Source organism: Molossus molossus, unplaced genomic scaffold (assembly GCF_014108415.1).
Source record: "Molossus molossus isolate mMolMol1 unplaced genomic scaffold, mMolMol1.p scaffold_m16_p_1, whole genome shotgun sequence".
Lineage (NCBI taxonomy): Eukaryota > Metazoa > Chordata > Mammalia > Chiroptera > Molossidae > Molossus > Molossus molossus.
Genome location: NW_023425344.1, coordinates 209,722,995 through 209,794,855, shown reverse-complemented (window position 1 = coordinate 209,794,855; position 71,861 = coordinate 209,722,995). Strand labels below are relative to the sequence as shown.

Here is a 71,861-nt window from a genome sequence, read left to right as displayed (position 1 = left end):
GTCCTTCCTCTGGGAAAATACATTTATGTGTTTATAATTTTTTTTTTACAAAAATGTATATTACACATTCTATAATCTGACTTTCTGTCTTATCTATATAGCTTGCACATATTTCTGTGTCACTAAATACTTACAATATAATTTTAGTTTCTAGATAGAAGTTCATTCTATCTCTGTACCATAATTTATTTAATGATCTATTTTCAGACAACTTTCTGCAATTATTTTAAAAAAATACTTGACACAAGTACAATTACTTATCTAATATGTCTTTTCTGCTAGAATGTTGGCTTTTCAACCTTTCTGACTGAAGCTCATAGTAAGAATACATATTACTCTGTGACTCATGCTCATCTGCACCCACATATAAGTGGAAAATATCATGGAACAAAACTCATTTTCTGGTAACATCTGTTCTTTTCTATATTATCTTTAAAGAAATTCTGGTCACAATTCCCTAAATTTATTTCATGACTCACAGATGAGTTTTTCCCTCGGTTTGAAAAACACGAAGTCAGCAGTTCCGTGGGAGCAGGCTGTGCCTGGCACACAGTAGGTATCAACACGTCTGTGCTGCATGCACAGCCTCATGGCTGAATCTTGTGTAAATCCATGCTGACTGCTTGGGCGGGGTATTTGCCAGGGCTCTCTAGAGAAACAGAACTGATAGGAGATTACACCACAGTGCAGCACAGTATATTCTTTTATATATATATATATATATATATATATATATATATATATAATGCATATTGTATATATATTATGTAATATACATAATATAATCTCTTATTGGATATATATATCCATATATATCTCCACATATATACCCATATATATCCATATATATATATATATATATATAGAGAGAGAGAGAGAGAGAGAGAGAGAGAGAGAGAGATTGAGTTATTATGAGGAATTGGCTAACACAACTGTGGAGGCTGAGAAGTCCCACAATCTACCATCAGCAAGCTGGAGACACAGGAAAGCCAGTGGTCTCTGAAGACCTGAGAACCAACAGAGCTGATGGCATAAGTCTCAGTTCAAGGGCAAGAGGAGATGAGAAATGATGTTCCAGCTCAATCTGTGAGGCAGAAAAAAAAAACAGGATGTGAGGCGGGGTGGATTCCTGCTTCCTCTGCCTGTTGCTCCACTCAGGCCCTCAGCAGATTGGATGATGCTCGCCCACACTGGGGAGGTCTCTACATTATAGAGTCCGGAGTCCCCATTTCAAATGCTAATCTCATCAGAAATACTCATGGACACACTCAGAAACAGTGTTTAATCTGGGCACCGAGTGGCCAGTCACGTTGGCACATAAAATTAACCTTCACAGACGCTATAGTGTATAGTTAACTCCAAAGACTCTAGGGTCAGACAGCTTCATATTACGTGCTAGCTATGCTACAGGCAAGTTACTCAACCTCTCTGTGTCTCATTTTCTTTACCTGTAAAATAATAGTACCTACCTCATGAGATTGTTATAAAAATTAAAAATTTAAGCAGTTAAAACAGTGCCTGCCATAGAGTAAACAACATGTTTTGATTAAATAAAGAAATAGAAAATTCCTGGGAGTTGAATGGTTGGATCAAGGGGTATGTAAAAACATAAGACTTCTGAAATGAATCAGTGAATAACTACCCAACGTTGTATCCCTGACCCCTGCAAAGCCTGAACCAATTTTGATTCCCACCAGCCGCATCAGACTTGCAGGTTCCCACCAGCCGCATCAGTCTTGCAGGTTCCCACCAGCCGCATCAGTCTTGCAGGTTCCCACCAGCTGCATCAGACTTGCAGGTTCCCACCAGCCGCATCAGACTTGCAGGTTCCCACCAGCCGCATCAGTCTTGCAGGTTCCCACCAGCCGCATCAGACTTGCAGGTTCCCACCAGCCCCATCAGACTTTGCAGGTTCCCACCAGCCGCATCAGACTTGCAGGTTCCCACCAGCCCCATCAGACTTTGCAGGTTCCCACCAGCCGCATCAGACTTGCAGGTTCCCACCAGCCGCATCAGACTTGTAGAAGGTGGCGTTCACTGCCCTTCCCCTATCCGAGGGCTGGTTAAAAGGTAGAGGGGCGGTGTCTCTTTCAAGTCATAAGAGAAGGGAGGCAGCAGCCAGTTGCTCATGGCAAGAGGCACTCAATGGATGCCCACCTACCCTTGGCCGAACTCTAACAGAATCAGGGTAGGTAAAGCCCCAGGGATGCTTTACAGGGTTGGCAGGAGGGTCTAGAGGACGTCTGGGCAGTGAGAAGAAGGTAAGACTCCCCGGCAAACATCACTCCCTAGGGCACGTCACTGCCCTTGCCACTCTGCCACCTACTTCTAGCTCTAAAATCCTGTCTCAAATCTTCAAGGAAATCCTTAGATCCTACTGCGTCTGTCAGGTATGTTTTCCCAACAGATGAGTTGTTTTGTGAAAACTGGGTGTCCACCTGAAACCACTGCGCACGCGTGCGTGCGTGCACACACACACACACACACACACACACACACCCTGCAGCTTTCTGTTTTAGTATTTGGGAACTACATAGCCAACTCAGGCCCCAACTCGTCTATCAAGTCTTCCCTAACAGCTGCAGGCCAGGTAGATGGCTCTATTCTCGGAGCGCCCACAGCCATTCTAGGCAGCATCTCAGTATTTAGTACTTAATTATATGCTGTCTGGGTCTAGAACTGTCTCAAGGTGTCAGTTTCCCCCAACTGCATAGTGAATTTGAAATCAACCGTTTTGTATTATATTTCTTTTGGGTTCCACACTGGCTTGGCTTATAGTAGGTCATTAATAATAAATAGTCAATGAGTCATTGATCCAAGCGTGAACTGCATAGAACTTGTATTGCAACAAAATTATATTAAGAAAGATAAGTTTTCCAGCTTCACAAACTAAGTTTAAAAATGGATCAAATGTTTTAAAATGAAACAATAGAATCAAATACAGTTGAACTTATTTATAATCATGGAATAAATTAAATGATCCCAGTCTTTCTAAACAGGAGAAGCCCAGAAGCCACAAAAGGAAGAAAAGATGGATACATTTGACAACATTAAAAAAAAAAAATTAAACTTCTTTAAGACGAAGACTTCTTTAATTTATGGGGAACATGCACAAGTCAAGAACAAGATGATAGACAACCCTCCCTCCTCCCCCTTACAACCCCCTCTCCTGTATTGTAAGAAGGTGGAAATGGCCAAATTTCCCCTTCTGACCTTTGTTCTTCACTCATCTACAAAGGATACTTTCACCTTAACTGAGGATCTTAATCTTACTCATTCTTGGAATTCTCTTTAAGTATGTGTGTCTCCTTTCTTCCCCTCTCTCTATTTCCCTTTACACTGTGATTCTTGAATATGCACAAGGTGTGGGGCTTTGTGGTGGCGCTCTAGAAAAAGGCTAGCCTGCATTGAACTTGGCGCAGTTGGTTGAACCATTGGACACATGACTCTCCATGGGAACGCCAGCCACTCCACTAATGGCTTGGATATGTCAGAGTAGCAAATGTTGCATGGTTGTCTGTGGTTAATATCATCAGTTAAAACATGGGTAACTAACGTTTCCTGAGTGGCCTGCTTTACCCTAAAATCAGTGTATTAGGTGCCCCATTGAGAAAGATTCTTACTGTAACACTATAGCATGCAACCTTGGAAAATATGGAACATCAGAAATTTCATGCAACACCTTATTTTAGGATGAGAACTGAAGCATTATACAGGAAGGAGAAAATCATGCTTCAGTTTTTAAATGTCTGTTTGCTTTCAAGTTCTGATTTTATTCAGTTCAACAGAATCAAATCAGGGAATGTATTTTTTTTTTTTCTTATCCCTAAGAGAAAACTCAAGTCTTACTGATGTTGCCAAGTAATTGAAAAAGGGCTACTGTTTACAGAGAAGGTGTTCAAGACAGAAGAGGAGATGGAGGTGAACAGATGAGCTCTGTTGGATGGTATTTTTGAGGGTATCATTAATGAGGATGACATGTAAATAAGGAAGTCACTGAAATTGATCTAAGTTCATTTTAGCTTCTTTGGGAACACGTTAAAAAGTATCCTTGTTTATCAAGCGGAAAAAGAAACATTGATAGTGAAAGAGAAGCTTATCTTTTATAGAGTATAAACTATTACAAAGAATAAAGAGGAATTAAAACTATCTGGTTAGAGTACCTGAGAATGTTCCCTTAGAAATGCCAAAGTCCTGACAATCTGATTTTTTTCAAAGAGCACTAAAAAAAGACACAGACACACAAAAGGGAATGCCTTTTTATTCCTTTGGGGTTCCTTAACCTATTCTCACAACATTTTTATTTACAAAATTTGGAAAAGAGTTTTGTTTATTTCATCATAAATATCACTTGTTTTGTTTTCGTGCACCTGACTAAAGGTAATATTTATATGGTACATTTTGTGCAAGGATGTAGCAGCTTTAGAAATAACAGAATTCCAGTTTGCCGAAGGAAGAGACACGAGCATGAAAAGTCATATGACGAGTCTCAGGTAGAACATGGGCTCTGCTGAACCCTGGGCAGCTTCTCAGCCTCCAGGGTGAGCTCCCGGGCCACAGATCCACCAGCCCCTTCACGGATCGTGTCCACAGGATTCTACTCAATCTGGTTAATGTAAACACCCCATTATTTTTTCCTATTTGCAAAGTCAACATATTAATGACTATTTTAAAATATCATTTATCGTCTTTTATTTGAAAGCATTTAAAAATACTTTCTTATGGCATTATGTCAATTAGGAGGAAAGTGGGCTTCCTTTGCCGATGACATAAATATCTTGAAGATGTGGATTTTACTGAATTATTAAAAGAGACAAAATGTGACATAAAAAATAAAATACAAGACAATGGGAAGTGCATTCGTGAAGAAATGAGTCAAGTCAATGGTGTTGTTTGCTTATAGAAATGTTACTGAGCGGAATCAAATAAGTCTGTTTTGATTGACTCAGGAGGGTATCACAGTTGGAGAGAGATTTCAGAATCTGGCAAAAGAATACGGGAGGTGTAGTTGGCCACTCCTCTGGGATTTGTTGCCATTAAATGCTTTGTGACTGTCTGACTTTTTGAAGTATAAATGGGAGACTTTATTTTTTTAAATATAAACAAGTGTTTCTTGAAACTTAGCATGCGCTCTCTCTCTCTCTCTCTGAAGATAGTTTTGATATTAGTGTAAAAATTTGTTTATGGCCCTGGCTGGTTTGGTTCAGCGGTTGGAGCATTGGCCTGTGGACCAGAGAGTCCCGGGTTCGGTTCCCACTAGGGCCATATACCAAAAAAAAAAAAATTTGCTCATGAACAAAGTTGTCCTGGTGTTCATAGCCACAATGTAAGCATTTGTGCCTGGGAGAATTCTACCTTTTAGCATAAAAGGAAACAAACACATTCTAGGTATACCGGCCACGTTGAGTAGCCAGCGGATTCTCAACATCAGAGCTCCCTTTGCCACTGTGGAGGCTGCTTTGCTCTCACACTGAGGCACAGGACTGGGCAGATGACAGATCTCAGAGCTAGACCCAGTATGACCTGGACCTCGTGCTGTTTAAACAATAAGCAGAGGACAAGAGTTTCCATTGCCCTGCTCAAGAAGCTCATGTCAAACCTGATACTTCTGCTATTTGGCCTACATACCAAGATATATGGTTACATCAAAACACCTGTTGACAGCATCCACTACTTATTCTAGGGCAGGTGATCCTACAAAAGGATCCCAAGACTCTGAAGGAGTCCGTGACTTCCTGAAATGATATGCAAAATTTGGTGTGCAGATGAGCATGTGTGTTTTCCGAGGGTATGGTTCTTTGGATTCTCAAAGGGGTTGTTGTCCTAAAACAAAATTAAGAATTACTTCTCTAGAAAAACAGTTCTCTGGGATTTTCCCAATGAGCAAAATTCAGTAATTTCTGCCTATATTTATTTTTCAGAAGAATTAAGCCAAACAATCTAAAACTTCACTGCATTTTTCTTTTTGTACAATTTTTATTGCATAAAAATGCAAAACGGCATTTTTGTTCATCCAGATTTAAGTTTTTAAAAAAAGAATGTAGGTTCATTGGTTACAAATGAAATGTATATTTAAAATTTTATTCAAATGCAAATGCTATTCCATACTTCAACATCCTATTTATATTCTAGCTATTTTAATCAAAATATCTCAAAGTTTATCTCAGAAGAGAACAAAACTATAGTCCTTTCTCATCCCATCCTTGGGAAATACAAAATACAAACTTTTTATCACTGAAATGACTAGAGTTTATCATTAGAACTCTAGTCAGTCACTAAAACATCTTTTTAAAAGAGATGTAAATAATAAGTCAATATAAGAGATAAAATGGAATTGTACAAAATGCTCAATTAAACCCAGAGAAGGCAGAAAAGGCGAACATAGAGACTAATAACTAGTACACTGAAGAGAAAACCTTTAGTAAGATGTAGAATTCAATCCAATCATACCAACAAACACTTAAAATGTGAATGATTTAAACATACCAGTTAAAATACAGACTGTTAGATCAGATGCATGCTATCTATAACAAACCCACTTTAAATGGAAGATATAACATAAAAATGCTAAAGGAAACCTTGAGTAACTCTACTAATTCCAGACAAAGTCAACTTCAGATAACAAAGATTATCAAGGAGAAAGAAGGACATTACATGATGATAAAGGGGTCCATTTTCCAAAAAGTTCTAATAATGCATGTATATGTATACATCAAAATGCGCAAGGCAAAAACTCACAGAAGTAATAAATAGATTAGTATTCAATGATCATTTGAGACTTCAACACTCCTTCTTAGTAAATGACAAAACAAATAGGTAGAAAATAAATAAGAATTTCTATCACCTCAGTAGCACTGTCCAGCAACAGGACCCGGTTGGCTTCTGTAGACCACCGCATCCAACAGCAGTGGCATGAATACATATTCATGTCAACTGCACATGGAACATTCACCAACGTGGACCACATCCCAAGCCATAAAGCAAACCTTCACAAAGTTAAAAGAATAGAAATCACACAAAATATGTTTTCAGACCATAATGGACTTAAACTAGAAGTCCACAATAGAACGGTATCTGTTAAGCTCCCCGACGTTTGGAAATTGCACCACACAATTCTAAAGAACCCACGGGTCAGAGAGGAAGTCTCCGGGGAAACTGTGAGGCTGGTACTGGGTGTGGCGGAGGGAAGTCGGCAGGGCCCCCCAGTGCAGCCAGGCCCTCGGGCCCCTCAGAGAAGGACACGCCAGGAGATGTGGGGGTGAAGTTCAAGCAAGGGTTTTTGGAGGTGCAGGTTGGGCACAGGCATGGGAAAACAGTGCATGGAGAACATCCGGGCCCCCGTGGTATTGTTCCCAGCCCTAGTAAGTGTTTTGCTTTCATAAATGCGGTAATTTACCCGGGCCACATGTGGAAACGGAGTCAAGGATGTGTCGCCATTTGCAGTACAGCACTCAGTTCTGACCTCTTCCCTCCAACTCTCAAAATACCCCACACTGCGCTTTCCACAGTCTATCACATTGTCACAATCACAGCGAGGGTTTCCTTACTACATGGCGGGCACGACAGACTGAGCGTTTTCTGAACATTGCTTTATTCAGTCCTCACCAGAAAACCTCTGTCAGCAAGATGGTCTTCTCTCCATTGCACAGCGGTGTGCACTGGGGTGCAGAGAGAGCAGGCAGGCACGCCGCTGGCCGGTGGCAAAGCCAGGGTCCCACTCCTGTCTTGTCTGACTCCTAAGCCCCTCAACACCCATGCTACCCCTGAGCATCTGGAAACACAGAGGGCTGAGAGGATCTGACTGAGCAGCTTCTGCTTTCCTTGGGCAGAAATCTAGACCATTAAGAGTGCCCAAGGAGAGTTTGGGAGAAGTTGGGGCAGCAGTCATATTTAAACAGGACCACGTAGGCACACATTTATAATATTTTCACTAAGGCCGGTCTAGGCTTCAAAATGCATCGCCACGCTATCTTCATTGGGTCTTCTCATATGACTGTTCCAGGCGGTCCTGGGACAGTAAGCCACAGGCAGAGAGACAAGCTCACACAGGATGTGCAGCCTTCAAGTTGGGCCTTCTGTGGCCACCCCTATAATATTGTGTGTGTGGTTCCTCAAAAAATGTTTTTATTAATTTTTAATTTTTTTATTAATTGATTTTTGTTACAGATGTTTTTCCTTTTTCCCCCATTGACACCCTCCTCCTCATGTCCTCCCCCCCCCATTGTCTCCAGCATTGTTGATTGCTGTTTATGTCCATGGTTAGGCGTACATGCATATAAATTCTGTGGTTTATCTCTTCCCTCCACCCCCCTTCTGAGGTTTGTCAGTCTGTACCCTACTTCTATGTTTCTGGGTCTATTTTGTTCATCAGTTTGTTTAGTTCATTATATTCCACAAATAAGTGAGATCATGTGATATCTGTCTTTCTCTGACTGGCTTGTTTTGCTTAAGATAATACTCTCCAGGTCTCTCCATGTCGTCTCAAAGGATAAGAGATCTTTCTTTCTTTCTTTCTTTCTTTCTTTCTTTCTTTCTTTCTTTCTTTCTTTCTTTCTTTCTTTCTTTCTTTCTTTCCTCCCTCCCTCCCTCCCTCCCTCCCTCCCTCCCTCCCTCCCTCCCTCCCTCCCTCCCTCCCTTCCTTCCTTCCTTCCTTCCTTCCTTCCTTCCTTCCTTCCTTCGCGAGAGGGAGAGAAGGAGGAAGACAGAGAGAGAAACATTGAATGGCTGCCACCCACACGATCCCAACTGGGGCCAGGGACAAACTGCAGCCAAGGTACATGCCCTTACCGGGAACCAAACCTGGTTCTCTCTGGACCGCAGGCCAACGCTCTAACCACAGAACCAAACTGGCCAGGGCAAGATCTTTCTTTCTTACAGTTGCATAGTACTCCATTGTGTATATGTACCACAGCTATTTTTATCCACTCATCTATTGATGGACACTTGGGTTACCTATATAATATTGAGATTAAAAACAAAATGAAACATTTTAAAATCTTAGTTATTCTTCTCCCCAAGCAATGGAAATAGAAATATTGAAGGAAAATAAGAAGGATGCTAGGCTGGATAGAAAAACATGTAGGCAGGAAGTAAACAGACTTAAGGCAGTTGTTGGTGGCACAGAAGATAAAATGTGCGCATGCACAGCAGTGTTTAAACTCTCCAGCTCTGGAACTAGACTGCCTGGGTGTTGTGCTGCTTACTGGCCGTGTGACCTTGGGGGTCTGTTACTCGACCTCTCTTTGCCTCAACTTCCTCATCTCAGAAATGGGGATAACAACAGTGTTTGTTGTTACACAGGGCTATTGTGAGGTCTAAATGAATATATATGTAGTGATCAGGGTTCAATACATGTTATTGGAGGGTAAGTCCAGCACTATCACAGAATTAAAAACATGTAGGGCATAGTTCAAGACCCAAGGAAATGAGGCTCAAATGTTTACCCTCCTGACCAAGTGTACTTCTCTGATCTTCATAAGACAATAATCCTTTCCTCTTTCTAAACTTTGGGTGGACTGCTGGTTTGGCAATCATTACAACCGAGTCGAGTGCAGTTACTTGTACAGTTTCACACGGACTGCCCATGGCTGGAACTCTCGGAGGGCAGGCTCTGGTTTTTGCCCATGTCTCCCTGGCCCCTCCCCTGCCCCACAAACACAAATATCACCGAGGCTGGGGCCTGCAGCTTAGCTGGTACTGAATAAATGCTTGTTAAATTGAACTGAACTGAATTGAAATGTGAAGACTGCCCCCCCACCCCGCCCCAAGAGAAAAGAGATTGGGGTCTAGGAGAAAACAGTTTGCTACATTTGTCATGCAGAAACAGGACATTTTCTCTCACACTGTTTGAAGGAAAGGCCTTCAACACCACAAGCAAGCATGTTGCTGTGGTTGAAAGGAGCCTGTTGAAGCCAATGGGGGCAAATAATCCTATACAAAATATGGCCTGGACAGCCTGCTCCTTGGGGGAGTTCTGGCCCCCAGTTTTACTTGGCGTCAAGCTCGGAGATCCCCGAGAAGCCAGCGCAGCTTACGTGGGCTGACGAGTGTGAGCTAAAGGAGACTTTTCAATGGACTCTATGCGAGTCCCTGGCCAGGGTTCATTAAATTCATAGGGGCGAAGTGGACGAGGGTGTGTCCAGCTCTGTCTGTGGAAGCCTGAGCAAAGTCATGGAGACCACATGCAGTCGGTGGCATTGCCAGGAATCCAGAGGGACTGGCCGAGTCGTGCTTGTCCTGCCGTGAGAACCCGTGCGTGCTCGCACGTACACTCTCCCAAACACACACCACGCGCAGAGTTCTCTCGCTCACGTGTGCTCCTACACTCGCACATCGTCTCTCAAACACCGACACACACAACCCTCTCAAACACACACATGTGCACACACACACTTTTCCAGGAGTTATTTCAGAAACTGCATCGGTTGCTTCTATTTTATATATAACATCACCAGTGCTGAGTGGTCTTCAGAGTTTAGTCCCTAAACTGGTGGTTCTCACCTTTACATCGGTCTGTCGGGATCTCCTGTGGAGTGTTTAAAAAGAAATTCCTTTAGAAATTCTGACTCAGCAGGTCTGGGGCAGAGTCTGAGAATCTGCAGGTAGATGACAAACCAGTAAGAGGCCACCCAGAATGAATCACACATGGAGTGATGATTTTCTGCAGACGTATGAATACCTTTTAAGGCCTGGTTGGTCTACCGTATATTTTAGCATTGAATCCATGAGAGCAGTGAGACCAACGAGACCTCTGTGGTTTGGGGAACTCCAACCTGAACGTGTAGTCGCGGCCTGGCTGTCTTTCCTGGGTTGCTGCAGTGTGCTTCCCTTCCCACATGTACATCACCAGAAGGACTGTATTTGAGAAGGGGCCATCATACATGGTTACACCTGAAATGAGCACACAGCCCCTTCTCTTGCTCTTGGGTCTACACACCCAGTCTCATTTGATCTCAGCAGAGCTGGCATTTAAACCCAAATCTTTTGATGATGCCAAACCCAGTGTTTTTTCACGGAACCACAGCCGTCTTCACTGGGTGACCACGAATCTCAGAAGGAAGTCTTTGCAACCAGGAAAACGCATGCAGGCCTCCTCAGACTGATGCAGGCAAGTGCCTCCCCCCCCCCACTGGCCCCCCCCACTGATAATGGTGAAGCACCCTTCACGATGTTATCGCATGGGACTCAGGCCCCTAATTAGGAGTGGGAGAGAGAAGCAGGTAATCAACTGCTTTCATCCAACGTTCAGGAAAATGACAGTAAACAGAAAATGATGGCTAAAAATTCAAGTTCACTCTTTCCTTGAGATAGACAAGGGCCGAATCAGAAGGTTGGTTTCCATAGGAATGGTGACAGCTCTCCCACCCTCCCCCCACCAAACACCACCTCAGACCCAAGGTCTGACAAGTGTTCCTGTATTTAGGAAGATAAAGAGTCAGTATTTTAAATCATGACTGTCTTACACATTTGTGACAAATAGCAAATCTCAGGCATCGTTTGGTGGTCACTGTGATGCTTTACCCTCAAGTCTGTCTCATGGATAGTTAAAAAGTCACCCAAAGAGGTTTGTTTCCTTACCATAAAGAATTACCCTCTTTCTGGGCTCAGATGCAAACACCTGGAATGAAATTGCTAGGAGGTCTAACAAGGTGACTCATTAAGTCCCACTAACCTCACAGTTTTGCCTGGATCCAGGCCAGGTCAGCTGTCCCTGACCCTCTGTCAGGGCCTGTAAGGGTCCCCACGTGAGTAGAGGCTGATTTTCTTTGCAGATTGCAGTTCAGACAAAGCTCTGCTCAACCACAGGTTTCCTTCTCTTTCTTCCCTCCGATCTGTACATTTCCCAGCTGGAGGGAATCTTACCTGTTCGTACTGAGCTTCATACTCAATATTTATCCTTTCAAATTTCACAACTCATGATTTTCTATTTTCTATTAGGTTGAACTCTGACTTTTGACAGCAGTGTCTAGGCTTCCTCTGATTTCTCTCGTGCAGCCATTTCAATGCCGACGGCGCTCCGCTTGCGACTTAAAATGATTTCTCATGTAAAATGATGACATTCCGATCCAAAACCCCACACAACACAGCGGTGCCTAATAACCAGCCCACAAGGTATTTAATGTAATTGGAAAATATTTTATTCTGGCTTCATTTCCCTAAGAGCATTCCAACACCACCCATTCAAGGAGCTAAAATAGAAGCCTAAACTTGGAATTAATTGGAGATTAACACACGGAATCTTAATTTTAAAAGTATCAAAGGGAAGAAAAAAACACACAGTTTAGACCCCAATGTACATCAAAGGATAATTCCATCTGGCAAGGTACAATGGCTCTGCGGCGGCCTAAGCCCTCGCCACACCCTAACGCTTCCATAGCTACCGCACCACAGAAGCCACAACAACCTCTGCAGCGCTGGCCTCGCGCAAGGAACCCTCCCCAAGCACCGGGCTGGGATTTAATTAATTACGGCTATTTACAAACTCACAGAAGCTAGTTACACACCAACAGAAAACCTCCCCAACTCAGCAAGTGGCCTCTTTGCAAGTCCTTGATGAACTGCTTTCTGACGGCTGCGATTGAATAGGGATGGATCCCTGGCAAGGATGCCCACTCAGGCTCTGCCCTGCTCGCCTTCTCTGCCTTGGGAGAGGCCCTCAAGGCACTGAGGGATGAGTGAGAGGCCGAGAATGAAGTGGGCGAGAAGAGTCCAACACCAGCTGCAGGCAGGGCTCAACGTGGTGTTAAATGTCAGCACTTTGCAGCCAGGAGAGTCCTTTGCACGCACGTTCTATTAAGCAAGGTCTCCTGTGCATTTTTCTTTTTTTCGCCTATTAGAAAATCTTGCACTGCAGAGAAAGGGGATTATGCGTTGCGAGTGTTTCATTTTCAGATGTTTTTGCACAGAGCTTTTTTGCCTTCCACTAACATTTCAATAACCTATAGTGAGTTTCACCAGGAAAAAAAAAAAAAAGGGTTTTCATTTAAAATTTGAGTAAACAGCACAAAATCAAAAAGGATTCAGAATTCCTAACTCAGAAAGAAAAGGAATTCTGGGTAAAGTAATCATCTTTTATTTAGAGAACAAGTTCTACCAAAACTCCATCATTTTACCCTTGAGTCAGCCAGCTTATAATTTGAGACTTTGCTAAGGGCGTGGAATTTAGGACTTTTAAGAGCTAGACTTGATTTCACTGGGATGCAAGTATTTTAAGTGTATCTTACTCTCTGACCACAGTTGCTAAAAAGGGTATTTCTTCTTCTACCTCTCCTCCCCTGTCCCTTCTTTTTTATCTTTTTCTGGTAAGTGTAACTAGAACAATCATTTTGAATGATCATCAGTACAGCGCAACTGGATCACCTTTCTCCAGTGCTCGCTGAGTATGCACGTGCGCAGTCACAGTACAGACTGGTTCCTCTGGCAGCAGAGCGGACATTGTGGAGATCCTTTTTACTTTTCTTTTAAAACCCCAACCAGGAGCAACTTTCCCCTCGCAGGAGCAATGACCGGGACGCAAATGAGGCTAAACCTTCCACTCTGGGGACGGCCAGTTCAACGGGATTCCCTTCTCTCTGGAAATGGTTTTTAATCTCAAAGAGGAGTTTTTAGCTTGAACTGATAAAGAAAAATATGTTGTTAGTGAGTGTTTTCCTGGGTATAGTGTATCCCTCAAAGCATTTTTCCTAAGAGGGAAATGTTAAGCTCTTGATAAATGAAAAATAAACTCTTGTTCTGTAAGATAAATTATTACAATGAGAACTTTCTCCAGCCTTAAAAACCTAATACTGATCTTTGCTCTGCATGGTAGAGTTTCTCTAAACTGCTGAATGCATTCCATGTTCCTCAGCCCCAGTTCTGGTAAAGGACAAGGGGAGCATCTCCAATGGGTGAGTGAGTTCTTATCATCCTTTTACTGCAGCCACACAGATCTTTAACTCTTTAAGCAGTGGCATTTAAATCTTGAGAACACCCAGAAGCTTGCCCCAGGCTTAGGCATTCTCAGTTTAAGGGGGGGAAAAAAAAAGGGGAAGAAAAAAAAAAGGCCAGCTTGGGTATCAACAAAGGAGAAATAGAATAAGCCAGGTAGTTCAATTCTGATAAGATTGGAGATCTGCAAAGCAGGTAAGCTGACCTGCAACAAGCGCCCTGGCTTCTGCGCAGGCAGCCTCTCCTCTCCTGGGCTTTGTATCTGGGGCATTCTTTCTCGGAGTCTACTTAATGGCAAGAAAAGTGAGAGATAGGCTCTCTCCCAGCTTCTCGGAGCAATGAGGTTATTCTTTCAGTTTTACAAACATTTTTAATCGCATCTTCTTACCTTTCCTTTGTGCATCAAAAAGAGGTTATCTAAGAGTGAATTGTAACCGTCTCTAGACTATGTCGCAAAAACTGGTAGAATCATCAGTTTTAAGAGGATTTTATCACTAACAGTTTATAGCCCTTGATTGAAATGAAATAATAGACATAAGGAATGCTTGACCTCTGAAATGACACCCCAACCCCTGCCAAAGAAAAGCCCACTTAAAAAAAAAAAAAGGCACAAAGATCATAGGAACATAGTCTTAAGAACTAAAAGTCAGACTACAAGAAGTTATTCCTTTATTAAGACTCTGCAAATTAGTCTCATTTTAAACCCTTTTCTAATAAAGCCCATATGTCACAGTAATGATGTCAAAACCCTTCCATGACACTGGTAAATTGAAAAGGTAATGGAAAAATGAAAGGTTTTATTCATTTTTTAATTTTGTTTTGTTTTGCATTGTGCTGAAGTGCTGCCTATGGAAAAAATAATAAACAAACAAACAAACAAACAGAAGTTGCTGGTCTATCTAGTTCTAACCTTAATAAGACAATTCTGAATATTTTACAGTTTTGTTTTTTGTTTTCCAACTAAATGAGGTTTTAATGTAATATCAACTATAAAAAGAATACACAAAAAAAAAAAAACGTTAGGAAGACCATATACCTAGAGTTAAGCTATCCTGACCTGAAGTGGTACAATTATAGTTGATGTTTTTTTTACTTTTTTTTAGTTTTTAGAATTTTCCAATCATCTTCAATCAATACTTATGACTTGAATTTTAATAGTTTTGTTTAAAGGAGGAAAAGATTCTAATCATATGATTTCATTCTTGGGTATTAAATTTTAAATCAGAAATTTTGACCCTCTTTCTCCTTCCCATCTCTCTGCTCCTCTCCGGGCTGAGTTCCTCCATGGGTTGCTCTTTTTTTCCCCTCTTCTGATGTCCCATCCTTTTCCTGCCCTTTCTCCTTCTCCAGCCAGAGTCATCTGCTTAGAACTGAACTTCCTGCTGATCCCTGGGAGGCTAAAAGAGGCCAAAGAGAGATCCTAGGATTTCAGAGCTGAAGGGTTGAGAGCAACGGCCTCACTTCACAGAGGAGGGAAGCAGGTTGGCTGTGCAGGGACCCGCTCAAGGCCACACTGCCAGACTGGGGCAGAGTGGAAACCGGAACCCAGAACTAGTCTCGCAGCTTGAACCCGTGAAAGGGACGGAGGCTGCTGAGCGCAGCGAACACAGAAGCAAGCAAAGGACCATGCCGACATCTAATGCATGAAGCAAGTTGGATTTTTCTAGAAACACACTGCTTCTCCACGGTAGGAAACACAGCTGCGCGAAAGCAAGAGGAAACAGAAACTAACCGACGGCCTCAGTGTCACAGTGAACAGAGGGAGCTGTGACCACTGCGTCTCAAGGGGCCACACTCCAACTGGCTATGGCCATTTAAAAATTCACCGCAGTATTGCCAGATCTTCCGATTTGACCAGAGAAATAAAAAAAAATTATTTTAAAGATTTTTGTGTAAAATTTCCCAGTTTTAAAATGTTGATGCAGACATTTAAAAATGCTATTCGTAAGCCAGGCAAAAAATACTAGCAGTTTCAACCCTTGATGGAGAATGACAACAGGGCAGGGTGGCCTCAGAATCTTAGAGTGAAGGTAAATGTTTTGAGATCCCTGTTGAAAGAGGAGAAGGTGACCGCCTGCCACTGCTGATGGGTGATCTCAGAATTAAAGAACATCGATATGTATGATCAGCACAGGGGCACTGGGCATTCTCGACCACTGCTCATTCTGTGCTTTTCATACCTTGCCTGGCTTTCTCTCTCCTCCTTGATGTTGAAACAAGATGAAAATGGTCGCACCTCTGTCTTATAACTAAGACACAAACGCTCCCTGACCACAGCCAGAAAGCTGAGCCGTGGATTGGGATCTCTCTGGGGAAAACGGAATGGAACGCGCAGCTGAACGCATGAACTTGGACTCTGCGCTCTTTTATCAAGTGCATCCTGTCTCCTCCACCTCTCATGCTTATTTAGAAAAAAGAAACCCTCTCACACCACAGTGTTTATGTACTCATTCTATATACCTCACAATTGGCAGACAAAGACCATCATCACCTTCTCTCTTAAATCAACTCATAACAAAAGGCATTACTTTTTAAAGGACGGCAGTGGAATTTCAGTTTGGCAACCTGACCTAGGAATGATTACCAAAATTATAGGGATGACACTTCCTCACATGTTCCTATTTTCTCCAAATTCTCTGCAATGAGTGTCATTTTTACAATCCAGAAGAGAAAAGGTTTGAGGAAAAAATTCCAGAAGGCAACCAAACTATGACTATTTGAGGAGTCAGATCAGCTAACAGGTAGGGTAAGAAACTACCAGTGAAATAGAAAGAACTTTGGCTCAGAAGTCAACAAACCCGAGTTTGGATCCATTTTGCTATTCAACCTTCATTTCTGACACTCAGTCTTTTCTTCTGTTAAGTGGGGACGATAATGCCAGTATTTCAGGGTAAATGTAAAAATGAATGATAAGTGATGTGAGACATGGTGGGTTCTGACTAAAAGGTAATTGTGGCTTATCTGGGGATTTTGTTTAATGTACCACTCAGCGTCACATGGAGAGAATTTTGGAAAGCCCTCGTGAACATTTGAACAAACACACATTCCTGAGAACAAACCATCCTGGAGTAAACAGATAGCTCCAGAGTTTGTCTTTGTTTTTCCTGCCGAAACATCTCTGTTGGGCACCACAGAACCCCCTTGAATGGTTGGGGGGACATGTGAGATAAATTTGAGTTGTTCCCATGTTTTGAGTACTACACCATTCTTAAAGATTCATTTTCATGTACAGAATTGGTTGTAAATTCAGTTACTTTTACATCCTTAAATAATACACACACACACATTTTTGGTCTTTTCCAGGGTTCTTTAGAACAAGAAAAATCTGTTTGAATAAACTGAGATTTGTGCTAAAGATTATGAAACTTTTAATAATGCTTTGCACAGAGTAAAGATTCAATAAATACTTGTTACGTGTTGATTAAATGCCCAGGCTCCTTGAAAAATGGCCACGACATGATAGAATCCAATGGAAAGTGCATCCAGTGAAACTCGCCTCCCCTCCAGATTTAAGGGCGACCCCAGCACCTTCAGGGCTGATTCCATAAACTATGTAAGCCTTTTCCCAGCCTACTGTTTGCTGCTGTTGCTTTACAGCATTGAATTTACAACTAACTATGCCAGTTTAAAATGGAGTTTTTCTTCTGTTTTAAAGAAACACTATTTAGACTGACCAAAGATTTATGTACCCATCTTCCTCCAGCCCACCACCACTGTCACAGCGGACTTCACCATCTCTGGCCCAGACGATTGCAGCCGGCTGCCGGCTGGGTCTCCTGCCTCATACCGTCTGCTTGTGCACACGACCACAGTCTCTGAAACACCTGCCCTGGCCTGGGACCTGCCAGACAAAAGAGCTACTGAACACTTCCTGTGCCAGCCATTGTCTAAGCACTTTACATTCATTATCTCATTTAATCCTCCTAACAGTCCCATGAGATAGCCTCCATTTTCCACAGGAGCTAAGGGAGGCTCAGAGCGGGTTAGTAAATTGTGCAAGTAAATGGTCCACCACATTTGGACTTCATTCGTCCACTTCCTGACACACACACTCCTCTCTGACTGCAGCCGCAGCAGCACGATGGCAGAAGGCACTAGGTGTGGTGACACCTCTGCCACACGCTGTCTCCCTGTCTGCATGCTCTCCCAGACGGGGGTCCTCTCCACTGTGAAGCCTTCCCAGATATCTCTCCAACTCCCCACTTGGCCCCGACATTTCCCCAGCACGCTTCTGTCACCTACTGCTTTGCCATTGTTAGTTTATCTGCCTTTCTGTTTTATCAGACTTCGTTAGGGCTGGGACTTAACCGTGTTGTATTGTATTCATTGACACAAGCCTAGGAAGTAGTAGACAGTGAATATTTGCAAACTGGATGCATACTGAGATCCTTAAGACAGTCTTACTGATAGTTGTATCCCCAAACCAAGCTGCAATACTAGGAGGTCAGCCCGAGGGGACAGGTGAACTGAGAGGCAGTTTGGGTGCACTGTGCAAGTGGGGGTCACACGTCATGGGGCAGAGAATCAGTAGACAGGGGTGCCAAAGCTGGAGGCAGAGGAACCCAACTGGGACCCAGTTGAATAAAGAGGGGATTAGATATGGAGCAAGTAGAGATGGAATGGCATATTAGTCAGGGTTCTCCAGAGAAACAGAATGAAATAAAAAAGGAATTTCTGTAAGAAACTACACATGATTTTGGTAGCCGCAAGTTCAAAGATCTGCTGTCAGCAAGCTGGACGCTCAGAAGAGCCCATGGTGTAGTTCAGGCTGAATGTCAGCAGGCCTGAGACCCAGCAAGAGCCAATGTTTCAGCTCAAGTTCGAAGGCAAGAAAAAAACAATGTCCCAACTCAAAGACATCCAACCAGGAGGAGTTCCCTCTTACTAGTGGGAGGCTCAGTCTTCTTGATTTATTCAGGCCTTCGACTGGTTGGACGGGACCCACCCACAATGGAGAGGGCAATGCCCTTTCCTCAGTCTACTGATTCAAATGCTAATCTCGTCCAGAAAAACCCTCACAGCAAACCCAGAATAATGTCTGACCAGATGTCTGGACACCTCATGGGCCAGTCAAGTTGACCATAAAATCAACCACCATAGGTGAGCAATAGGATGGTTTAGAGCTGACCTGGGTAAACCCTCAAAGGCGCTAGGTTTCAATGAGAGTCCTTTGTCTAGCAGGTTGGTGTGGTCCCATCTTATGTGGACAGCCCTTCAAATGTCCAGTCTTGACAGTTAATGGCCCGAGGAACCACCGTCTCCCACCCCTCTCGCCATAGCTGCTCCGGCTGCATACTTCTCTCCTAAACTTCAGCAACACAGGCCTTACCGTGGAGTCACCCCTCATGGCCCTGACACCTGAGCCATCGCCAAGCCCTGTCAGTTCTCCCCGCACAATGCTTCTCACACCCCTCGCCCCCTCCCTGCCACTGCCATCTCCCTCCAGACGGTGGTGGCTCTTCAGCGTTGAAATGGGAAGGACCGGGTGGAGGGTCACGATCTGTCACAAAGGAGTTTTAGGGAACCGGTTCTGAAGCTGCCCTCAGAGAGCAAAATGAAATTTCCTTCAGATTGTATGTTGCCAATTAATAATAGAGCAACGTTTCGTATACACTTACATAAACTGGGAAAGTGTCCATTGTAGATATCAAATTATACAAACATCTTTTCAAACATTGTGATAGAGATTACGACGGGAGAGCCTACTTGGGATGGCAACTATCCGGATTGTCCCTTAAACAGTTCCTTTGACTCCAAGAACTTTCTCTTTTGCTGCCGGATACGTCTTCCTAAAGCACAGCTTCAATACTATTGCTGCTCACAAACCTTCACGGGCTCCTCGGCGCCTGCTAAATACGAAACAAGCAGTCAGAGTGGCTCAGTGGTTGAGTGTCGACCCATGCACTAAGAGGTCACCGGTTCGATTCCCAGTCAGGGCACATGCCCAGGTTGTGGGCCCGATCCCCAGTGGGGGGCATGCAGGAGGTGGCCAGTCATTGTTCTCTCTCATTGATGTTTCTCTCTCTCCCTTCCTCTCTCTAAAAAAATAAAAACAACAACAAAAACAAGCGGTCAGTAAATAGATTCTATGGACCTTCAAAATATGGATCTCATTTTTCTGAGAATTTTTTTCTGGCTTTACATTCCGTGAGTCCCCATTGCCCCCTGTATCGATCAGGAGAGCCTTCGGCCGCAGGTCGCAGAACATTCGATGTGTGCGAGCTTAAACACACAGAGGGCTGTTTGCTCACCTGATGAGGAGTTAATAGGTGCGCAGTTCGGGGCTGATACCAGTACTCAGTGGTGGACCCACCCTCTTTTCATCTTCTTGTTCCATCATCCCATCATCTGGCTTTCAACCTTTTGCTTATCACCTCCTGACCTCAAGATGCACTTCCAGACATGTCACCCACAGTCCAAGTAAGAGAAAGAAGAGCCAGCAAAGAGCAAATCGGAGGGAAAGTGCATGCTAGCCGAGCCTGTCCTGCTTCTATGGAGAAAGGAAATGCTTGTCCAGAATCCTAACCCAGAATGTGACTCGGGGATCAGAAGGCTGTCACATGGGGAAAGGTGGCTGGGGGAGGTGGAGTCATGGATGGAGGTGGGCCAGCCAATCAGCAGCACCTGCCACGCACACACCCACTCTAGTTAGGCCGTCACTCACCTTACTCCACATCTGCCTTCACCTTGAATTACCTTTGTCCTGCCCCATCACTGCTTGTTGAAGGCCTTTTATTTGGTTTAAATCCTGTTAAAACACCACCTCCTCCAAGAAGTCTTCCTGGTCTCCCTCCAAACCTCTTGATAAAATTTCCCTTCCTGAGAACAATCACTTTCTGTGTTTTTGTATACCTAGAACCTCACACGGTACAATGGTTAATTACATGAATTTCATCTCCCCGTCTATATTTTGAGGTCCAAGAAGACAGGGACCATGTCCCATTCATCTTTGTATTTTTAAGGCAACTCAGCACAGAGTAAGTATTTAGTAAGTGTTGCTTGAATCAGGCACATTCTGCAATATTCTGTTCTGAACAGAAAAGCCTGCAGTCCCCACGCTGTGCCTGTAATGGCCCCTCTGACCCAAGGCAAAGGAGAACATCTGCAGTCCTCTGTGAATATTGGCTGCTGTCCTTTGTCCTCAGCCAATGCAGGGACATCTGTGGTGGCAACGTGACTATCTACCAATGCTTTCCATGTCCCTCTGCCCAGATATGCAGCTGTTTCCTGGGTGGGAAAGTAAGGGAACAGTAAAAATTAGACAAAATAACAGCAATTTCAGCAGGAGATGTGTGAGGGTGTTAGGAGAACCTTGAAGCTGTGCTACACGATAAGCAATGATAATATTAATAGTAATTAATATCATTTGTTAAACCCCTTATTCCAGACACTGCACTTTATATGCATTATCCCATGGACTTTTCATAAGAACACACTCATTTATTAAATAAGGAAACCAAGGCTCAGAAAGATCAAGCAATTTGCTCAGGGCCACGTAGCTTATAAGTGGTAGAGTTGGGTCAACACTCATTCCTTAGTGCGAGCCTTCGCGGGAAGGGACGCTAGTTCTGTTTCATGTAGGAAAACACCACCGCAGAGACATCGAGGGGCGTGCTCAAGGCAGGGCAGTAAGGTCGAGAGAATGTACTCGAGTCAGACTTCCTGGGTGTGAATCCCCATGTGACCTGGGGCAAACTGTTGAAAGTTTCTATGTCTCAGTTTCCTCATCTGTTAAACAGAGGCAACGATTGCTTCATAGGTTCTTATGAAAACACAATGAGTAAGTGCACTATCAAGATTGGCCTGGCACCTGGTCCCACCAAGTACTTGGTAGCTCTTAGCCGGGACAGCCACTAGCCGCTATGACAGTAGCCAAGACAACACGCCTGGTGTACTGAGCAAAGGGGACTTGGGCATTCGAATATGCTGTAGTCCTTCTGGAGAAAAGAAATGAATACAGTCACACACAGGCTAGCATCGTTTCAGTCCATGACGGACTGCGGAAATGACAGTGGTCTCATAATGGAGCTGAAAAATTCCTATCGCTTAGTGATGTCACAGTGCAACGCATTACTCATGATGTGTTTGTGGCAAAGCTGGTATGAACAAACCTACTGTGCTGCCTGTCATATAAAAGTATGGCACATATAATTATGTCCAGTACCTCCTTACCATTGTGTTATTCACAATTGCCTACAGTGTCCAGTACAGGAACATGCTGTGCAGGTTTGTAGTCTAGGAGCAATAGACAGTGGTATATAGCCCAGTGTGCAGTAGGCTACACTATCTAGGTTTGTGTAAGTGCACTCTAGGGTGTTCGCACAATGACGAAATTGCCTAATGACACATTTCTCAGAATGTATCCCCATCATTAAGCGTGCATGACTGTACTGCTTTCTGGCTCTCAGTGGTAGGAGTCTTGTTTCCCCCGTAAAAGGGACCCCATGTTTTATCAACCCCATGCATCAGAGAGTCACCCTTTCTGAATAGATTGACTCTGCATTTCTGTCCACTGCCAGCATGAATTGACACAGAGAATTAGCAGGCTGGGGGCTTTGGAATTGTTTTGGAGAAGGACCTTCATTTGGTGTGTGTTGAGCTCTGCGGCGCAACCTTTGATATCTCCACAGTATAATGTAATTTTGTTTTGTTGAAGCTACTTTCCTCATCTTGGTAGCTAGTCTCCAAAGATGGTCCCACAATGACCCATGCCTTTGGCGTTCACACCCCTGTGTAGACCCCTCCTCGTTGAATCTAGGTGGGCTTTATGTAACCAAAAGATGGTAGAAGTGACATTGTATGGTTTCTGAGGCCAGGTCATAATAAGTCTCATAACCTCTCCCTTGGGGTCTTTGAAATTTCACCCTGAGGGAAGCCAGCTGCTGTATAAGAAGTTCAACTACTATGAGAGCACCATGCTGTGATAAAGCCCAGGGTATTCGTGTTGAGAGGCAGCATGAAGAAAAAGAGACATCTGACTACCCCCGAGCCACGCTAGCCAAACGCGTAGGGAGGAAGTCATGCTGGACATCTTGTCCAGCTGAGCCTTCAGATGTCTGTCCCCAGCCACCATCTGATGGCAACTGTGTAAGACCCTAAGCACGAAGTGCCCAGCTGAGTCCAGTCACCCTACAGGACCATAAGAGATGACAGTAAATGATTTTAAGCCGCTCTGTTTTGGGGTCATTTATTAAGTAGCACGAACTGGGTAACTGAAACGCTCATGATTCCTCGAAACTGCTGGTGCTGTTACAACACACTCGGATCTGAGCTGCAGATGAGGATTGCAAGCTGTTCCTTCCATTAAGTTAGATTTTGTGGCAAATATAAAAATCAGGACCAATTGAAGTCTGTATCCAAAACTTTATAGCTTTTTCCATTTTTCTTAAACAATAGGAGAAATACCATTGTAGTACCACCTAGTGTTACATTATGTTTGCCTATGTGCCTTCACTTGTCTACCCTTTTTGAATATAACCTCAAAGATGTAAATTATTTTGCCTGTTTCATTCTCCTTTGATCCCCAAATGCCGGCAACAGTGGTTGACTTTCAGTGGGTCTACAATAAATATTTGATGAATGTATGATAGATACGTTATAAAATGTTCATGTAATAAATATATTTAGCCTATAGAAATCTTACATTGGCTTCAAGACCAAAATTTGACATATAAAAATATTTATGTTATATTAACCAAAAAGGCTAGTTTTTTAAAAAATTGATTTTAGAGAGAGAGGAAGGGGGAGAGAGAGAGAGAGAAACATTGATGAGAGAGAACATCGATTGGCCACCTCCTGCACGCCCCCCACTGGGGATCTGGCCCACAACCTGGGCATGTGCCCTGACTGGGAATCAACTGGCAACCTCTTGGTGCGTGGGTCGATGCTCAATCACTGAGCCACACCAGGCTGAGCAATTTTTTTTTTTTTGCAATCTTCACTCGATATTTTTTCTTTTTCTTTTTTTAGATAGAGTTGGGAGGGAGGGAGGGAGAGAGTTAGAGAAACATGGATGTAAGAGAGACACGGTTGCCTTCCTCATGACCCGGACCAGGGCCAGGATTGAACCCGCAGCAGAGTTATACATCCTTGACTGGGAATCGAACCTGCAATTCTTTGGCCTGCAGCTGAAACTCTAACCGCTGAACCAAACCAGCCAGGGCAAAAGGCTAGTTTTTTAAAAATCAGTTTGCAAATTAATAAGTGCAGCATAATTCCATTTTTAAAAAGTCTTTGAAAGTATATTTATTAAAAAAAAAGAGTTTAAAAACATTTTTATCCAACTACTTACAATAGGTTTTCTGGGTGAAAAGTTCACAGGGACTTATTTTTCTCTTAGTACCTTTCATACACTTTCCAAATGTTTAAATAAAATTATATTGGTTTTGTAATCAGGAAAAATGTCATTTAATAAAACTAAATTGGAGCATTGATACACCTATTTTCTATGTATATCCCATCAGAGACCACAAAAATTAAAGTCTTTCGATTTCTTCTCAACCAACCAAATATGTTCCATGTGTATTAGTTCCAGTCCCAGCTCTTGTAACTTCCAGAAGAGTCACGGCACAGCACTGCTGCCCGCATGAAGAACAAAATAAAAAGAAGCCATTCATTTGTGGTCCAAGTCAATTCCTAGAGCAGTTTCGGCAGGTCGGATCACCGAGGGATTGACTGGGGAATCATGGGCACTGATGAAAATGGAGCATTCCTTGGTTGTAATCTGAGTTTTCCAAATTGAGCAGGCAATACTATGTTTACAATTATGTAGATGCAAACGAGCCCGTTGTAAAAGTTACCCATTAGAGAAACACCATGCTCATGGAAGTAAATTCTTGTTTACTGATATCTCTGAGATCCACGTGAAGTCACCTTGAAACTCACTAGAGGATGGAAGGGCATCTGCTTGTCTCTTCCCTGAGCCAGAGAAACTCTGTGGGAGAGGAAGCACACGCCGGGAAGGGACAGGGCTTTGCTGCCGCCCAATCCGGAATGTTTTCTCAGCAAAATGATGGCAACGCCATCGGTGCCACCTACCCTTGTGGGATTTACTGTGATGAAGGAATGCAGCTGTTTATGTAAAACTGCACTGTCCGTGACAAAGGTACTGAACACCAGACACGCTCATGGTACTAGATGGTAGAAATTCCGGTTCCTTGCATAGAGAGTAGTACCTGTTAAAGTGACCCCCATTGGTTCTCTAAATGTTCCATCATTGGGAACTAAGCACTATTTAATGGTGAAAATGCTTTCAAAACATAGATTAGCCCCCATGATGACCAGACACTGAATTTATTTACCATAAAGGCTCCCCAGACCTGGCTTTCCTCCTGGCTTTCCAATCTGCCTTAATGGCTAAAAACGACAGAATCCACCTTACCTCCTCTTTCTGCACATCCCTCAGCTGGACATTCTTATCAACTGATCGCCAGAAAAGTCCTTGGACTCTGGTTTCGCTCCTATTCCAGTGTCATGCCCAGGGTTCAGGATCTCACCATCGCTCACCATGACCAGTGCACCGGGCTCCTAACTCCACTCCTGACAGATGCTGTCTGCACATCTTTCCCACCAATTAGGGAGTGTTCTCTGAAGATAAAGAACAAGTTTTATAGACCTTTAAATTCTCTAAAGAGCACTGCTCCTAATGCATGCTCGATAAATGATTCTTGCTCACTCATTGACTTGCTTGACTGAGCCGTAACTCTGGGGCGGAGGAGCTGAAGACCTGCGTCCTGGCCTTTCGTATCCGTTTTCTGCAGCTGCCCCGCAAATCATCCCCAGACTTACAACAACCATAATTTTATTCTTTGTCATATTTTCTGTGGAACAGGAATATGAACAGGGCATAACAGGCGTACTTATCTTTCCTCTGTGATGTCTGGAGCCTCAGGTGGGAAGACTTAAAAGCAGGGGGTTGCAACATTGGGGACTGGAATCATCTGGAAGCATGTTCGTTCACATGCACCATGGCTGATGCTGGCTGTCAGCTGAGGCCACAGCTGGCTGCCAGTCAGAACACCGACACACGGCCTCCCCATGCAGCCTCCGCACTCGGGTTAGCGCGGGCCGCTCACAGCACGGCAGTGGCAATCGGGTTCTGAAAGGAAGGGATCCAAGACCACCCACAGGAAGCGGTGTTGCCTCCATGGCCTCGTTTTGGAAGCCACATAGCTTAATTCTGCTGCGGTCAGGAGCTCACCCAGTGTGGTAGGCAGAATAATCATCCCCTAAAGGTGTCCATGTCCTAATCCTCAAACCTGTGACTATGTTACCTTACCTGGCCGAAAGGACTTTGCAGATGTGATTAAGTTAAGGGCCCTGAGATGGGGAGATTATCCTGGATGATCTGGGTGGGCCCGGTGTAATCACAAGTGTCCTTACAACAAGGAGGCAGCAGGGTCAGAGTCAGAGGAGACGTGATGCAGAAGCACAGGACAGGGCAGTGCTGGCCAGGAGCCAAGGAATGCAGGCAGCCTCCTTGGAACCCAGGAGCTGGGAAAGGCAAGGAAGCAAACGCTCCCTAGAGCCCCCCGAGGGGACGCAGGCCACCAGCACCTTGATTTTTCAGCCTAGTAAAACCCATTTGGGAATTCTGATCTCCAGAACTGTAAGATCATAGATTTGTGTTGTTTTAAGCCATTAAGTTTATGATCATTTGTTACAGGAGTAATAGAAAACAAATATGCCCAGACTCGAGGGGAGGGAACATAGACCCTCATCTTTGTTTCAACGGGATGAGCGTCAACATTGTGTTCAAGAGCATGTGGGATGGAAGACATTGTTGCAGCCACCTTTGAAAAATACCATCTGCCACACTCTACCATTAGGTAGGTGTTTGATTTGAGGTTCATCTGTCTAGGTTGCAGTCTCCTCATCTATAAAATGAGATGGTTGTGAGGATCTCAAACTTTCTGGACGTAAAAGTTCCTGGTCCTGTGACCGAAGGAGAGATACAGTGTTCCCATGAGAAATCACAAATAAATCGCAGCTGGTTTCCAAGCCCTTCCCTGACGCTCACTCCCATTCGCCTGCCGCTCCGAATGGAATGCGACTGGAGGGCCCAGGTTAGAAAACCTCAGTCAAGCATGTGTGGTGAATTCCCTAGAAGATCATCTTTGAGGCAGGGCTTATGTTTTGTATTAAATTTCTAAATATTTAAAGAAGGGAGGAAGGAAAGAATGAAGGGGGGAAGTGGAGGACCAAGGGAGGGAGGATGGGAGGGAGGAATGATGGAAAGAGAAAAAAACGATTAGTTCTTGGAGGCAGCGACTATTTCTTGTCCATTGTTGGAATCCCAGCACCTAATACACAATCCAGCATGTAGGGACCCCAGAGAATGTTGAGTGAGAAGGAAAAGAAAAGACAACCCAGGCCAGCAGAGTGGCTCAGTTGGTTGGGCATGATGTCTGTCCCTGTCGTCCCTGTCCCTGTCTCTGTCCCTGTCCCTGTCTCTGTCCCTGTCCCTGTCTCTGTCCCTGTCTCTGTCTCTGTCCCTGTCATCCCTGTCCCTGTCCCTGTCCCTGTCTCTGTCCCTGTCTCTGTCTCTGTCCCTGTCATCCCTGTCCCTGTCCCTGTCCCTGTCCCTGTCCCTGTCTCTGTCTCTGTCTCTGCCCGCCCCCTTCCTCTAAGCATGTCCTCAGGTGATAATTTAAATAAATAAACAAACATTAAAAAACAAACAAACAACAACGAAGCAAGATCCACTGGTAATCGCTTAGGGTGGCCTAAACCTTGGCAGATTACCAGCTAAGAACCTTTTCACCGTTTTATTCTGGAAGTTATTTCAATCGTCTTCTGATTGAGTTCCTTTATTCTATCCTGCCCTAAGCACAGCAGTCAGAGTGACCCTGATAAAACCTAGGTTGACCAGGCCGCTCCCCCGCTGAGAACCCGCTGGAAGCAGGGTGAGGCAAGGGAGGCCGCTGGGGCGCACGGTTTAAGGAGGCACTCACCTTCGGGGGCCACCCTGCACTTGCATGACCCAGAGGGTGAGTACCTCCTTGAATCATGAGCCCTGGGTGTCTCCCTCACCTCAGCCCAGGACAGGCACTGCTCTTCCAGTGGACCACAAGACCGCACACCATCCAGCCTCACCTGCCCCACCTCTCTGACCTCATCCCCAAACACTCTCCCAGCTCGGCTCACTCCACCCAAGCACGCTTGCCTCCTTGCTGTTTCTGAGCACACCAGGCCCACCTCCACCTCAGAAGTCACACTGCTCTTCCTTTTGACAAAACACAATGTCCCTAGATACCCATGCGGCTGGCTTCCCCCATCTCCTCCAGGCCTCTGCTCAAACGTCACCTTTTCTGTGAAGCCTGTTGTGACCATCCTACTAAAATCCTACCCCATTGCCATCTCTCTTGATTTCTCTTTATTTTTATTCTTATACCTATTGCCATACATATACATATTGTCAGTGGTCTGCCCTTCCTACTAGACGATAAGACCCTGGGGGACAAACATTTCTATCGGTTTTTCACTGTTAGGTTCTAGCATCTGACCAGTGCCTAACCAGTGCATCTAGCAAATGAATGAAGATCTTAAAAGATGATTTGTTACATGAAGTAATGGAGACTAGAGAATGTTAGAGTAAACAGGAACCATACTAAAGAAATCGGCAAACTATGCCCACGACCTATTTCTGTGTAGGCTGCAAGCTAAGAATGGTCTGTTGAATTGAACTGTGGTCCCCACAAAATTCATATGTTGAAGTCCTGAACCCCAGCATCTCAGATGTGACCTTATTTGAAAAGTGGGTCATTGCAGATGTAATTAGTGAAGATGAGCAAAGTGGGTCCCTAACCCCATATGACCGGTGTCCTTACAGAAGGAGGAGTTTGGAAACAGACACGCAGGGAGACTGCCATGTGAACACGAAGGCAGAGATCAGGGTGAAGCTGCTACAAGCCAAGGAGCATTAAAAATGGTAGCAAACCTCCGCAAGTTAGGAGAGGGGCGCAAAACCGTTTCTTTCTCACAGCCTCAGAAGGAGCCAGCCCTGCTGGCAGACACCTTGGTCTCTGGCTTCTAGCCTTCAGGACAGCAAGACAATACATTTCTGTTGTTTGTGGTACTTTGTTACAGAAGCCCTAACAAACTAATACAAACGGTTTGTACATCTATGAACAATTAGAGGAGGAGGAAGAGGGAGAAAGAAGAGGAGGAGGAGGAGGAGGAAGATGAAGAAGAAGAAGGAGGAGGAGGAGGAGGAGGGGGGAAGGGGAGAGGGAGGAGGAGGGAGGGAGGGGGCGAAGGAGGAGGAGGAGGAGGAAGGAGAAGAAGAAGAAGGAGGAAGAGGGGGGAGGGGAGAGGGAGGAGGCGGAGGAGGAAGGAGAAGAAGGAGGAGGAGGAGGGGGGAGGGGAGAGGGAGGAGGAGGAGGAGGGGGGAGGGGAGAGGGAGGAGGAGGAGGGGGGAGGGGGAGAAGAAGAAAGGGAGAAAGAAGATGAAGGTATGGGGCAAGAGAAGGGGTCGAGGGGGAAGGTGAGGAAGAAGAAAAATGGCAGAAACAGTATATGGCCCACAAAGCCTAATATGTTTGCTATCTGGTACTTTACATAAAAATCTTGTTGCCCTGGCTGGTTTGGCGCAGCAGTTAGAGTGTCGGCCTGTGGACACAAGGGTCTCCAGTTCAAGTTCCAGTCAAGGGCACCTACCTGGCTTGTAGGTTCAATTCCCTGCTGGGGTTGTGTGTCTCTCTCACATCAGATGTTTCTCTCTATCTCCTTCCCTCCCTTCCACTCTAACTAAAAATCAATGAAAAAATATATTTGGGAGAGGATTTTTTTAAAAAGCTTATTGACACCTAAAGTTTAGAGATCATATGGCCCATTTAACTCATGAAAAAAAAAAATCCAAATTCATACATATAGCACGAACTGGTTTGAGCTATCCCTACATCCAAGCTACCTGAATTCAAGTCTATTTTAAAAAACTCACATCATACCGACTACTGAACTTTTAAAAATCATGTCATCACACCTCCCCCCACTTGTTTAAGTTAAAGTACCAAAATGTTACCAAAAGACGTTTTCATCTATTATCACAGTCCAGTAACTTGAGTCCTGTAGAGAAACATAATTCATCAATTTTTATGCAAACTGCCTACTATGATCCATACTTCTTTTGTTTTTGCTTTTGGGCATCATTTTCTGTGATACTCATTCTCAAGCCATAATTAAAACATAATTATAGATCAAGAACAGCTGTCTGCCTGCACTCTGGAGCTTCCACAAACCATGTAGGATAGAGTTTGGTATTACGCATTTTATGCTAAAGAGAAACAAAATAGGAGAACTGTCTGCTGAACAAACCCACAAACCAATGCTAGAGGCATAAGAAAGTATTTAAAATAAAGTAGACCAGCACTGTGTAGTTCTTTTAATGTACCCGTTACTTCTAGGGAATAGCAAAATAAATCTGTTTTGTCTTCATCAGCGCCATAATTTGATGGTATAGGAAAAAAAGAAAAAAACAAAGGGCTATGTTCTGGCTAAATCACCTTGGGTGAGATATTTAACCATTTGGGGGTGGGTCTCAGTTTTGCTGTCTGTTAGCTGCCCAAGATGAGAGCTCTTCCTACAGGGGTTACTGGACGGGGTTGCAGGGGTGAAGCATGAGGTCCTCTTTCCCTTCACAGGCTGCCTAATGGGCTGCAGCATAGATGTCAGTAATCAGAAGCTATGTGTATAAACTTCTATTAAGATGCCAGTGAACCTGGACTGTGGAAGAAATGAGAACGAGGTGAATGCGTTAAAGACGGTTTTCCAGCAAAGAGTATATGAGAAGACTGATCACCCAAGTGTGGCTGCTCTATTTCCAACTCTTGTACTTTTGCACAGGATACAAATACCATAGGAATTAAATTTACCTAAATCTGAACAAAATTTGTTCTTTCTCTAATGTCCCCTCTCTAAAGTAGGGACCTCATCTGGAGTTAAAATCTGGTGTTTGTTAGCTGGGTGGCCTTGGGCAATTTACTTAACCTCTCTATACCTCTCTTTCTTTAAACATTAAAAGGAAAGTAGGGGGTGGTGTGGGCTAACTATAGTATATAAGCCATAAATGGTTTCAAGGATTAAATGAGATAATGAAACATAAACGTGCCTAGCAAGGGTTAGGAATCCAAAGTATGTTGATTTTCCTTATAAGTATACAGTTGAAGAAAATATGCAAATATTCACATGATAATTATTTACATAATTGTTCATCTAATTATAACTAGCATGAGGAGACCCATCAGCATTTATTTTCATAAATGCCACTAGCCACGTGTTTTGTGATCTGTAAATTAGTTTCACATACACTCCAGAACTTGATCTACAAATTAAGCCTCCCAAGAGTCTTAGGTGGGTAGGTGGTGATAAGCAGGGTGCTGGGGTCCCAAATACTCTTCTGCTTTTCTGCCCTTCTGCCAGAGTCCTTTCCCCTGTGTGGGTTGGCTCTAAACAGAGAAACTTCTGTTGCCTCGGTGGAGAATTAAGAACATTTGGCTCTTGGTGTGAAAGCTAGGTACCACTGAATCCAGCTTTGGGTGTGTGGGACTTGGAGACATTATCCCAGTAAGAAAGATTGAACACATGTACCGTATTCTAGAGGTTTTCAACTTTCCCCGGGTCCCAAATCCCTTTGAAAATTGGATAAAAGTATGCCCTGCCTCCATGCACTTTTACACTTACCCCCAATATTGTATGCATACATTTTGTGGTTTTCACAGATCCCCTGAAATCCACCTAGGGATCCTTAATGAGGCCACATAGGAAGTTTAAGAATCTCTCATTTAAAGAGATTAGCTTTCAATTTAAATGCAACAAAGAAAGCCAGCACTCATTTTTATATTCCCCTTAAGATCTTTAGTATTTAGTCCTCCAGTTTCTGGCCCCATTTTCCCCTCCTCTGGATTCTACCTACAGGTGGGAAAATAAACCTCGACTATCCAAACTCTTTGGCAGCCTCTGGCTAAAGAACTAGCCAGCTGAAGGAGTGGCACAGAAAGGCACATTTATCCTTTACCTGGAGTTCTCAGACCCTAAAGTGTAGGATGTGAAGAAGGAACAAAAAGATTTTCAGAATGAAAATCAAGTTTCTGGGACAAAGACTTCAAAGCCCAACCTGCTGTCTCTGTACTAAATAGAGGAGACTCCTGGTTATGTTTCATATTTAACTGGCTTGAGGGAAAGCTAGGGCCGGAGGTGGTTTGCAATGATCCACTGCCCCACCGGAGTCCGCCTGAGGTCCCTCCAGCAACCTCCAGGGACTGCTGGCCTTCTCCATGCCAGGCACCCGCCCCCCCTCTTCCTGGCCTTATAAATCTCATCTCCCTACTGTTGCATAAACCTTCAGACACCACTGCTGGGCTTGGCAAGCAGAAACAGCAGATCCCCGGAGCCCAGACTCCCGGGAGGCACACTCCTTTCCTTACTTGATGGGGGAAACCAGACTGCTGGTGGGCAACCTGTCACAGAGGAGGAAGTGGTTAGCTGGGGAGGGAAGCTTATCAAACACTATCAAAATTTAATTTTCTGCGAGTATAATCAGGACCTCTGTACCCTGTGCTCCATCACATCCAAGGGTGTGTGTTGGTGGGGGAACGGGGGTGGGGTGGGGTGGGGGGGTTGGACCTCAGGGACCAGAAGCAAATTGTCCCAGGAACCATTTTAGGACCCCCTCACCCCATCTCTCCCTTCCCTCCCTTCCTTCTTTCCTCCAGGAATGGTCCAGAGTTTCCAAGTCCAAGCAGATGAAAAAAGAGGTGGGACCTCTGGGCATCAGAGGAGCCTCTGGAAATTCTGTGCGGGTGGCTGGCCCCGGTTGCCCGAGCGCTCGCTGTTTATTCAAGTGTGGGTCAGATTAGCCACCTGGGGCACAAATCCTGCAAAACGAGTTGAGAGCGGGGCGAGCTCTTGCAGGTAGGAAGGTGCAGCGCAGAGCTAAAAATAACGAGGGCCCGCGGCCAGCCGCTGCAGAGGCGGCGCGGATTGCGCGGTGCGGGAAACGCGGGGGGCGGGCTGTGCGGAGCGGGCTGGTGACCTACACCCATCCTGCGCCGACACTCTTGGCCACTTCCTAGAACTAGAGCGTCCCCGCGAGGGCGCGCAAGAAGTGCCCAGTGAGACAGTGCAGCAGCTTCCCGGAGCCTCCTCCGTGGCCCCGGGGCGTCGGGGACGCACGCTGTGGAGTCCAGCTCCGCCGCCTGACCATAGGGGGCACGGGGACAAGGAGCTGGCATAAGGATCCGCCTGCCGGCCGCGAGGAGTGGGGACTACTGGGCCTGGCGAGGCTCTTGTCCCGGGCCTGCTATGCATCTGCAGTCGCGAAGGGACAGGGTGGCTCGGAATTTCCAGGTGTCCGCACCTCCTTCTCCATCTGCCTGCAGGAGGTGAGGGCATCGTGCGTCTCAATGCTCCGCCAACACCGGGCCGCCGGTTCCAGCAAACTCTCACGCACCTCACTTTCTTCGCAGCTCAGCCTCTGGGCACCTTCCTTCGGTTTCTCTGACTCTGACTCCCTTTGAGTTTGCGTGATCTGTGATTCTGGTCCTGGGGACGCAAGGCCGCGAAAGGGGCCAAACTGCGGCCGCGGCCACTGAAGACCTATCTTTTTGCGTCCAAGTTGGGACTGGGCTTGGGCGAGGCATCAAGAGAGGCGCTCCTTTGGAGTCCTCATTTTCTCTATTGCTACCCTGGACCCAGCCTCTCACCCAATCCCAGGTCTCCCAGAATCTGGGGATGGCGCCCATTTCTTTTCTAAAACTGTTTACCTCTCTATGTTGGGCTTAGTGCATGTCTGTCTTGAGATACGTGTCTGGTGTCCCTCTGTCCCTCCCCTCCCCCCCCCCTCCCCCCCCCCCCCCCCCCCCCCCCCCCCCCCACACACAGACTGACGATTTGCAGTGCCCAGTCTGACAGTCTGGGCCTTTCAGCCAGAGAAGCCAAGGAGGGCAAGAGCTCAGTACAAAACTCGGATTTCCTTAGGCGCTTCTCTGCTGATCCAGCTCCCCAGCCCTCCCTGGCTTGAGAGAAGGACCAGCCTATCAGGCATGTTGGCCTCTACCTTGGGCTGCTATGATCCCCAGTGGCCAGGCGTTGGTTGATACACCTATTCTTTGGGAGAATTCCCTGAAGCCATGGGCCTCCTGTGGCCACCACCAGACTACAGATTGTTCTAGTTTTACCCTGTGCAATCCCTTGGTTACCTGAGGTGACTAGAACCATTGCCTCTTGCTAATGGGTTTCATGTGATGGTCAAATAATATAACTTTAAAAAATCATTTCAAAAGCATAGTTTAGCAAACTTGTATTGAAATATAACATGAACAGAAAAGTGCACAAATCTCATGCATACAACTTGATGAATTTTCACAAAGTGAACATCCGCAAGCATTTTGAGTGTTAATTACATCTATACCTAATCCCTGAGGGGACTGCACATAATATACATTTATTCTTGAAGAGGACATTGGTAAAAATAACTCTTTCTCCACTCAAGGACATGGAATATTTAGGCTATTAGTAAAAACATTCGGGTTTTATTTGTACAGTGAGAATGTCTTGAATCACATACCCTTTTTGGACAAAGCTTTCCTTGCAAAAGACTAGAAAGCTATTAGCATGAATTGAGGGGAAAATGTTAAATTGAGTTGTCCAATTGACGTCTGTCTGGAAAACCACAACAACTCATTTGGTACAGCCTGATGTTGATGTAGGAGTCTGGTGCTGCTTCCAAAACTCATCCCCACGGTGGCACTGCAATTTTATCCAGGTCACACTGTTCACACCAACAGGGAAAGAGAGAATGTGAAGGATATGTACCCCGAGAACGAAGACATTCCACAGTTTGAAACTTCTTGATCCATTCTATAATTGATTTCCAAACAGCATCCCTTCTGAGGAATCAGGTGGGTGGAGTTGACCATTTTTAGCAGAGGAGACTAAGACAGGGAGAAGCCGAATGGCCTTCATTGTGTGCCAATCCCATTCTCTTTGGGGTAACACTTCCTTGGAAAGGGAAGAATTTCAATAGCCATGCCCTGTCTGCCATGCACATGTTAAACATGTTAAGACATAAAAGCAGTCTTTTCATCTGTCTGATCTCTCCGGGGTTTTGATTAGAGTTCTCTGTCCATTTTTAATGGTCTGGTTTGAAGGATTCACAAAAAGTACCATATTCCATAAAGTAGCGAGACAACAATTTAAGTCATAGGGAACTGAAGTAGTATGGCATTTTATTTTATTCAATGAGAAACTATTAGAATTCAGTATTATTTAGCTCTGAGTGAGGTATATCAACGGTTGGCAACAGTCTCAAATGTTTGGAGAAGGAGAGATTTGCAATCAAGTATAAATTTCTTCTTTAAACCAGGGAAAGGGAAAAGGGTTTACATTTTAGCAAGAAGTATAGAGAAAAATTGTTTGAAGTCAGAGGTATTAGGGATCAGAAAAATCAAAGATAGGAAATACTTTGACTATGTCATCTAGTCAGTAATTTCCTTGTTCTCAGTAGTTATGACTGTCTACTTGGTCAATGATTAGTTATCAAATGGCAGAGATATGTTCATGGATCAGATCTATCTAGACAGGTCGTAATGAGTGTTAACTCAGTGAATGCAGATTCACGTAAACAGCCTTCATTCAATCAACACCTGAGATGTGTGCAGCACCGACGATTACAAAATAAATGTGAGCTATAACCCCTTCCTTTAAAAAGTTTATCACTAACTGTAAATAAAATTCAGTATCAGAGTGACTCTTCGCCTACTTTGATCATGTAATCATTACCTTTGCAAAGATGATCAATAATAGCTAATATTTATTGAGCGCTTATGTGCCTGACATTTTATTACATTAATTCATTTAATGCCTAGAAGACTATTTTGGAATAGAAATTGTTCTTCTCTGATTATAAATGAGGAAACCAAGCTACTCTGGAGGTTAAGCTATTTGACCATGATTTAAGCTAGTAGATCGTTTTTTCAGTCTTGGGGCCTGAAAAAGGCCTGTGAGGAACCTGGTCAGTGCTCACCTTTTACAGTAAGGAAACTGCAACCCAGGAGAGATAAGCAGCTTCTTTCTCAACATCACCACCTTTTCCCAGGGAAGATCACATAAAGTCTTGCCCTAAGGTGGGCTTTGTATTACATCAAGAGGAGATAGGTTGGTGGGTTTTGATTTTGTTCTGTCTTCTCGGAACTGGGTAGATATTCCGAAATTCTTTGTAATAGCAGGCTGCAACAGTGGAGCCGCAGCTGGTGCCTTGGCCTTGGGAAAAGCCTCCAGGACTAGCCTTGTTTGGTCAGAAGTGGCTATGGGGACCCATCCCTCTGTAGTCCCAGCTCATAGCATGTGGAGGCGGAGACAAATGGATCTGGTTTGAATTTCTGGTCCACTACCTGTAGCTCTGTGACCTTGCACAGCTCACATGGCCTCCCTAAATTTCAGATTCTCAACTGTAGAACACTGATTTTAGAAGGGTTGTTGTGATGGCTAGATAGCAAATATGTCACTAATGGTAAATGTTAGGAAGAGAAAAATTAATGGTCCTGGGCAGTTTCAGAGATCTCATAATTTCAATTCCAATTTATCTATCGTACTACTTCTCAAAAGTCAGGAATGGTGCTGGAAGTTCCTTCGCAGGACCCTCACATAGCTTCAGCAGACACTTATTTGGCAAAGAAGGTTTGAAGATCTAATGTGGTTCTTATGAGGACCCAGAAACAAGGGCTACTACATCCACAGGATTAGAGATCTCTTCATTTGTAAAGACCTACTGCATGTGTTCTGCGCATAATAATTCTACAGTTACTGTAACAGTTTATAAAGCCCAAGTCAAGCATATTCCTTTCTTATTTAAGAATTCATGGTATCAGCCTTTTAATGGTATCCATCAGCCCTAGAAATAGAAGTAAAATAACTTTTAAAATAGTAATTCTCAAGCTTTAGTGTGCTCAGAATCATCAGAAAACTTCGTGAAATATGTAAATTTCTGGGGCAGCCAGGGCCAGGAAATCTGTATTTTGTCAGAACACCCAACCTTGTTCTGAAGCTTATGGCCCTCGGAACATACCTGGAGAAAGGCTGTCCCACAGGTTTGCTGTCGAGCTACTCTGTCTTAATGCTCTCCAGGAAAAACCCAACAAATGAATGCCCTTCATGCAGAGTAGCAGCAGAGGAGCAATAGTTACTCTTGAAATACGGTGGATTTCTCTTCCTAATCTACATGCTTTAAGGGTACAGTTTCATTTGGATTATCCATATTATGTTCTACAAAAACACCAAGATTCACAAGCAAGCTTGAACTGGGGAAAAGCTGGGATGATTCCCCTCACCAACTCTGATCATTAGGGTGTGGTTGACTTAGCTCTCTGATCAACAAATAATGTGTTCCTTGGCATGAGAGAGAGGAAGAAAAAAGGAAAAGAGGAATGAGTAAAGGGAGTTGATACAAGGTGGTTTGCACCCACCTCAAATGTGGGCTAGAAATAAAGCTGTCCCAAGAGACCCGGAACTGAGTTTTGCTATCACACATGTAAAGATTCATATCAGGGTCTAAACAAGGTGCGTCAGGTGGCTTCATTAGAAACTCCTGGACTCCTGGGTGGCTATTTTATTATCTGGGTTTCAGCAAAATGAGAAAATAGCTGTCATCCAAAAACATTTGGGTTTTAAAAAAGAAAAGAAGCTATTATCTGGTGACTTAAAATCAAGCCCTGCTTTTTTAATCATGGCACATCACTACTGTTTTTTTTTTTAGTTTAGATATTAAGAAATACATCTTGTTAATGATTAAAACAATAATGATTGATTAGGGGGCTCAGTGAAATTTAACCTGTTCTTACTCAAGTCAGTGTGCTGAAGGAACACACAGCCTAATGCCCCAGGATGGACATTAGGTAACTACTTAATGGGGTTTTAATTTTGTGTTATTATTAATAATAATTAACGTAATTTTGATTGTGCTGGAAGCTGGAGGTATATTGTCAGTCATCCTTTCAGTGTTGGTGGTATTGCCCTGCCTTGTTTAATCAGAGGTTCTTGGAAGAGGTAGGCTCATAGTGACTTAAAATGAAAGAAGCTAGATGTTTAATAAAATTTCAATTAAGAAATTAAATCATGTTCAAATTGAAAGAGGGCATGGAAATTATCTGGCCTAAGCCTTTCATTCTGCAAATGAGAAGACAGAGTCCCACAGGAATTAAAGGACTTGCCCAAAGCTCCACGGTGTGTTCTGTCGTTTGATGCATTAATGGGCTAAAAGATCTCACTGGCCTAACTTGGCAAAGATGGCAGCGGGCTGTGGCCCTGCTCTCACAGTTGTTTCTCCGATCTCCTGCACTTCCTACCTGTCACAATTCCTGTTTTCTAAATATTAAACGTGTGTAACTGTCAAGTTTGTAGAGATAAGCTACTCTGGACCAATGTCTGTTTAAGTAAAGACCTAAATGCTTTACTGAGACAGTGAGGTGAAGTGTAATGTTTATCCCATGTTAAAAATCTAGGACAGGAAATGCTCAATCCTCCAGCACCGGCCTGGCTACCTGGAGCTCAGGGTTGTGACCCTCAGCCCCACCCTGCAGCATTAGCTCAGGACTCCAGAGCTGAGGTTGTGATTTACTTCAGGGCTCTAGGCAAATCCCTTTAACCTGGCTGTCCTTCCCCTTCCATGTTTGTAAAACAGAGAGATGATGCTGATATCTCCCTCAGTGCGCCATCAGAGGCACTGTGTGAACTTAGCTCCTGTTTGTTTGGGAAGGTTCTAAAGCCACACATTCCACCTCCCTGCTAATATGATTGCCAGCACTTTCTTGTAGGAAAAGGCCAACTCCTCATCCCTCTTCTTCCTTTAAAAACAAATCAAAGGGTATCTTTTGTCTCCCTGTGGCCAAAAAGGTTGTTGCTTCTGTGGCTGTTACCTCCTCAGAAGGTCAGTTTGCTGAGGTTAAGGATTCCTGGGTGCACCACAACCAACCAAACAAAAAAATCAACAGCAATAATAACAACAAAAACAACTGCTGTGGAGCTTCTTAGAGGGCTTCTGAATTATAAACAAACTTTTCTAACTGTAAAAAACGTGGCCCCAGTCAGTCTCCAAGCCATCTCTGTCCTCAAAAGGGTTAGGCCTGATGGGGGAGGAGGGAAACTAGACTGTTTATTGGGGCTGTCTTTCTGAGGGTCATCGCCAAAGCTTTCCACAAGAAGCATTTAAAAAATCTTTTGGAAGGAAAGTCACCTTTTTAATAACCAAAGAGTACCTCTCTGTGGCACATAGCTCTGTGCACAGCCTGTTTCTCAACCTTTGGAAATCCTTTAACAGTTTATGGAAGGCCACCCTTTAAACCAATCCAACAGCTCCTTTCTCCATAACCTGATTTTAGAGGTGTTTCATTATCTCTAATTACTCCGGGTAAATGGTGATTACTCAATGTTTTAATCATCAGTTTGGGCAGCAGTTACTCTAAACTCAGGGAAGCCCAGACTCCCATGGGTATTTTTGGAAGGTACTGCGACTAGTCGGTGCATGCTTTCTAGTACCTCTGCACGTGGTCCCCAGGTGAGCCCCGGCCGCTTCCCAGAGCTGGAGGCAGCGGCGTCCCAGCCCCGGCGGCAGCTGCGAACTCCGGCGCTGCCCGGGCTTCCGGGACCCGGGCCTGCGAGGCGAGGCCCGGCGGCTGGAGGGGAGGATGTGGGCGGGGCTCCCATCCCAGAAAGGGAGGCGAACGAGTGAGGAGGGAAGAAGGGAGGGGCTGCCAGAGAAGAGGAGGAGGAAGGAAAGAAAGAAAGAGAGAGGGAAAGAGGAGGAAGGAGAAGATGCAAGAGGGCAGAGCTGGAGGGAGGGAGGGAAGGAGTGCGGAGCCCGGCCCGGAAGCTAGGTGAGTGTGGCATCCGAGCCGAGGGACGGGAGCCTGAGACGCCGCGGCTGCTCCGGGCTGAGTATCTCGCCTCTCTCCCTGATGGGATTCCCGTCTGCGCCGTCTCGAGCCTGCAGCGCCCCAGTCCTCGGCCCTCGCCTAAGTTCACTGCAGCCGTTCAGAGGTCCCCAGGAGCTGCTGCTGGCGAGCCCGCTACTGCAGGGACCTATGGTGAGCAAGGCTGCCTGGCGAGGGGGGCGAGGCGCATCCCGGGGGTTGAGAGGGTGGAAGATTGTGGGGCTCAGGCTGTGGTCGCGCCAAAAGCCCCCCCCCCCCCAACGGTGGTGCTAGAGGTAGGGATGCTGGCACTGAAAGACTCTACCGCCTCTACCCAGGCCACTTTCTGGGTCCGGCGACCACGGGCTGTTTCACCTTGATTACATTTGGAGCAGGAGAGGAGGGGAGAAGAGAAGCCTTTAGCTGGGGGTCTTTGGGAAGGCTGCGGGGTCTTGAGCGGAACACGTTGCGAGTAGACCGGTGTTTTCGATCCCCAGACGGGAAGGGCCAGAAGAGAAAGAAATGTTGGCTCCGAAGAGGGAACGGCAAGGTAGAGGGACAGCACCTAACCAAGGCTGGTTCTGCGGTGCGGAGCGAAGTTCTATCGCCTCTGGAGCGTGCGTGCGGCTCGAGGGGCTGCGCCGAGGGGAGTGTCACCCGACCCGGCCCCCAACCGGCGGAAGCCCCTGAGAGCTTTCGAACCGCCGCCGCAAGGCGCACCTCCTCCACGAGCTATGTTCGTGGGCTTGCAGCATCCCAGGAGCCTCTCCTCTATCATTTCAGTGGTGTAGGGTCTCGATGGCCGGGATGCCAGGCGCGCCGGGGACGAATCTTCCTGTGAAGCCGTACCCTATGGGGAGTCTCGGGCGAGCCGCACGGCGGACTCGCGGCTCTTAAAGGCTCTCCCCACCCGGAACCGACAGGAATGGGTCCCCAGAATCTCGGGTCCCTAAAGACCTTCCCGTGGGAGTTGGGCCTGCGGCCTCAGACGCCTCCTGGGCACCTCTTAGGTGGATGGTTTGTGAAGATTGCGGTTTGTGAGCTCAAGGCTTTGTGAGACTTGAAAACCCCCAAAGACAGGGACTTGGTAAACTGAAGTGACCTCGAAACCAACAGGCGTTGGGAGAAGACCCAGGCAGGGAAGTGAAGGACAATCGCCCTGAGTTGCATCCCCGCCCCCCCCCCCCCCGAAAAAGTTAAGAAGACGCAAGTTCTTTTCGGCGTTTATCTTTTTTAATTAAAAAAAAAAAAAAAGCAAAACTGGGGGAGAAAAACGTGATCAGAAATGAATCCCACTTACTGAACCAGAAATTGAAACACAACCAGCTCTTACCCAGCCATTGCGTTTTAGCGCGGCGTGCGCTCCCGCAGCCGCCCTGGGATTGTCCAGGGATTCCGGGCACTGGACCCTTCCACAGTCCCTTCGCCCCGCAGTGACCGGCCCTTCTCCGTCCTCTCTTCCTATTTCTGGAACTCCTCCTACAGGGTTTTTTTTTTTTAGGGTTCCCGGCGTCTCAAAAAAAGGAAAAAGAAAAGAAAAACCTTTTGGCCCTCCCCAATCCTTTCGCCGTCAGCCCCAGCGGTGGCGCGGCAGCGGGAAAACCTAAAGCCGCTCGAAAAACGTCGCGGCTCTCTCCTGGCGGGGACGGTCGCGCAGGGGCGCCCGTGGCCTCTGCACCCCAGTCCGCGGTGTCTGGCAGCGCCCGACAGCCGCAGCTGGGGGAGGGCTAAGCACTTGGTTTTTCACTCCTCTTCCTCAAAGTCTTCCCTGGGGTGCCCCCAAGAAGAAACCCAAGTTCATGGGAGAGAGTAAGGCGGGCAACCTGAGCCCTCGATCTCTGCAGCGACCCAAGGCAGGAACTGGGAACAGCCTCAGGAATGGGAGGCGGGGTGCAGTGGAGTTTTGAGTGGGAGTCGTGGGGCTCCGGACCCCCGGGCGAGCCCGGGCTGATGCAGATTTGCGCGGGTCAGGTTTTTGAAAAGGCCCCTGTGCTGAGTGACCCACGCGTGCAGCATCTTCAGTTAGGCAGGACATCCTAGTAATTCCTTGAGCTGTGGGTTGGTAAAATTCCTGAAGAAATATTTGCTGCGACTCTGCAGCTGGTGCAAAGGAGGAAGGGGGTGGGGGAAGGAAGTGGCGGGGGTTGGGGGGGGCGGAGTGGAGGTTTAAAAAATAAGACAAGCTGGAGAGAAAGACGCAGACGCAGAGGTCGAGCACAGGCCGAAAGCTGTTCACGGTTTTCTCGACTCCTGGGAACGTGATGGGATTTCCTTTCTGCACCGGGTCGGGAGTTGTAAAACCTCCGCGACATTAAGACTTGAAACTTGTGATGCGCCTTCTCCGCGGCGACGCCTCCTTTTGAGTCAGCCTCCGCCCAGAATGGCCAGGCCGACCGCTTTCTTTGGGGATTTATGCTTTGCTCGGGGGCACGCTGAGGCCGACGCGGTGCGGAGATTCTCCCGGTAATGGAACAAGAGAAAATAGCCTAGCGGCCGCTCCCTCCCCACTTTCCCACGTCGATCGCCGCCAGCCACCTCCCCCTCCAGCCCGGTGCGTGACTTGGTCAGCAGCTTTTGGCTTGGAGCTAAAAAGGCTGCTCGGTTTGTCTGAACACTCGCAAGCTTTCGCCAGGGGGTGACTGGCTGTCGCTGGGAGCAATATTTGGCCTTGCAGAGACCCTGGGAAGGAAGTGGCGGGGTACGAGCGCGCGCGCGTGTGCTCCTCAGCGCTTTCTTTCTTAAGTGCTCCTTGGTGGTGAGGCTTTGAGAGGCTGAGACTCCGCCGCCCCCGCTCCCGGCCCCACTTCAGCCGGGTTCACGCAGAAAGGCACAGCCCCTACAGTGCGCCCCAGATCCTCCGGCTTCAGGCCGCTTGGCGCTCGGGCCGAGCCGGACGCACCGAACGCCGCAGGTAGAAGGGAGGGCCGCGTCCTCCGCGGGCTGTGCAGGGGTACCTGCGGAGGGCTCCAGGGATCGCAGCCGGGAGCTCCTCCCGAACCGCTGGAAGCTCCAGCCGAAGGCTGGGAGGTTGGCCTCTTCAGGAGGGGGCGGGGACGTGGTGGGGCGTGAGGGCCCTTTCGCCGCCCGCCGCGGGGAGGGTGGGCTCCTCCGTGTGCGGGGCGGGGCCTCTGCGGTCACGTGACTCAGAGGGGCTGGAAGAAAAACAGAGCCAGTCTGCGCCAGAGTCTCATTATATTCAAATATTCATTTTAGGAGCCATTCCGTAGTGCCATCCAGAGCAACGCACTGCAGCAGCTCCTCTGAGCCTTTCCAGCAAGTTTGTTCCAGATTGGCTGTCAAGAATCATGGACTGTTATTATATGCCTTGTTTTCTGTCAGTGAGTAGACACCTCTTCCTTCCCCTTCGGGGAATTCATTCTGCCCTCCCCACCCCTGCTCGCCTTGGGTCCCTCCCGTCGGACCTTTCTTTCAGAGCCCATACTCCGCTTTCTGGCAGCGCTGTCGCTTTCTTCTCGGCCGGGCAGCCGCGACGCTCCAGGCGTACGGGTTCTGTTTAAAGTGGGGCTTGCTCCCCCTCGTGCTCGCTGACCGGGTGCGCTGCAAGAAAGCGGAGCGAGGGGGGCTAAAGAGATGAAAGTCCGCATCCCGGGGTTGTACCTTATGGGCTAATCACCCTCCCTTCCCACTTGACTGGGGGAGTGCCCGATGCCCCGGTGTCGCGTTCCCAGCTGCTTGTCAAAACTCCGAGGTCTCTCCCGGAATCACCTTCCCCTCCCACCCCCGACCCTTTACCGGGAGTGAGCCAGCCGGCACGATCCGATGCTTTTTGCTGGGCATTTCAAACTCACCAGCCAAAGTAAAGTAAACCTTCAAGCCACTTCGTCAGCTCCCAGACCACGTCCTCGGCCCCGGCCCCTGGACCCCGCCGCCCTGTGTCTTTGCCCTGCCCCTGCTTCCCTGCTTTCCCTCCCTCCTGCTCCAAACCAGCTGGAAGTTGTGGAAGTTGGGCTGGGAGGGCGGAGGAAGGTGGGGGTGGAGGAAGAGGGGGAGAGGCTGAAGGTCTGAAGTGGAGAGCAATGGCATTTTAATTCTCCCTCCCCCACCCTTTTTACCCCCTCAATGTTAACTGTTTATCCTTGAAGAAGCCAAGCTGAGATCATGGCTCAGATAGCAGTTGGGACAAAAAAAGATTAACAGGATGGAGGCTATCTGATTTGGGGTTATTTGACTGTAAACAAGTTAGACCAAGTAATTACAGGGCAATTCCTACTTTCAGGCCTTGCATGGCTGCAGCTGGTGGTGGAGGGGGGTGTGTGAGGGAGAAGACACAAACTTGATCTTTCTGACCTGCTTTACATCTTGACCCTCTACTTCTCGCCCTATGTGCATATACGGAGACATCTCTATTTCTCTCTAGTTATTGGTGTTTATTTATTCTTTAACCTTCCACCTCCTCCCCCTCCCCAGAGACACCATGATTCCTGGTAACCGAATGCTGATGGTCGTTTTATTATGCCAAGTCCTGCTAGGAGGCGCGAGCCATGCTAGTTTGATACCTGAGACGGGGAAGAAAAAAGTCGCCGAGATTCAGAGCCACGCGGGAGGACGCCGCTCAGGGCAGAGCCATGAGCTCCTGCGGGACTTCGAGGCTACACTTCTGCAGATGTTCGGGCTGCGCCGCCGCCCGCAGCCTAGCAAGAGCGCCGTCATCCCGGATTACATGCGGGATCTTTACCGGCTCCAGTCTGGGGAGGAGGAGGAGGAAGAGCAGATCCACAGCATCGCTCTGGAGTACCCTGAGCGCCCCGCTAGTCGGGCTAACACCGTGAGGAGCTTCCACCACGAAGGTCAGTCCCTGCCAGAGTCTGAGCGGGGGAGGGCCAGTAGGGTTGGCTGGTGGGGCAGTGGAAGCCCTGGGGGAGAAGGGTTCAGGTTACATCAAAGCCCCAAATCCAGGAGGCTGGGGAACAGAGCTGCCTACCTCCAAGAATTTCCAGAGCTGTGGCTAAATTTATTTTTCGGAGACAGAGGGGAGGGGCTGAGGGAAGGGGAATGACACCACTCAGACTGGGCTAGCCCCAGCGGTGTGTTTTTGCTATATCAAAGTCTTTTCTGCCAGGTTTTCTGCCCCCCCCCCTTTTTTTTCCAAAGCACCTACTGAATTTAATGTTACAGCTGTGTGTTTGTCAGGTTTATTCAATAGGGGCCTTGTAATCCGATCTGAATGTTTCCTAGCGGATGTTTCTTTTCCAAAGTAAATCTGAGTTATTAATCCACCAGCATCATTACTGTGTTGGAATTTATTTTCCCCTCTGTAACATGATCAACAAGGCATGCTCTGTGTTTCCAAGATCGCTGGGGAAATGTTTAGTAACATACTCGAAAATGGAAGAAGAGGGAGAGGGTGGTTGTGTGCATGTTTCCTCCTGCCTCTGCTCTGTTGGCCCCTCTTTTTCTTTACAACCACTTGTAAAGAAAACTGTGTACACAAAGCCAAGAGGGCTTTAAAAGGGGTCTTGATGGTGGTGGAGTAAGGAGTTGACACATGGAAATTATTAGACATATAAAGGAGGTTAGGAGATACTTTGTCTTTGGTGCTTGCCGAATGCTAGCTAAGTCTCTCTGAGTTTGCTAGCTGCCTCATTTATCTGCTTCTTCAAATTAAAAGGTATGCCTACTTTCCTCAAGTAGGCTTCCACTATAAAAGTAGAATTCACCCTTCATCACCCAACTCTTAGCTACTTCTTGACTTTTCAGTCTCTCAGAAAAAAGTTCATGTGCATTTTTTCCTCCTTTTTTCTTTTCCTTCCCAATTGTGCCTAGAACATCTGGAGAACATCCCAGGGACCAGCGAAAACTCTGCTTTTCGTTTCCTCTTTAACCTCAGCAGCATCCCAGAGAACGAGGTGATCTCGTCCGCAGAGCTTCGACTTTTCCGGGAACAGGTGGACCAGGGCCCCGATTGGGAGCAGGGCTTCCACCGAATAAACATTTATGAGGTTATGAAGCCCTCAGCAGAATTGGTGCCTGGGCACCTCATCACACGACTACTGGACACGAGACTGGTCCACCACAATGTGACACGGTGGGAAACTTTTGATGTGAGCCCTGCAGTCCTTCGCTGGACCCGGGAGAAGCAGCCAAACTATGGGCTGGCCATTGAGGTGACTCACCTCCATCAGACACGGACCCACCAGGGCCAGCATGTCAGGATTAGCCGATCGTTACCTCAAGGGAGTGGAGATTGGGCCCAGCTCCGGCCCCTCTTGGTCACCTTTGGCCACGATGGCCGGGGACATGTCTTGACCCGCCGGCGGAGGGCCAAGCGTAGCCCCAAGCATCACCCACAGCGGGCCCGGAAGAAGAATAAGAACTGCCGTCGCCACTCACTCTATGTGGACTTCAGTGATGTGGGCTGGAATGACTGGATTGTGGCCCCCCCAGGCTACCAGGCCTTCTACTGCCACGGGGACTGTCCCTTTCCACTGGCTGACCACCTCAACTCAACCAACCACGCCATTGTGCAGACCCTGGTCAACTCTGTCAATTCCAGTATCCCCAAAGCCTGTTGTGTTCCCACTGAACTGAGTGCCATCTCCATGCTGTACCTGGATGAGTATGACAAGGTGGTACTGAAAAATTATCAGGAGATGGTAGTAGAGGGATGTGGGTGCCGCTGAGATCAGCAGTCCTTGGGGACACACACACACATACCACACACACACACACACACACACACACACACATTCCCATCCACTCACCCACACACTACACAGACTGCTTCCTTATAGCTGGACTTTTATCTTAAAAAAAAAAAAAAAAAAAAAAGGAAAAAAACCTAAACATTCACCTTGACCTTATTTATGACTTTACGTGCAAATGTTTTGACCATATTGATCATATATTTTGACAAAATATATTTATAACTACATATTAAAAGAAAAAATAAAATGAGTCATTATTTTAAAGGTAAACTATGTTCTTTTCTCTCAAATCCTTTTTCTTTTCTCCTACCCCATCTCTATTGAATGAGATTTTTTTTTTTTTTCCTGTTGAGGTGGGGCTGGGGGCAGAATGGAAGTCAGAGGGTGGTAACTGGAGGTGGTTAAGTTCTAGGGACAGGAAGTAAACTGATGGTAGAGAGATGGTAATTGCCAGGATGAATTGTTTTCCATTTCTATTTAATGTTAACAAGGACGCAGCATCCTCTCCCATCTGGATGACACATGCCTTGGAGAAACAGTGGGATAAAAGGAGTAGGCCAGATTAAAGACTCAGTTTTGGGCTCCTTGTACATCTTCTGGATTTGCTCACCTGTTAGAGGTGCGTCCCAGCTGAGTGTGATGGGTAAGAATCTCAGCTCTTGGGAAATGATTCCCACCCCTGCTTTTATGATACTCCAGGGTGTCTCCAGTTATTATAGGCCTCAATATTGTATATTTCAATCCGAAACTGATTTGTACACTCACATATTAACCTATGTATATATGTGTGTGAGTGTTTTTAGCAGTCTTTTTTTAAAGGTGGGTTTTAGCCAATAAAATAAGTGATGTACCTTACCTTCGAAAGTTTGGTGACCACTATTTTAATATACCACATGGAGTTCTCTAATGGTTTTTTTTTTTTTTTACTTCTTTTCTTTATTTCCTACTCTGGCATGAAGGCCTTCATTGAGTTAAAAATGTCTACAGATTGGACTGGGTGGGATTGGCAATGGGGTCAGGTACTGAAGGGTCAGAATTTCTGAATAGGCCCTGTAAAATTTCCACTATATAGATTCTCTTGAGTCAAATGCCAACTCTCCTTATCTCTGTGCTGCCTACCCCCCTTCTCTGGAGCTGGGCAGAAAGTGATACACTTGGATGTGATATTCTGAGCCAGGGTTTCTTCAAGGAGAAAGCTCAAATTTTGGCCAAAGTGAACAAGGAAAATGCTAATGTGCTTGAGCAGTCTCTCTCAGCTAAGGGCTGCCAGCAAGGCAGAGAAATGGCTTTCTGAGATGACATGCATATAGTTGCTAGAGGACTGGCCCTTTGCTTTTTCTTACTTGCCACCAGCAACTAAATTAAGCCCTGGGATTTTAGCCTGCTTAGGCTCATTTCTTATGAGCGCTTTTCCCCCTCCTGCTTAGGTTTGGATGAGTTGAAAAGCAGGTCTTCTTACAATCTGTGTAGGGTGGGCTGATGGAAGTGCATTCCTCCATTGTGAAGGTGGAGTGAGGTGGTGGTAGTGTGAGCACCCCATGCATTCATGTACACACACTTCCATGTGCTCTTGGGGTGGGGTGGGTGAAACAGGATTCATTTTTGTTTTTAATTACTGAAGTCCTACAATCCTCCAAAAGGAGCAGCTTAGTGGAAACCAATAAAAATAGAAGTAGAGCAGTTGCCAAAGCCCCAGCTCCCTAGAGAGCGCAGGTGGAGAGAGGAGATCAGAGCCCCAGGCAAAGGCAGCAAGACTCCACAGTTCCTCCAAAACTCCCTGCAAAGAGAGATACTCCCCCCACCATTAGCCCCCCAGGTCGCTGCCCCTTTGATTATGGTATGAAGGTCGAATAAATCATTTAGGGGAAGACCATTATGGGTTCCCCTCAGGCGGCCTCGTTTTGTTTTGCCCGATTTCCAGCAACTTTCTGAAATGTCCTTGTCATTGGAAGGGAACCTGCAGATCTCCAGCACTGGGACAAATGATCGGAGGGCAAGTCCTGAGCCTGGTGGCTGCCTGGCTCAGGTCACTTTCTAGCAACCACCCTCCCCCAACCTGCCCCTCCTTCTACTGGCTTATTTTCAGGAATGGATAATGTTGTTTATTTGTTCAGCCAAATATTTGGTCTGGGGAATTTACCGTGAAATTCTGTGAATTGCATATACCTCGTTAACAAAATAGTCCTAATGCCACAATGTTAGCATGAAAAACAAGGAGCTATGGCCAGCTTTAACTCTTTACATTCTGTTTGGGGGCTTAGTCCTGTGAAGTGGGGAGATAAAGAATTGAATGTGTATAGAGATGATTTAATTTAGGGCTCAGTTCTCTCTCTCAGCCTCGTTGCTTTTGGATCAGGCCTGCCATTTCTCTCTCTCTCTCTCTCTCTCTCTCTCTCTCTCTCTCTCTCCCCCCCCCTTTATTTATTTATTCCTCCAGAGTAATGTTCCCATTAAAGAAAGGTGGGGAGGAAGAATAGCTCTTGAGGAGTTCAGCAAAGTCATAACCACATCAGAGGAGCTGCTTGGTCGATCCCTGCCCAACCCTTAAACTGGAACCGGCTTCCTGGGAACTTCAGAAAAAAAAAAAATGTTGGGGGGTGGAACGCCTCACATACTCCCTGGCTTTCGTTGCATAATTCACTCAGAACCTGCCAGGTGACCTGCTGACTTTGTTTTCCGTCTTGACCGTGCTTCATTCCACCACCCCCTGCCGCCGGGCAGCGCCGCAGTGAGGGCTGGGGCCGCGGCGGGCGACCCAGCCATCACCCGGCCTTGGCCCGCAGTGGGTCCGCCGCAGGCTCCGCCCCGCCCGCCCGCCCGCCCGCCCGCCCGGGAGCTCCGGGGCTCCGCGGCCGCGGGGGCGCCAGGGGGCGTCCTCCCCTGCGGGGATCACCCCGCGCACCTGGCGGCCGCGCGGAGTCTTCTGCGGGCGGGCTCCCCTCGACCCCTCCCCGACCCAACTGCAGATTTCAGGTCCCCCCGCCGGAGCCCATCTGCCCTTGGGGAACCGGCTCAGGTGAAGCTTTGCGAAGACAGACGGATCTGATTAGCGCGCCCTGGTCCTCAGAGCCAGAGCTCGTCGCATTGAAGGTGACATGGGTTCAAGGGCCTGGGCAGAGCCGTGGAGTCTGGGGAGCACAATCACTCGGGTGGAGCGGTGAAAGAGGCGTCGATGTGTTCAGGGGTTTTCCTTGGGGGGAGGGGCGCAGAGAGCAGGAATTAAGGAGCTAGGTTCTCCTTGCATGTAGCTCACAGTGGGACTGCATCTTGGGGTGACTGAACCGGGGCATAGCGAGTGGGGGACAGGCCCACTGACGCGCTCCATGAGTCCGGGTCTCCGCCTCCCTCAGCACGCAGGGAGCCCAGGCTTGGGCTGAACTGCCCCTCTACCTCCCTCCGACCGTGGGGGAGGGAGGGGACTAGAAGAGGGGTGCTTGAGTGGAGTTGGCTGATTTCTTTCGGAGGTGAGATGCCAAGCCCATAATTTCTTGACAGCGCCTCAGCTGACCTACTCCGGGCCTGTGGCCCAAGAACTCTCGGCGCCGGTACCCTCCACCTGCCACCTAAGCCCGGAGCTCAGAATGGTGACCCCTAAGGTGAACTCAAGCCAATGAAGCTGAGTCCCAAGTCTCCAAACTGCCCCTGTGCTTTCACACAAAGTAAATTGTATAAAATACACACCCATTCTCTTTTTTTAAATGCAAAGAACAATGCAAAAGCAACGTTGATGACCATACCTTACCTGAATATCAGAAACTTATCACTATTCCCTGGAGAATTCAGGATACTCGGTGGACTGGCATATTAGAACTGATGCAGGATTATTCGGGTGTTCCATTTGAGAGATACTAGCACAATTCTGAAAACTTAGCTGGAAATAAATTTGGGGTGGTTAGAAATGTGGACCTGGTGGGATTGAAGAGTCCCATTTCCCTATGCTTTCAACACCTAGCTGCAGAATAAATAAACAGTTCAGAACTCAGTAGTGAACAATGAAAAAAAGTGCCTCGTTTAAGGAAAAATTTTGATTGTCCTAATATTTTTATTAAAAAAAAAAAAAGCCACCAGAGCATTTGGAAAACAAATTAAAAAATTCAAGGTGGGCAACATGTAGTCAATCCTAGAAAAAGAAATTAGAATATCTCCTCAACAAGGAAGCTGTTTGAAATGATTATCACTAAGCCACTTTGCTTGGGATATTAACCTAACAAGTTCCAGTTGTCTCTGCCTTTTCTCTCTTTTCAAAATATTCTCTAAAATCTCTGAATACAAATTTAAATGCTGTTATGTTGTTCAGCACAAACTAATCAGAAAGTAGAATACTATAGGATTTACAATATGTTTACTTAAAAATGTGAACTATGAGGAAAAGACAAGATAGAGCAGTAATTTGCTGAGTTATGTTACTAATGGCAATTTCTTAAGTCTAGCTTTCAGTTGGTTTTGCCATATTTTCTGAAGAAAAGATCTCATTGATCTCTCTTGACTTTTTATAACTTGATTCCTAACAAAAATATGTAAAATAACTTGCCCTCTCCCACCTCATCCTACATCCTTGATCCTCCAGTCAAGGTGTCAGTAGATTCTAGTTTTGCATAGTTTCATTGTCGTTACTTTATTACATACATACATATATTTCAGCTTTATTAACTGGAGCCTGGAGCCTGGCCAGCAGATACTTTTCTAAAGGATCCCGAGCACACTGATGGAGAGTTTAAAACACTGGACTTGATTGTTTACTCCTGAACTTGTGTCACTGCCCCTGTGGCACCAGAAACGGACTCCATCCTGCATATAGTTGCCCATGATTCAGTTGAGAAAATGTATAACTGTGTCCATTTCAAGCTTCATACTGACTGAATTTTTAAATCCATGCCATTTGATGTTAAAGCAGTTGGTAACTGAGGTAGGACCCAGGGGAAGAGTCCCAAAATATTTACATTATCAGAGAGAGGGAGAATTTTGGAGTGCACTTCAACTTACATTAGTTTTCTAGTGATTCTTATGCAAAAATAATGAAGTGCTCTTTTTTTCAAGGATAACAACAGGCACACTTAAGACTATACCCACTGTCCCTTGAATTCAAGTAGGATTCACAAGTAGAAAAATGTTATCTTTCGAGAACTGACTTATAAACCAACTGGTCAGTGAGAGCTATATAACCCAAAGTGTTAACTTCAGAAAGTTCAGACCCAAGTATTTAATGTGCAATTGTAATATCTCATTTTAGTTGCTTAGATGCAGCTATGTCTTTCCTCCTATTGTTTCTAGTTTTAATTAAAATGACATTTAAAAATTTTTATAAGAAAGCAAATTCCATTATCCTAAAACAACTATTTATGTTTTTCTATGTTCTTTTTAAGTCTTTGTTCATATATTTACATATAACTTTTATTTTGTGTCATTTTCTTAATTTCAGATAAACATTTTAAATGAACATATGTTAAATCTCAAATGTATTGGTAATACCTATGTTAATGTGGATCGCCTTCCCTTATTTGTGAAAGTAGGTAGGATATAAAACTTAGTTATCCTCAGCCTGGCTTGTGATATCAGGGATGTGTGCATCAGTTCCAAATTTCATTAAGATTTTTAATGACTTCTTAAGGTTCAGCTTAAATGTTGTGGTCCCAGTTTTAAACAGTATGATCCTGTGTATGTTTTTAGTATCCTAAAAAGTGGGTAGGTTGACACCCAAGGCTCAGACACTTTTAGTCATCTTGGGAATATGTTTCTTTCTGGAGGAAGTTAACTGTGACCCAGAGAAAGAGATATGCTAAAGATTTCTGTCTCGTACTGTCAGAAGGCATTGGTTGAGCAAAGTAATTTCCTACTGGATTTAATATGTTTCTCTCACCAACCCCCCCCCCCCCCCCAGTTTTCTTGGGAACTGAGGGTGATGGCAAGGGGAGCCAGAATGATCTAAATACAGTAATTACCAAATTGAAACCTATTCAAACAGTTAGGTTACCAGGCTCCGAACTGACCTTGATACTTTCAACCTTCAGATTCCAGTAGGTTGGGGTCAAACACAAATGTTGAGTTGTTGAGTGATTTCCACATGCCTCTTTTGTGTACCTTAACTAGGGCAGACAAAAGATGTTTTTCCAAAGGGACTCGCGCTTTATGAGGCCTGACCCTCGAAGGAGCAAACTAATCTCAGGTGATTTTGAGGTTTTAGGGCACTAAGGGAACTTTTAGAGCATGGAGAAGTAATTTGTTCAATGGTACCTTAAAAGAGTTAATTTACCTCCAAAGGTGAGTTCTTTACCATCCTGAGTCCTTCACTTCCTTTGAGATCAGACTTGTTATTTGCATAGCAAAGCATTCCATTTAGCTGGAAAGGAGGGGGTGGGCACCATGAACTAGGAGAGTCACTTTTCCCACAGTCTTTCAAAACTCCGAAGTGTGATAAGTGGGTTTCAGCAGCCCTTCCCCTCCCCTAAACTCCAAAACTTCAGACTATTTGGCTCATTATCTATCTTGAGATTGACCAGCTTTTCCGGACGAAGAGTCTGTGGGATTTAGCATACAGCTGCTGAGAGGACGGTTCTGCGGGCATTGTTTGTTTTGGCCAATTAGTATAGACTTGCAGGTGAAAACTCCAGGAAAACAAACAGACTTCACTAAAATGTCCCCTCCTCTTCTTTACAGACATTGCATTTTACTTTTAATTCACACACACACACACCAGGGAGGAGATCGTTAATGCATTGATGATACTTTGCATGGGAATTATACAGATTGATCTTGATATCATGTTTATCACTTAAGTGGCCATTCTGCTTGTTCTATCTAAACTCATCTGTGCATTTAAATCATGGTCTTCGAGGGCCTACACTACATGTAGGTTATTGTTTATTTAATTGTCACTTAGCAATTCTCCAGAACTAGCTCATAATTTGTTTTAACCAAATATGCCCCGGCTCAGAGACCCACCACCATAAATAAAGGGGACTTTTTAGCATTCTAGAAGATTGAACTCTCCAAGGCTCTAATTAGCATGGAATCTATTGGTACTTCTTTCAACGTGTCTATTATTTTCCAATTGGGAGATTAGTCACAGGGATCTGAGGAAAGAAACCAGGCCTTTAATAAGCTAGGCCAATAAGAAGGGGCAATTACATTATAAAAGATTTGCTGCTAGGAGCCAAACTGTGATTTTTGAGTTGAAAATTGTTACATTTTGAACATTTGTGGGAGAATGTAATTCTAGCCATATCTCCCTAGGATCACTGGTTTTGTATGGCAAGTCATGGTGACTTTAAGAACAGTACATAGGGAAATGTAGGAGGAGAATGGCAAGCAGGACAAAATGGTCTGTGGTCTCTTCCACAGTGTTTCATCCCTTGACAAACTTTATAGAGAAGTGTGGCTCTGGGGAGGAAGTGTGACAGGTTGAGTAAGGAAGGGGCTTCCATTTTCCCTCGAATAGTTCACAGTGAAAATATATTCAGGTTGTACGTCCATAATTACATATAAAACTCAAAATTTTAACATGAAAGTAAGTTTCTACTAAGATAAACATGAATTTATAAGGCACTGATTGCATCCCTGGGGCATTTTTTTTTTTTTATTGATTTTTAGAGAGAGAGGAAGGGAGAGGGAGAGAGAGATAGAAACAGAGATGAGCGAGAACATTGATTGGCCGCCTCCTGCATGCCCCTCACTGGGGATCAGGCCCACAGCCTGGGCATGTGCCCTGACTGGGAATCGAACTGGCGACCTCTTGGTGTAGTGATTGATGCTCAACCACTGAACCACACTGGCTGGGCTCTTTATTTATTTATTTTTTAATTTTTAAAATCTTCACTTGAGGACATTTTTTTTTAAAAAAATTGATTTTAGAGAGAGAGGAAGGGTGGAACGGGGGGAGAGAAACATCATTGTGAGAGAGAAATACCGATTGCCTCCTGTACATACCTCTACGGGGAACTGAGCCCCTAACCTAGGTATGTGCTCTGACTGTGATTTGAACTTGCAACCTTTTGGTGTACAAGATGCTACCTGGCTAGGGCTCTGGGTATTCTTTTTTAAAAAAAAGATGTGGCTATCTGAATAGATAGAAAGAAGCCTGGCCATTGGTGGAGCATTATGTTATGATAAAAATAAAAATGCTCCTTAGGTTAATTTAATGCAACACTAACTAATATCTTCTTAAACATACTTATGGAACTTGAAAGATATTCAGATGGGCCAATAAATGGAGAAGAATACACTCTCAAATTTTAAGGTACTAATAGTAGGCTGGCCTTCGCAGATCTAAAAAGGAAATCCCAGGCTGAGATATCAAGAATGGGCAATACAAGTGTGCCCTTTAGAGATATGAGGCAAATAACAAGAATCAGCTAAGAACTGAAAATGGTTGCCTCCAGAGAAGGGAGAGGAGGGAGAATAGTAAGCAAATGCACATGTCTGTGTCCCAATAAAACTTTATGTATGGGCACAGATATTTTGAATTTTATATAATTTCAACATGTTATGAAATCTTCTTTAGCTTTTTAAAGACTACATAAATATGGAAACTACACTTAATTCACAGCTCTAGGAAAACAGGCGGCAGACTGTCAGCTCCTTCTTTTGGCCAGTGTTCTACAAAGCATTTGCTTTGAAACAATACTTTGAAGAACTCTTGTATGAAAAAAAGAATGCTATGACCACATCTATTTGGGAAACCCTGAGAACCACTTCACCCTGTTGGACATTTACAATGGACATTCATCTTTTTTTTTTTTTTTTGGTACATGCCCCTAGCAGGAACCAAACCCGGGACTCTCTGGTCCGCAGGCTGACACTCCAGCCGCTGAGCCAAACTGGCTAGGGCTGGACATTCATCTTTTAAAGGCTTTGAGAAGTCCAATCGGAGAGAGCTGCTTAACTTTGGTCAGCCCAGTGATGCCTCAACTCATTGACCATCTTACTCCCCTTTCCCTCAGATCTTGAACACTGTACTGCCTTTTGCATGATTTGGCCCTTGACTATCTCTCTGAGGGCATGTCAGCCCTCCTTTTCCCTTGTTAAGTAGATTCCAGCCGCACAGGCCTTCTTTCTGTGGTTTAACCACCACATTGTTTGTTCCTGCCTTGGGTGTTCTGTCTGCTGTCCCTTCTGCCTGAAAGACTCTTCTGCAAGGTCCCCACAAGGCTGCCCTTCTTGTGATTCAGTTCCCAGCGTGAATGTCTCCTTCCTAGTGAGGCTCTCTCTGATGAACCGCAGCACCCTCCTCCAGCGTGCTCAGCCACAGGATCCAGTCTGTGTTCCCCGCTGACTGCTATATGAAACGTTTGGTCTCCGTGTATGTGTACGCATGTGTGTTATGAAATCTTCTTTAGCTTTTTTCTCTCCTCACTGTCGTGGATGCTCCAAGAGAGCGGGACCTGTGCCTCTCTTGTCTTCCTTAGACCGTCCTGTCTCTAGAAGTGTCTGTCTCATAAAATACCTGCAGAGTAATTTTATTCAGAGAGATTGAGAAAGAGAGAGAGAGGTAGAGATATAGACAGAGATGGAGAAGGAGGTGGGCATGGAGAGTGGGGGGGGGGGGATTATTTCGCAGATCATACTTCACATTTTTTAAAATATTACTTTGTGCAAAAGGAAATACAAATGACAAACTATCACTTGAAAAATATGCACAGTGTCACTAGCAGTTGCAATACAAATCAATACAGTTTAAAGTTTACGTAGCAACCCAAAGGTTATTCTAAGCAGCTCATGTAATTATACCCATCGATTGCTGATGTTTCTGTAAATGAAGCCATTAATTTTTCTGGGCCATACAGGTAACCTGCAATAAGAACTATAAAATTGTTTATACTCGTTGACACTTTGGGAACATACATCATAGAAATAACCTGAAGAGAAAAACAGTAATTCCCCCCCCCCACACAATAAATAGATATCAACACTGGTTCTAATAGCAAAAGATTGGAAACAATCTTTCTATGGTTGTTAAAAATGACAACAGTGTAAATTACACCAATACCTGGACTTGTGTGTATTGAGCAGTATTGAATGAAAAGAGCAGAACACAAAGTATACGCCCTCAGATATACTGATGTAAATATGTACACACCCACGAAACATAGCTAGACAAGAAATTGCAATAAGGCAAATTAAATTGTATGTTTGTTGCAGTCTCTTCTCTGGAAAGTCAAAAAGTTGCCAAAAGAATAGAGATCGGAGCTTGTCTGCACCCAGGAGAGAAAACCGGTTCTGTACAGGCTTTAATTTGAGGTCAGAGCGAAGACTTAAATGTCCTGAATTAAAGGTGGCAAAACTCCTCCCATTCAGCTTCTCAAGGTAAATCTGAGCTCAGTTAACTCACTTGGCTGTCCTCTGAGTCCTTTGAGAAGTAGAAGGTTACTAAGTGCTACAAAGTATTTGCATTAAATAGGGTGCTCTGGCATAAATTATATGGCAGACTCTAGTTCCTATACTTTGAATTTACTGGCTTTGTTTGTTGGGTTAAATGGCTAACAAACATCTGTTGTTGAAAACTTTCAAAAGCAAAACCTTTCCCATGCCTGGGCAAGAGCCTGGCCTGGATTTCGAGGATACACTGTGGTCCCAATCCAGGCAGGAGGGAAGGTCATAGTGCCCAGCTGACTGTTTTGCAGGCTGAGATGTTTGATCTGCAGTGAGAAGATGCATTGGTGTGTACGTGGGCTCTGTGTATGAGCACTGGTCAGAGAACTGTTATGTAATTATAGCATCCATAGCGTCCGACGCGCCACCCGCCTAGCCTAATAGTTTGTGCTGGAAAGTGGGCGTCATAAGGATAGTGAGAATTAATTAATGTTTATGAAGACCGGTCCAGATTCATGGGAGAAAAGCACTGTGTAAAAGCTGTGTGTTAATGTGTTTGGGAAAGTGATGTCACCCCCCAACTCCTTTTTTCAAACTGAAAGTTAGAGCTGGTTCGGCAGAAATGTCATTTCAAAGTAAAATTTATTTTAATTCCTTTGAAAATTTTGAGTAGATTCTTTTTCTCATCTTTTTTCTTTTGGAGTATGGTGGGTATTTGCCAGCACACAAACTAGAAGAATTGGGATTTGACTGGGCTTAATGTATATAACATATCATCATTACTCTCGTCAATGACTAAATAGACTCAACTGTCCGGTTCATTTTAGCATTATACCACCTTTTTATGTGTGCAGAGTAAGAAAATATAGTCTCTGTAACATATAATCAGTTTACAATTAAGAAATAATTTTTACCAAAGTGTAAAGAAACACGGCTAGAAATGTCTATTTAGATTATTCACACATAATATTTACCTTGGTTTAAAAAGTTAAAGCATGATATGAAGATATAGTTTATGTGTTATCAATTGAAATTTGTTTATCATTTTAATGTAGCTAGTTAGTTAACACTTTGTGGGATTTCTTTTAAAAAGAGTATTTGAACACTGAGGGTAGAAAATCAATATGGTTAATATAAAGTTACAAAGTTAAAATAAATTGTGCACAGTATTTGTAACAGCATTGGTTCACCTATATGGCATAGAGTAGAGAAATGTTTTCTAAAAAATATGTTTTTATTGATTTTTTAGTGAAAGAAGAAGGAAGAGAGAGATAGAAACATCGATGTGAGAGAGACACATACATCGGCTGCCTCCTGCATGCCCCCTACTGACGATGGAGACTGAAACCCAGGCTGTGCCCCGGCTGGGAATCCAACCGAGACCTCTCAGTCCATGGGACGACGCTCAATACACTCAGCCACACCGGCCGGGCAACATTTTTTTATTTAGTAGATTACCTGTAATTTTAAATATAACATAACATGAGAATAAATTACTAACTGATATGTACTTATTAACCTGTTTCTAGCAGCTGTAAGGAACACGGGTTTAACACAGTTGCTAGCTATTGAGCAGCATCCCCATTGCTCTTATGGACATCATTAGGCAGACAAGGTGGCATCATCATATTTAATTTAGAATCATTGTTTTTTTAATATTTGGGAACGATCCTTCTTTGTAATTAAAGGAGATGCTTAGAATACCCTTAATATTACACTGTAATTTTCTTGTAACAGATGCTTAAGTCAGCAGTTTATTCACTCATAAGTGTTTCATTAAGCTAAACACAGCAGTAGACCTGCAAAACAAGGACATGTACTCAAGCGCTGGAACCCACAGATGTCTAACATTCTAGTGCTGACCAACTCTATTGACATTTGATTTGTGTCACTCGATAGCTCTTCACACGTCTTCTCAGGTGTGCAAATTGTTCTCTTCTTTTTGTTTTTTTATCCTCACCCAAGGATATTCTCACATTCATCCTCAAATAGAGCAGAAGGGAGAGAGGGCGGAAGAGAGAGAGAGAGAGAAAAACATCGATGTGAGAGAGGCATATCACCCACACAACCCCAACTGGGGCCGGAAACCAACTGCAACCGAGGCACATGCTCTTGGCTGGAACCGAACCCAGGACTCTTTGGTCCGCAGGCGGACACTCTGACTGCTGAGCCAAACCGACCAAGGCTGTTCTCTTCTTTAAGTTGCATTTTCAGGAGAGAACTTGACTTTGTCTGTTAACCTAGAGAAACATGAAGACATTACGAAGAATCTTAGGTGGTGTCCGTTTATAAAGTGATTGATTTGAAAAGAGGCAAATAATATGTTATTTAGAAACTCACTTTATTGCCTAATTTCATATGGAATAGAATATTAATCCACACTATTTTTAATTTTCAAAATGAAATGATGCTTTCAAGTACTATCACTGGAAACTTCCAAGTGGAGAAGTAGGCCAGCCACCAGGAGGCCCCTGAAGACAGCCGGGTCTGGATGCGAATCGGAGCAGCCCAAGGAAGGAAAAGATCAGACCAAGAAGAAAACCGATATGGGATTTGCTGAAGAAAGAGAACTCGCAGGAGAAAACAAAGCTATTTGTTTTTGACCTTAGATTTTACATTTGGTCAACTGTGAGCTGGACAGCAGAACAGATAATATAAATAGTGTGAGGGCAGGAAACCAAACTGGCATGAAGAACTTTCGGAGGCTTAGTTAAACCATCTGGTAGTGTTCAACTCTGCAGGTCCTGACTATTAACACCCTATGGTCAAGGGAGAATTGGGTAAAGTCGCCACACGGCATGAAACAAATATTTGGAAGAATTCAGAGTTGACTGACAAGATGCCTAAATAAAACAATAAATGTGTTTTTAAAAAGAAAATAACCAGCCTGCCGATTTATAGACTTTGAGGCAATTTTCCACCAGTGCCCTTGGCTTGCATTGCTTTTCCCATAGATTTTGTCCCTGGGTTCCTCATGGGACCAAAATCATGCTGAATTATTAGGGCAGTCATCTGTGACCGTGCCAGGGAGGGAAAGTAACCAGTTTTGTAAATTGATACCTTGACCTTGCCCCTGAGCGGACAGTGATATAACCAACTTAGCTAACTAGTCACAGACCCGAGTAGATGAGCTTGGTTGACTGAGGGGAAGTAATAAATTATGTTTGTATTGACCTTAGTAAACCTTTTAATTCTTTCCCACATGATATAGTTCTCAACAAATTGGGAAAATATGGCCTAGGGTCTAGGTAATTGCACAGCAGCAGATCCATGGCCAAGACCTGCAGCATCCGTTTTATGCCTTGGTGTACTCCGTGTCATCATCTGTAGGGAATGGCAGGACACTCACACTCCAGGCCATCCCCACCCGTGGGCCCAGAGAGGGTGCTGACCTTGTGTTGCCTGTGATGGTGGGAGGGAGGGGACATGGTCTCCTGCCCCCCTAGGAAAGAAGCACGGCTGCAGTGTGTTGGGGGTCAGCACTGACATGAGGAGGCCGGAAGGGTTATTGTTACATTGATTCTAGCACCTGGTCTCTCGGAACAAAACCTGTATGTACCCAATTTGCTGCTGGTTGCTGTCGACTTGAGTGGAAATCTTCCTGCAGTGTCCTGGGCTTTTTGTCTGCCCGTTAACTAGTAAGGTGCTTCTGTGTCTCTCTCTTGGTTTGAAAGGGGAATACACTAAAAACTTAAATGGCTTCCCAGTTGGAAAGTCTATATAACTTGCAGAAAATTGACTCCCTCATTCACTTGGTACATAGTTGTTGAGTGACTGCCACCGTGTGTCACCACTGTACTTGGCAGTGGGCATCTGAGTAAGATTCAGCCCTTGCTCGGGAGGGACTCCCAGGCTGTCTGAAGACCTGACACGCATACACATAAAGGCCAGATTAGTGTGCTGGGGCTGCCACAACAAAATGCCGCAGACTGGGTGGCTTCACAGCAGAACTGTATTTTTTCACAGTTCTAGGCTAAAGCCCAAGATCAAGGTGTCAGTGGGTTTGGTTTCGTCTGAGGCCTCTCTCCTTGGTGAGCAGTGGCCACCTTCTACCTGTGTTCACATGTGGTCTTTCCTGCTCACCAATGCCTCCCTGGTGTCTGCGTGTGTGTCCAGCTCTCCTCTCTTACAAGGACACCAGTAAGATTGGATTAGGCCCTGGCCGGTTTGGCTCAGCGGTTAGAGCGTCGGCCTGTGGTCCGGAGAGACCCGGGTTCGGTTCCTGCTAAGGGCACGTACCTCGGTTGCAGTTTGTCCCTGGCCCTGGTTGGTCGTGCGGGTGGCAACCACTTGATGTGTCCCTTTCACGTCGATGTTTCTCTCTCTCCCTCCCACTCTATCTGAACAAAAAATGGAAAAATGTCCTCAGATGAGGCTAAAAATTGGATTAGGACCCACCCTAACAGCTTCATTTTAACTCACTCATCTCTTTAAAGCCTCTGTCTCCAAAGACAGTCACATTCTGAAGTGTTGGGGGTTAAGGCTTCAACATATGAATTCGGGGTGGGCACAATTCAACTCATAGCAATGACATGATGGTGAAATGAGTGGTGAGAAGTATGGAAAGTTTTATGTGAGCTCAGATGGTGTCCTGGTAGGAGGACCAACATGGGCCCTAAGTGTGATCACTGGAGTCTAGAGCAAGTGTCGCGGTGCCCATTTGTAGATGGAACGAAGTCTGTGGTCATGATTGGCAAGAACTGTAAATTGCACTGTCCGTGAGGTGGGGCAGACAGGGCCCCCTTTCCTCATTTACAGTACCTGTTTAGTCCCTGCAGGTTCAAGTTTGCGATCTCTGGCCAAATGCACTAGGAAGAAGGGACATTTTTCTGACCATCCCATGATTTGCCAGGCCCTCCAGCTCACATGGTATCAGTAAAATACATTATTATACTATTATTTTTATCGTTTACAAGTAACTATTATGGTTTATTCCATCCACTCCTTTCTCTCCACCCACTTTCATTCAGTTCTCCCCAAGCCGACCAAGAATCAGAGATGGGTTCGTTACTGAGCCACACACCTTGTCACCGCGGCTCCTTCGGCTACTTGAAGATTTAGCCAACACTTTGAAACTACTCCTTAATGTCCTGTTGATTTCTTAAACAAGACGGTCCCCTGTGACTGCAACACTGAATCTTTTTTGTTCTCTTCTCATTTAAAATTGCCCATGGCTGTGACTGACAACAACCAAGACCTGCCTCATAGGATCCTTTAATACTCAGCTCCACGGCCAACTGGTAATCTTTCTGGAACATGCAGGTTAAAATAGCAGGAGTTAGAATCAGATTGGCTGATGGATTTCCCTGTGTCAGGTGGTAGGGTTCCACCATTTATGGTTTGGACGAGGTTGGGGAGTTTCGCTGAAAAGGAAGAGTCAGTAGGCCGGGTATGTTTAGATGCCTGAAACACTTTTTCATCTTGGTGTTCCCTATTTTTCTGTGATGGTTTAGAAATGACACATTTTTTCAAACCAATAGAATGAAAATAAAAATATTTTATGTAAAATGTCAAAAAGGTGGAGAGTTTCAGTGGTAATCAAAGAAATGCAAATAAAGCAAATATAAGTGTTATCACATTTGAACTTCTCTGGCAAAGATTTAAAGATTGGTGATACCCTATATTTGCAAGAATGTGGGAAGATGGATACTTATACATTATCAATGGGGCATGCATTTGTACTGTTTCTGGAGAGCCACTTGATACTAGATATCAAAATTTAAAATTTCACTTCTAGGAATTTATCTGTATATGTACCAAATATACATATCATGGGGGAAAAAAGTAATAGGAGACCTACATGTCCATCACTAAAGAAGGAATCAAAATCATCACTTTTCATTCATACAGTGGAACTCTAGGTTGCCATTAAAAAGAGTAAGTCATGACAATATTCATTTGCATATATAGATGTTGCAATAACATATTTAATAATTTAACAAGCAATCTTGAAAACAACTATGTAGGACAGTTTCATCAATATTAAATGTGTGTGTGTGCACATGAGAGATGATATGACAATATTCAGTAATACAGATACAGGATAACTTCTAGGAAATAAGATTGGGAGAATTTTTATTGATTTTTTAATGATTTAGGGAAATTATACTTTCTCTAGATGAAAAATTTTTGGTATTATTTTTATAATATAAAAAAATAAATTAAGAAAATTTGGACAAAAATATGCTTCCTATGGCCAAGATATTTACCAAGAGTTGTTTTTTTTTTTTTAATACTTGACCCTATAAACTGTTAACTTGCTCATATGTCTTAGTTTTATTTATAGGCACAATTCTTGTTTAGCAGAATATTATTTAAAGGGTTTGCAGTATATCTTAAACTTCTCTTTTAATATGTATGAGGTATTCCAATAGTGGCCAGTTAAGTTAGGAATATGCACATATTCCCTGAAGACGAGTGTTAAGTGATGCTTAGTGCCTCCCCCACCAACTGAGATGTTCAAGTTCTAACAACCCCCAGTACCTCTGAATATGACTATATTTGGAAATAGATCTTTAAAGAGGTAATTGAATTAAAATAAGGTCATTAGGATAAGCTTATCCAATAGGACAGATGTCCTTATAAGAACAAGAAATTGGACAAAGCCACATATAGAGGAAAGGTGGTGAGCAGACAGGGACCCACAAGCTACAGAGAGAGGCCTTCAAAGTAGCCAACTCTGCCAGCGCCCTGCCCTCCCACGTCTAGCCTCCAGATTCAGGAGAAGACACATTTCTGTGTTTAAGCCACTCAGTAGGAGGTACTATTCTATGGAGCCCTAGAAAACGAACGCAACAAGTAAACCTACCTCATCTCTAATCCCTTTCCAAAGTCTTGTTTTCCTATATTGTTATTTGGAAGTCATTTAAACACATATTTTACAAGAATAGTCTTAAACAAATTGTATTAAGCTGCGCAAATTAGTAGAAAATATATATACAGTGAGCACTAACTTCAAAGTCTTACACCTGAAAAAATCATCTATAGTAGAAACCTAAATATAACACCAAAGAAATGGAATTATCCCAGCTCTAGATTGGGCTGGATTTGGCAAAGAAATTTATATACACAGGCATGGAGCTGTTCTGCAATTTCAATTAGATAAAAGTATTTGGAATACAAATATGATTTTAATCAAGGCTATTTCTTGTAAAATGGAAGAACCTACTGTTTTGTTCCATTCATTGTGTTTGTGTATATGCCCTTTCACACTATGAGAAAAACTTCACAATCCAGAGAACTTAACCAATGGGAAGAAAGTAAACTCTTCACATAAAATATTCTTAAATTAGTGGGCCTTTAAAAACCTGTAGTGACAAATGAAGTCTATATAGTAATTTCTGCTTAGCAATATCTGAAGATTTTTAGATAAAGCTTTACATTTTTTTAGAATATAAAGGTACATTTTGTATATGAAGCATTTCATTTTACCAAAGGTATGGTAGCTACTTGATGGTTACAAAGTATGAAGTCCTCTGGAAAAAAAAAGTTACTGTTAGTTAACATGTGTTGGATCTTGTGTATTTACAGGAAATGTTTCCATTTAAGACCATTGATACATTAATAGTTTCCAGGCACATTTTATGACAGGGCCTAAGTTTGTTCTCTTTTGAACAACTGGGAAAGGATGTTTTTAAAGCAAGCACTTAGATTTGCCTGGATCTCATTTATGAAGCGAGGGTCTTAACTCTAAATGTCTCTGAAATCAAACTATGCCCTGGAGTAGTGAATTCCCCGGGGATGACCAAAGCATCTTCCTTCTATTATTTTCCCTTTTCTGTCATTCAGCTTTCCTAAGTCTCCTGTACGCCTGTGTTTTCTTTTTTGAAAAAGTGAGAATGAGTGCACCTCCTAGCTGTCCCTCCACATCATCCAACTTTATTCATGGATAGTCTGAGATTTCCTTCCATTGTTCCTGTGAACAGTTGCTAGTCACACATCATTCGTTACAGTTCTGTTTTAAAGTTCTGTGCATTTGGATATTGGGGTTTGACTGGGATCTTTTAGCAGCATTATGAGACCTCTAAGAATTGTGCGGGGGAGTGTCTGATTAGATGGAGAAAATAGGACTGTGTTCTCAAGAACAGGTAAAGTGCTATTGACCTAACTCCTTTTGTCTTTCAGCGTGTAACTAAAGCCCCCTAGTGGCCAGGTGACCCCAATCAGGTGCTGCGTGTCCCCTCTTTTGGGGAGAGAGGATCTTGAGAGCCTAGCTCTTCCTCTCTCCAGATCTCTCTGAACTGTGGGAGACTATTGGGTGCCCAGGATAACCCAGTTCCCTGGTTTCAAAACTTCTCAGGGAGTCCTGGCCTTGACCCCTGCAGGCTTCCCAAGGAAAGGAGAGGTCAGTAAGTTCTCCAGCTGAGAAGGCCTTTAGCTCTTTAAAGTGGTAAGGGATATCGCTACTGTCAGTGCAGACTGAAAAACTCATTAAGGCTCTGAGAGCTGTGAGTTGGGGTTCCCCAAGGTAGTTTCCTGGTTTTAGATGTCTTACCCCTACTGCACAACTTCAGAAGGTGGGGATGGAGTCCAGGTTTCCCCTCGACCTTCTCACAGGAAAGGTTAGGGAGCACAAAAATACAGTTTGAACTGTCTCACTCATGTGACTTGAGTACTTGCCCAAGTAAAATCAAATGACCCCTCAACTTAGGCACGACAACGTTGACCCTAGAGGAATCCTCTTTGTCCCCTTGGATCCCATTCCTCCATGCCCATGTGGCCCCATCGGGCATAAGCCCATTTATAAACATGTGACAGGTGACCACGTCTTCTGTGTCCTCAGTAATAAGCATGGGTGTTTGGTACATGAAGAGGGGCACACTTTGTCTTTGGAATACATGAACATAATTGAATTAAGTCGATTTGAAGCATATATGTTCCTGGTGAGACCCTCTCAGCTGCAAAAGATATACTTTACCAAGCCTTTTAAATTCAGATGCTTTTTGTTGTGTACGAGCAGTGTACCCAGCACTGCGGGGATGCAGAGAAGTCTTAGATCAAATGAATTCCCAACGAAGAGCCAGTAGTCAAGTGGAAACCACATGCGCCCACCCCCAGCTCCTGCCTAATTCTCCACCCCTGTCCGGTTTCTTACCGCTTTCCCCCGCGCCGCAGGCCCCCTCAGCGCGCTCCTCTCTGCATTCTGTTCCCACCCCCGCGGACCTGCCCCGCTCCGGTCACCTTGTAGTGAACTTAGCAGTCACCTTTAGTCCTCTCAACCTTGGTTTCCCTCCGGGAGCTTTCCCACATGTGACCACTTCCTTATTTCCACTCTCCACTCTGGTTTTCTTTTCTGCTTTGTGACTGTTCATTTTGAGAGACTCCTTTGCCAGTCAGCTCTCCTGTCTCTTCTCAAATCTGAATGTTGGCTTCTCCTAGACCTCTGTCTCGGAGTCTCTTTTCTTGCATCCCTTTTCTGGTTATTTTATTTGTGGATGTACATCAGAGCACTTGGGGAGTTGAGTGGTGTTTTTCTAAAGCTACACATAGCCAGACCCCAGAGATTCTGATTTATTGGGACTCTGTTGTGTGCATTTTGAGAAAAGAAAATTCCACAGGTGATTTTTAATAAGACCCCTCCCTCCCCCCGCAAATGTGTTTTATTGGTTTTAGAGAGAGAGAAACATTGATGAGAGAGATAACTATCAATCTGTTGCCTCCTGCACACCCCCAGCTGGGGGTCGAGGCCACAACCCAGGCACGTGCCCTGACTTGGAATCGAACCAGTGACCTCTCGGTGCATGGGACAATGCTCAATCCGCCGAGACGCACCGCCCAGGGCAAGACCCCCTTGTTAAGAACCATGGTTGTATTTCTCTCTTGCCTGCTCTCTCATTCTCCCTCTCTCTGTGTGTGCCGCTCTCTCTAGGTGATCTCATCCTCTCCTATGGCTTCCATATGCTGATGACTTTTTAAAAATATATTTTTTCTTTATTGATTTCAGAGAGAGATGAAGGGAGAGGAATAGAGAGATAGAAACACTGGTGAGCAAGAACATTGATTGGCTACCTCCTACATGCCCCCCACTGGGGACTGAGCCCACAACCTGGGCATGTGCCTTGACTGGGAATCAAACCAGCGAACTCTTGGTGCATGGGTCAATGCTCAACCACTGAGCCACACCTGCCAATGGATGACCTTTAAATCTAAATCTCCACCCCTGAACTTGCCCTTAAGTCTAGATCACTGATACATATGCATTCTTGGGTGGCTCAGAGACTTCTCATAAAACTTGTCCTGAGAGGAAATCATGACTTATTTCTCAAAATCTGCTCCTCCTCCTGCTTCTTCCATATTGGCAAATGACTTGTCATTTGTACAATCCAGAAAACCAAACATTCCCTGTGAGCACGTCTCCTTCACGTACCCGGTGAAGTACCAAGTCTCGCCATGCCTGCCCCCTACAAAGTTGTTGATAAGCAACCATTTCTTTAACTACATAAGACAAATGACTCAACCCAACACTTATCAATGATGTTCACGTTTCTCTATTTCAAATCCAAGTGCTGGCTCTTCATAGGCTGATGTACCTTTTTTCTTTTTTCTTTTTATCTTCACCCGAGGACATTTTTTTGTTCAGGTAGAGTGGGAGGGAGAGAGAGGAAGAGAGAGAGAGAGAAACATCGATGTGAAAGGGACACATCGAGTGGCTGCCACCCACATGACCGACCAGGGTTGGGGACAAACTGCAACCAAGGTACATGCCCTTAGTGGGAACCGAACCCGGGTCTCTCAGGACCGCAGGCTGATGCTCTAACCGCTGAGCCAAACCGGCCAGGGCTGATGTACCTTTCTTACTGGCCTCTGCAGATCTCTCTGCATCTGTCCTTGTCCCCTCTTTCCATTATTTACACTGTCTCCAGAGTGATGTTTTTGAGGCAGGTCTAATGACATCATACCTTCACTTGTAACTTTCAGGAAGCTCAGTGCACTTGGAATAGGTCCCAAAATCTTAAGTGGCTTGGACGACACCATGTCACCTGTCTTTTCCCCTTTCCACCTCATTCTAAGCAACTTTTCCCCTTTCACTTCCTTCTGTGGTCAAATCTCACTGTGCTTCTCTGGGTACCTTCTGGTTTAGGGACTTCGCACATGAACTGCCTTGGCCGTGTATCCTCTTCACCAGTATTTTTTGTTTGGGTAGCTTCCACAAATTCTTCATATCTCAGCCTAAATATCACTTCTGCTTCAAAGCTGTGCCTGGTGCTCCCCACTAGGTTAAGGGCCCCTATTATGTCACCTGCTGTTCTCCATTATAGTACTAATCACCATTGCTATTCATTCTGTAAACTGTTGTGCACTTATGTATCCAACAACTGTCTCTCTCTGCTTGGCTAGGTATCATGAAAGCAGGCTCTGGGGCGGCTCATTTTCCGCAGCACTCGCAACTTTTAACACGGCCCCTTCAATTCGGCTAAATCGCAATGCATATGCACTAAATGCATGAAGAGAAGGGAGTTGAAACCAACGTGAACAATACTAGAAACTATTTTAGAAGTGTCATAGTAGAGGCACGAACCAAGCAAAGTAAGCGTTGGAAGGGAAAGAGAGATCATCTCTGGTTTTTCATGGAAAATTTCACTTGAAGAGTGGTATTGATCTTGGCCCTTTGTAGATGGTGAGGGTTTGTTTTGTTTTGTTTTGTTTTGAGGAATAAAGAATGGCATCACAGGCAGAGGGGAAAACAAGTGAAGGTATAAAGGTAGAAACAGACAGATGAAGGTTGAGAAATAACAAGCGAGTCAGTTGACTTGAGGAGAAGGGATGTGCCAGGAGGTGGTGGGTGAGGAGGTGATAGATAGGGGAGGGGCCAACTGAAGGAGAACGTAAGGAGTTTCAGTTTGTAATTTTCAGCCATAATCAGCCAGTGTTCTGAGATTACTGACCTGGCCTTTGGGTGCAGGAAAAGCTTTGGACACCCAGAGCCAATTAGGGAGATTGCAATAACCTTTGTGAGAGATCGTGAGAGCCAGAACTCAGGTTGTGGTGGGAATGAAAGGAAAGATGGACTTGAGGCTAAGATTACAGAAGTAGCTTTGCTAGGAATTTGATGACTGGTTCCACGCAAAGGCAGCAGAGAGACAAGGCCAAGATGACCTTAGGTCCAAACACTACACCTTGGCCAAGAATGGCAGAATAGCTACTAGTTACAATTTAAGGGGGATTGCTGGCTGCGTCAAATGTTCATTCCACAACGGCGGCAAGAGTTCATTCATTAGACAGATATATTCACCAAGACTTCCTGATCTCTATCCAGTGTCCACTCTGCTGAAACATTTCTACTCATGAGTAGTTGTTGAGATGATTTGTAAGCTGATTTTTAGACTGCTGATTTGAAGAAAAAATTTTTTTTGCATTTGAAAAATTCTTTTCTTTTCCCAGACAGTTGTTATGGTTCAGTCCACTTCACAGGTATGCGGGAGGCTTGCAAATGACTATTTCACATTTACTGTGTAAACTAGTGACTCAGTATGTTGCTTTAGAACCAGATACGTGTGGTTTTGCTTCACTTGAGGAATTCAGTAAAGAACATACTTCGTGTCAGCAGAAACCCTCGTAAATCTATATAGAGAAGGACGTGAGTAAAACCTACTTTAATAATCACATGGTGCATGGAATTTGTTTCCTTTTCTTTATGGAGAAGCTCTAGATTTCTCTCTCATGCCTCAAAAAAAAAAAAAGTTTATTTGTGCCCAATGAGCTGATTGTGAGAAGAAACACCACTGTCAACTTTGTCTTGAGTTTGTCTTCAATATTGAAAAAAAATGATTGAAGGGGAAAATGAAATTCTAAGGATTGTTATTTTGATTTGTATGTAAGAAGTATGCATTTTCCCTCTAGACCTGTGCTCCAGGGGAAACTTGCCAGAGAAAACAAGCCGGGTAGCTTGGCCCTACACAGCTTCGCCTGCACAGTGGCTAAGCTTCTGGGTCTGGCCCTGTGTGCAGGGTTTACCGTTGTGAGTACCTGCGATACAGACTTTATTCTTGTGTTATTATTGATCAACTATTGTATTATTTTCCATATGAACAGCTGTAAACCTCCTTTTGCCTCACCCTGTCTATAAACTATGGGCCCTGGGATAGAAAGTCTTCTAGAAGCATAAAACACAAGAAGTAGGGAGGAGACAGATATATATTTTGTTGTTGTAAAAGAACATCAATACGATTACTATTTCAGCTTGGATATTAAGATTTAAATTTTTCAGCTTAAAAAATATTCCCACAAATAGCCTCTTCTGTCTGTGCAGGTTTTGGCTCAGAGAAATGGGGACTAGCAAGATTAGGCAAAAGGAGATAATATTCAGGGCAGTCCCTAGATAGAAGGGTTCTGTAGGTGACACCTGCCCAGCTCAGCGTAATGGACTTAGTGGCCAGGGAGAACCTCTGTTTGAGTACTTTGGCCGGATCTGATGACCTTTGGTGGCTTTAGTAGCATAGCAAAAACATGTAAGTTATTTTTTCCCGAATGGAGTACTGTATGTTCCTCTAAAGAGTCCTTGGCATTCTGTTGTCTCATGGCCTTTATTAGTGAACTTGTGGCGATTCTTGGACATGTATGATGTTATTTAGGACTTTAAAATTTTTTTCTTTTTACTTCAATGATTTTTAGAGAGAGAAGAAGGGAGAGGGAGAGAGATAGAAACATCAACAAGAGAGAACATCGATTGGCAGCCTCCTGCATGCCCCCACTGGGGATCTGGCCCACAACCTGGGCATGTGCCCTGACCGGGAATCGAATTGGTGACCTCTTGGTGCATGGGTCGATGCTCAAGCACTGAGCCACACCAGCTGGGCCAAACTTAGGACTTTTAATAGTCAGTTTCTGTATGCCACATTACAAAGTTTCTCTAGGAAATTGATGTATTTATTTATCTACATTTATATTTGAAATGTCAAGCATTTCATGCTGTCACAGGGACATTTACTGAAGTATTAGTCTTTTAAAACATTTTTTATTTTACTTCTGCTCTAACTGACACTCTTCCTTTTGTGTTTGTGTGTGTGTGTGCGTGGTTGTGTGTGTGTTTTTGTGTGTGTATGTTTGCATGAATGCACATGCCATAACCTCTGAAATCTATGACATTGGTCTTATTTTGGTTGCCGTTAGAAGACTTGAGATTACTGGTCATGCCTCGTGATTGGTGCACAGAGGCCGCGTGTCCCCGAGTGCACAGGTCTGGGGGTCGAGGCTGCCACCCTTGGTTTAATAGCAGCCTCAGTGCTCCCCACAGCCAGGTGTTTTCACATTTCCTCTGGTAAGCAGGACTAGAAAATACTGCCTTTTTAATTTATAGGTGACACTTTCTTGGAAGGGAAAACTAAAAGTGTACATTTGAGATCAGAATTAGACTTCAGAGTAACTTTGATAGAAACTGAAGAATTAGAGCAAAAGCTTTGTTCTATGGCAGATACGTTCCCTGAGTCACAGAGCATCCCCTGTCTCTGGCTTTAACTCACACCTGACTGCTCCCCAGGCCTCCTTCTCTGAGTCTCAGCACAGCCGCCAGCCGGTCCTGCTCCCTTCCCACGTCTCCTCGCACACTCCGCGAAAGCCGGGCCCTCCACTCCTCTGAACCATCTGGATCTCCTGCTGTCTAATGCTGACCTCACCTTCTGACCACTTTCTCTCCCCTTCGCTGACATTCCCTGATGGTTTGGGCGTGCTCTTTCTTCACTCTTTTCACGTTTGTTCTTTCCCTTTCTCCAGGTCATGATGGGAAAGATGTTCTTCCTTTTCCCTAAGGTCAGTCCCTACTGGTGGGTCCTAGATCCCCTCCCTGTGGCTGATTTGTGGTTCTCTGATTTTATCCATTTAAGAGCTCTCAGTCCCAGCCAGTGTGGCTCAGGGGTTGAGCATCGACCCACGCACCAAGAAGTCACTGGTTCGATTCCCAGTCAGGGCACATGCCCAGGTTGGGGGCTGATCCCCAGTGGGGGGCATGGAGGAGGCGGCCAGTCGATGTTCTCTCTCATCGATGTTTCTGTCTCTCTCTCCCTCTCCCTTCCTCTCTCTCTGAAATCAATAAAGAAAAAATATTTTTTAAAAAAAGCTCTCGGATTTT

General features: G+C 44.9%; 1 protein-coding gene across 3 annotated transcripts; it reads left to right on the top strand.

The window, feature by feature from the left end:
- The first annotated feature begins 39,725 nt into the window (after nt 1-39,725).
- BMP4 (bone morphogenetic protein 4) lies at nt 39,726-46,616 on the top strand. Of its 3 annotated transcripts, none has more exons than XM_036267115.1 (4): nt 39,726-40,001; nt 43,041-43,165; nt 44,256-44,635; nt 45,612-46,616. In XM_036267115.1, the coding sequence occupies exons 3-4, from the start codon at nt 44,263-44,265 to the stop codon at nt 46,466-46,468; spliced, it is 1,230 nt and encodes a 409-aa protein (XP_036123008.1). In that variant the 5' UTR covers nt 39,726-40,001; nt 43,041-43,165; nt 44,256-44,262; the 3' UTR covers nt 46,469-46,616. The 3 variants fall into 3 exon arrangements, with proteins under 3 accessions (XP_036123008.1, XP_036123016.1, XP_036123000.1); XM_036267123.1 differs by having other exon boundaries at nt 39,730-39,791; nt 44,309-44,635; XM_036267107.1 differs by having other exon boundaries at nt 39,833-40,001; nt 43,041-43,161.
- The last annotated feature ends 25,245 nt before the right edge of the window (nt 46,617-71,861 follow it).

What these genes read in the sequence shown, in the direction of transcription:
- BMP4 (XM_036267123.1), top strand. Translation starts at nt 39,730, where the DNA reads ATGCAAGAGGGCAGAGCTGGAGGGAGGGAGGGAAGGAGTGCGGAGCCC. An exon ending in GAGCCCGGCCCGGAAGCTAG is followed by an intron (nt 39,792 to 43,040) that starts GTGAGTGTGGCA and finishes TATTCATTTTAG; the next exon opens with GAGCCATTCCGTAGTGCCAT. An exon ending in ATATGCCTTGTTTTCTGTCA is followed by an intron (nt 43,166 to 44,308) that starts GTGAGTAGACAC and finishes TATTATGCCAAG; the next exon opens with TCCTGCTAGGAGGCGCGAGC.